Source organism: Arachis hypogaea, chromosome 17, assembly GCF_003086295.3.
Source record: "Arachis hypogaea cultivar Tifrunner chromosome 17, arahy.Tifrunner.gnm2.J5K5, whole genome shotgun sequence".
In the NCBI taxonomy this organism is placed as follows: Eukaryota; Viridiplantae; Streptophyta; class Magnoliopsida; order Fabales; family Fabaceae; genus Arachis; species Arachis hypogaea.
Genome location: NC_092052.1, coordinates 86050158 through 86122246, shown reverse-complemented (window position 1 = coordinate 86122246; position 72089 = coordinate 86050158). Strand labels below are relative to the sequence as shown.

At 39.5% G+C, this 72089-nt stretch overlaps 1 long non-coding RNA gene and 2 other non-coding genes across 3 annotated transcripts; 1 reads left to right on the top strand and 2 right to left on the bottom strand.

The window, feature by feature from the left end:
• The first annotated feature begins 13549 nt into the window (after positions 1–13549).
• LOC112767956 (small nucleolar RNA R71) lies at positions 13550–13657 on the top strand. The gene has a single exon (XR_003185395.1). It is a non-coding gene; the product is annotated as a small nucleolar RNA R71 (small nucleolar RNA).
• An 18582-nt stretch (positions 13658–32239) lies between these two features.
• On the bottom strand, positions 32240–32657 carry LOC140180815 (uncharacterized). Its single transcript, XR_011874801.1, has 3 exons — positions 32543–32657; positions 32415–32477; positions 32240–32286 (listed from the first exon to the last, which is right to left on the bottom strand). It is a non-coding gene; the product is annotated as an uncharacterized lncRNA (long non-coding RNA).
• A 7381-nt stretch (positions 32658–40038) lies between these two features.
• On the bottom strand, positions 40039–40146 carry LOC112768769 (small nucleolar RNA R71). The gene has a single exon (XR_003186160.1). It is a non-coding gene; the product is annotated as a small nucleolar RNA R71 (small nucleolar RNA).
• Positions 40147–72089: the final 31943 nt, after the last annotated feature.

Here is a 72089-nt window from a genome sequence, read left to right as displayed (position 1 = left end):
CTCTCATCTCTCAGCTGGGATCATCCAATACTTCAAACACTCAACATGCAAGCTCCAGTGGAATTCTTTCTCAACCCTTACCCAATCCAAAGGGTGGCCTCAATGCCATCACCCTAAGGTCCAGAACCACACTGCAAAGGAGGAATTAGGAGGAGCCGATCCCATCAGAACACGCCTCAGCTGAAGAGGTGGTGGAAATAGAAGATGCTGAAGAGGAAGAGGACATGCAAGCCATGGTTGAAGAAGAAGAAGCTCAACCATAAAAAGAAGCACCAAAGGATGCAGACGCTGTAGAAAATACCCTTCCTATTCCATTTCCACAAATTGCAAGGAAGCCCAGGAAGCAGATGGAACTTGATCCCAAAATGGTAGAAATATTCAGAAAGGTTGAGGTAACTATTCCCCTTTTTGATGTTATTTAGCAGGTACCTAAAAACACAAAGTTTCTAAAAGATTTATGTATACATAAAGACAAAATTAATGAATTAGAAACTATTCCTTTAGGTAGTTCTATATCTGCTTTAATGGGAAGTATACCTGAGAAGTGTAGTGATCCAGGTCCGTGTATGGTTAATTGTACTATTGGTGGTGTGATATATTCTGACTGCATGTGTGATTTAGGAGCGTGTGTTAGTATAATGCCTTTGTCTATATATGATACTTTGAGGCTCCATCCCTTAAAAAGGTCGGCAGCTCGTTTTGTGTTAGCAGATAAAAGCATTATTACAGTGGTTGGAATTACTGAAGATGTATTAGTGAGCATTAAGGGGCTCACATTTGCCATTGACTTCTATATCCTGGAATACCCCCTAATGACTCAGGAAGGCCATCATCAATCTTGCTTGGAAGACCATTCCTGAAGACTTCAAAGTTCAAGCTGGACGCATTTTCTGGAACTTATTCTTTTGAAATAGATGGTAGAATAGTGAAATTCAGTTTAAATGGAGCTATGGAGCACCCTCCGGATCATCATTCTATCTCCTAGTATGACATGATAGATGAAACCGTGGCTGAAGTTCACCAGGAGGAATTAGAAGAGAAGTACATAGGGTAAGGTCCAAGTGTGGGGACATTCTCGGAGGACAATGAGGGCACCTCACCATTATCACCAGCTCTAGATGATCCAGAGCCTGGCCATGAGCAGAAATTAGAATTAAAACCCCTTCCTCCACACCTCAAGTATGCTTACCTTGAGGACAAGCAGAAGTTTCCAGTTATCATTGCAAGGGAACTCACTTCCCAACAAGAAGAACAGCTACTCAGTGTGCTGAGAAAACAAAAGAAAGCAATTGGATGGAGCCTAGCGGATATAGTGGGCATCAGCCCTCAAGTTTGTGAGCACAAAATATTCCAAGAAGAGGGAGAAAAGCCTGTCTGTCAACCTCAGAGAAGATTGAATCCCACCATCTTAGAAGTTGTCAAGAAAGAAGTGACCAGGCTACTTGAAGCAGATATCATTTACCCCATCTCAGATAGCGAATGGGTCAGTCCAGTACAAGTGGTGCCCAAGAAGTCTGGAATCACAACAGTAAGAAATGAGCATGGAGAGCTTCTCACAACTAGAGTGCAGAATTCATGGAGAGTTTGCATTGACTATAGGCGTCTCAACCAAGCCACTCACAAGGATCATTACCCCTTGCCATTCATTGATCAGATGCTTGATCGCCTGTCAGGTAAATCCCATTATTGCTTTTTAGATGGTTATACAGGCTATTTTCAAATTCATATAGCTCCTGAAGATCAGGAAAAGACTACTTTTACATGTCCTTTTGGAACTTATGCTTATAAGAGAATGCCCTTTGGCTTATGCAATGCACCAGCTACTTTCCAAAGGTGCATGATGAGTCTTTTCTCTGACCTTATTGAGAACTGTATGGAGGTTTTTATTGATGATTTCAGCGTTTATGGTGATTCCTTTAGCCTTTTCTTGGATAGTTTATCTAGAATATTAGATAGATGTGTCAGTACAAACCTTGTATTGAATTTTGAAAAATGTCACTTTATGGTAAAACAAGGGATTGTACTAGGACATGTTGTGTCTAATACTGGGATTTCTGTAGATCCAACAAAGGTGGATGTTATTTCTAGTTTACCTTACCCCTCCTCTGTGAGGGAAGTCCGTTCGTTCCTTGGCCATGCAGGTTTTTACCGAAGATTCATCAAGGACTTTAATAAGGTTGCACTTCCCTTATCCAGACTACTGCAGAAAGATATTGAGTTCGAGTTCAGTGAGGATTGCAAACAAGTGTTTGATAAACTGAAGACCGCCCTGACTCAAGCTCCAATTATGAGAGGACCAGACTGAAGCCAGCCATTTGAAATTATGTGCGACGCCTCCAACCATGCAGTAGGAGCGGCGCTGGCTCAGCGTAAAGGTAAGGATCCTTTTGTAATTGCTTATGCGTCTAAGACTTTAGACGCCGCTCAGAATAATTACACTACTACTGAGAAAGAGCTTCTTCCTATTGGTTTTGCTCTGGATAAATTCCGAGCCTATTTACTTGGTGCTAAAGTAGTAGTGTACTCAGACCACACAGCTCTAAAGTATTTATTAGCTAAAAAGGAATCCAAACCAAGGCTTATACATTGGATACTGCTACTACAAGAATTTGATTTAGAAATTAAGGATAGGATTGGTAACCAGAATCTAGTGGCAGACCACTTGAGTCACCTTGAGCACATTAGGGATGACTCCACTCCTATAGATGATAATTTCCCATTTGATAACCTGCAAGCAGTATCTGAAGTAGTCCCTTGGTATGCACCTGTAGCTAATTATCTAGTCAGCCGCACCTTTCCTCCAAACTTTACTAAGCATCAAAGAGACAAGCTGAAAAGCTAGTCCAAATATTATATATGGGATGACCCATATTTATGGAGATGTGGCGCTGACCAGGTAATTAGACGGTGTGTGCCTCAATCAGAATTCTAGTCCATTTTAGAGGCCTGCCACTCATCTGAGAGTGGAGGACATTTTGGCCCTCAAAGAACAGCTAGAAAAATTTTAGACTGTGGATTCTGGTGGCCTACTCTTTTTAAAGACACTGCTGAATTTTTGTAAATCTTGTTCCCCATGCCAAAGGTTTGGTAATATATCCAAGAGGGATGAGATGCCTCAACAGATTATGCTTTTCTGTAAAATTTTTGATGTTTGGGGCATTGACTTCATGGGCCCATTTCCAAATTCTAATGGTTATTTTTATATATTGTTAGCTGTAGATTACATTTCTAAATGGGTGGAAGCAATTCCTACCCGCACTGATGACGCTAACACTATTGTTTCCTTTGTTAGAAACCATATTATTTGTCGCTTTGGATCACCACGAGCAATCGTGAGCGATCAAGGCACCCATTTTTGTAACAGGAGACTAACAAGATTACTGAAGAAGCATGGGATAATTCATAAAGTGGCAACAGCCTACCATCCCCAGACTAATGGGCAAGCTGAGGTGTCAAATAGAGAAATAAAGCGTATCTTGCAGAAGATAGTCAAACCTCGTAGAAGAGACTGAAGCACCAGACTACAAGATGCACTATGGGCATACAGAACGGCATACAAGATACCCATTGGGATGAGTCCCTTCCACTTAGTTTATGGAAAAGCCTGTCACCTCCCAGTTGAGATAGAACACAAAGCATTTTGGGGAGTGAAGGAGTGCAATATGGAATTTCAGAAAGCCAGAGCTGAAAGGAAGTTGCAACTGCAAGAATTAGAAAGCCTTCGCCTAGAAGCTTATGAGAACTCAAGGCTGTACAAGGAAAAGATGAAGGCTGTGCATGATAAGCACATCAAGAGGAGAGAGTTCCAACCTAGGGACTTTGTCCTCCTTTACAACTCTAGGCTGAGGATCATGCCAGGCAAGTTGAGATCAAGATGGGAAGGTCCATATAGAGTAGAGAAGGCCGAGCCATACGGAGTTTTCCACCTAAGTCATCCTTCCAGCTCTGAATTCATCAAAGTTAATGGGCACCGCTTAAAGCTATATCATGGTGAGAAGGCGACGAAAAACAAAGAGCTAGAGATCCTCCTCTTGGAGGATCCACCAACAGCAGAAGACTGAGCTAGTGGAGCGTCCAACTTAAGGACGTTAAAGTGAAGTGCTGGATGGGAGACAACCCACCAAGGTATGATCGTTTCTTTCTTTTATCTCTTTATTTCCTTTCTCAATAACTCTTCTCAGTGCTAGTGCCTATAGTTTGCATCTGCATTTGCATATTACATATATAAAAAAAAATGGCACGAGACGCGACAGCGTCGCCGACGCGTCCGCGTCACTAGTGCGTTGGGAAGGAAACAAAATCGAACAGAAAGTCACGCGAGAGCGTGGCTGGAGGCGTGCCTTTGGCACAAATTGCCCCACGCGACCGCGTCGTTGGCGCGTCCGCGTCATTTGCGAAAAATGCCTCCCACGCGTCCGCGTCAAGCACATGAACGCGTGCCCTGAAATCGACGTAAAAAAGGGGTGCATGGCAGCAAGTTGTGCTGAGGTGGGGCTGGAATGGTGCTAGACGCACAAGCCCTACCACGCGATCACGTCACCCTGAAATTTGGCAACAATGAGTTTCGAACAGAGAGTTATGCGAGCGCGAGGCTGCCCTCGTGCCAGTAGCACAGAACGAGTCACGCGTCTGCGTGACCGATGCATCCGCGTGATCGACGTGTCCGCGTCAATTCATATAAGCGCAATTCACGCGAACGCGTACCCCGCGCGTCCGCATCGCTAGCGTCGCACAACATATCCATATCTGCCAAAATATCTTATCTTTCTCTTCCCCATATCCTACCTTTTCTTTTCCCTTCTTATTTCTTTCTTCCCCTTTCTTCCTTCTTCCTTCTTTCTCACTTTCTACTCTCTCTCACTCTCACCACCATTTTCAAGGTTTTTCTTTTCTTCTTCCCTCCTTAATTTTCTATTCTTCTTCTTATTTTTATGTTTTCTTCTTCTTTTCTTTTTCTTTTCACTTTCATTATCCATGTTTTCTTTTTCTTTCTTTTTCTTTTAATTGGTGTTGAAAATTTATTAGGGTCATTATTATTCCTTATGATTTGTTTGTGGATTGTTAAGGAATTGTTTGGCAATTATATATCAATTTTTAAGGGTTGCTTGCATGTTCAATTTATTATTTTCATTAGCTTATTTACCATGCATGCTATGTGTTTGTGAAAACGCCCGTATGGCATTATGCACTGTTTTTCGATATCTTTTATTTTACTACTCTAAATGCTTGCTTTTCATAAAACCCTTTTTATATTATATTATTTAAATATAATTGTTATTACAACCAGGTTATTAGTTTGAAAGGCTTGGTAATCTAACTTGGACATTGAATGTTTGATCTATGCTACTCATGCCTTTGCCTGCATGCCAATAAACACCTTGCATTTAATTGTCATCATATGCACTTGCTATATTTTCATTGATGATTTTTCACATGTAGTCATGACCATGTGTTAACATCGTTCATCTTTTAATGTGCATTGATTGCCACCTTTCCCGTTCTCTTCCTTGCCCAAACCCTTGACATTTTAACATACTTTCTTTTTTCCTTCTTTTAAGATGGCCACCAAGAAAGGCAAAGAGAAAGATACTCCCAAATCAACAGCAAGAAGAGGAACAAAAAGAGTATTAGTGGCAGAGCCATCTTCAACTGCAGTTAAGCCCTCAATAAAAAGAATTAAGAGGAATATAAAGGTTGATGAAAAAGAGAAAGCCTTCCCAGCAAAGGACACTGCGCGATTTATCAATCGCTACTGTGAGCAGATGTTCCCCATACTGATAGAAAGGAGTTACAACAACTAATACCTTCTTATCCTCCCGACCCGTATTGCTAAATTTTTTGAGCCGTAAATTGAACGAAGACAATGGGGTTTCCTACAGAGACAGCCACCTGCCAACCCTGCAGTCTGTCTATGTTCGTCAGAAGCAAATCCCCATTACAGAAGAGGCCATTCAACGAGCTTTAGATCTTCCCCCTACTCTAGAAGGACTGGACGCATTTCAAAAATCCTCCCTCAAGTGCCAGACGTACCAATTTGACTGGGACGCTGTTCTCAGAGTTATCGCACTACCTGGCAGCAGATGGATTTATGGATATCATCGTTCCCGTCCTAAGGGAATATCGACTTCCGCACTTACCTTGGAGGCTCACGTATGGGCACAGATTATGTCCCATTACATCTTTCCAAGCACTCACGAGTCCTCCTTCACTGCAGGCATGGCTGTTTTACTATCGTGCATCCTTACAGACCAGCCTCTAAACTTACTAAGACACATTCAGAATGCAATGGGACACGTACAAATTACGGGTAACTTACCTTTTCCCGCCTTGGTTTCAGATCTCATCTCAACAGCCTGAGTCTCCTACAGAGCTGGAGACACCAAAGCCATGCTCCCACGGGATGATCAGTACGTCCCTAAAGGGAAATATATTAGACCTCCAGCAGTCACTACACGCCAGCCTACTGAACCAACTGAAGACATTCCTCCTTCAACACCACAAGCACCTACAACAAACCAACTGCTCCATCATATACTTGAGAGGCTGGATCGGCAGGAACACAAAGCAAAGCTAAGAGAGCGCCGTAACAAGCGCCGATTCATATACCTCAAGGAGCTACTTATGGGAAAATACAAAGACCCAGACACCCTGGACTCCACTTCATTTACCAGTACAAGGAGCCATGACGGTCCCGACTGTGGAGATACTGCTACCAACCCACCTTTGTTCCTCACAGATGGCACCAAGGACGGTACAAAGCCTTAAGTGTGGGGAGGTCGGTCAGTACCTGACTTCCGGAGGTAATTTCTCTTCCCTAACACCAATAAAATAGGATATTTAGTTAGTTTTTCTTTTGTAGAATAGGATAAATTGCATAATAATAGGTTAGTTACATGCATGTTCTACTTGATTGAAAAGATAATAAGTTTCTTCTAAGATCCTATTTTATTTAGAACAAAATTTCACTGATTTTAATCAAAACTTTTATATTAAATTTGCTTGAAGTTATATTTGGAACATAGTTTAAAAAGCTAAGAACACACAACCCGTAAAATTTGAGCTTAGTTACATGGTTACATTATTTAACCATAATTATTTTATTCTTGTGTGTTTACTTCTCTATGATTGTAATCTATATTTTGTTTCATCCTATATGTCCAATGTTTAGTATATTTATATGCTTGCATATGATTGAGGCCATTATTTGTTTAGCTCACTTATCCAAATTAAGCCTATCCCTTAAGTTACCTTTGTTAGCCATTTTGACCCTTTAAATCCCATTTGTTCTGTATTTTACCACATTACTAGCCTTAAGCGAAAAAACAATTATATATCCCAATTGAATCTTTGGTTAGCTTGAGATAGAATTGTGTGTTAATTAAGTATGGGAAGATCGTGGGAACAAAAGATACTAAGGAAATGTGTCATGATAATATAATGGGAATTTGGGTACCTACTCATGTGAAACTATAAGAATTAAAAATCCATGTGCATTGATAACCTATGTTTATTTTCATGCTTTAAAAAAATCCAAAAATAGTCAATAAATAAATAAGGGAACAAAATTACCCCAATGCTAAGTTAAAATTCAAGGATCAATGCATATATGATAAAATTAAAATAAAAGTTGATACATGAGTATGGAATGTGAAACGGAAATTTTGGGTAGCTAGGTATGAAATTTAAGTTATATAGAATATATATATGTGTGTTAGGTGAAAGCTTGGGTTAATTAAAGATTCAATTTATAAGCTTAGTTAACCATATATGTACCATTACCCTTGCCTTGGCCCCATTACAACCTTGAAAAGACCTCATGATGTTTGCATTGGTATATTAAATGTTGTTGATTGGTTAGGTGAAGAACAAAAAAAAATTAGAGAGCATGATTAGAGAAGGATAGAGTGATTACCCTATACACTTGAGAGGCTAGAATATACATACATCATCAGTGAGGGTTCAATGCTTAAATTCCATGTTCCCTGCTTTCATGAGCTACCTTCTTGTATTTTTATCTGTTGTTACTGTATAAGAATTGAATTAGTGGAATTTGATTTGTGAATGTGGTGTGCGAAATCGTGATCATTCCATTCCTTGGTAACGGCGCTAAAAACTCAATACGCACGTTCATGATCTTATAGCTATTTCACAACTTCGTAAAACTAACCAGCAAGTGCACTGGGTCGTCCAAGAAATAAACCTTACGTGAGTAAGGGTCGATCCCACGGAGATTGTCGGCTTGAAGCAAGCTATGGTAACCTTGTAAATCTCAGTCAGGCGGATTAAAATGTATTAAGAAATTATAGTGGATGAAAATAAATAAAATATAAAATAGGATAGTGGTACTTATGTAATTCATTGTTGAGAAATTCAGATAAGCGTATAGAGATGCTTTCGTTCCTCTGATCTCTGCTTTCCTGCTGTCTTCATCCAATCAATCCTACTCCTTTCTATGGCAAGCTTTATGTAGGGTATCACCATTGTCAATGGCTACATCCCATCCTCTCTGTGAGAAAGGTCCAAATGCTCTGTCACGGCACGGCTAATCATCTGTCGGTTCTCGATCATATTGGAATAGGATCCATTGATCCTTTTGCGTCTGTCACTACGCCCAGCACTCGCGAGTTTGAAGCTCGTCACAGCCATCCCTTCCCAGATCCTACACAGAATACCACAGACAAGGTTTATACTTTTCGGATCTTAGGAATGGCCATCCATGGGTTCTAACTTATACCACGAAGATACTAATAACTCGGACTCGGTCCCCTGTATTAGATATCCAAGAGATATCCATTCAATCTAAGATGATGACTGTCACGATCATCACAGCCATCATAGTTGAAGTGCGAATGAATATCTTAGAAGCGGAATAAGTTGAATTGAATAGAAAAACAGTAGTACTTTGCATTAATCTTTGAGGAACAGCAGAGCTCCACACCTTAATCTTTGGTGTGTAGAAACTCTACCGTATAAAAATACATAAGTGAAAGGTTCAGGCATGACCGAATGGCCAGCCCCCATGATCTAAGAACTAAACGTCCCAAGATGAAATCTCAATAGTAAAAAGTCCTATTTATAAAAACTAGTTACTAGGGTTTACAGAGATAAGTAAATGATGCAGAAATCTACTTTCGGGGCCCACTTGGTGTGTGCTTGGGCTGAGCTTGAAGTTTACACCTGGAGAGGTCATTCTTGGAGTTGAACGCCAGTTTGTAACGTGTTTCTGGCGTTGAACTCCACTTTGCAACTTGTTTCTGGCGCTGGACGCCAGACTGCAGCATGGAACTGGCATTGAACGCCAGTTTACGTCGTCAATCCTTACTCAAAATATGGACTATTATATATTGAGGGAAAGCCCTGGATGTCTACTTTCCAACGCAATTGAAAGCGCGCCATTTGGAGTTCTGTAGCTCTAGAAAATCCACTTTGAGTGCAAGGAGGTCAGAATCCAATAGCATCAGCAGTCCTTCTTCAACCTCAGAATCTGATTTTTGCTCAAGTCCCTCAATTTCAGCCAGAAAATACCTGAAATCACAGAAAAACACACAAACTCATATTAAAGTCCAGAAATGTGAATTTAACATAAAAACTAAAAAAAATCCCTAAAAGTAACTAGATCCTACTAAAAACATACTAAAAACAATGCCAAAAAGCGTATAAATTATCCGCTCATCACAACACCAAACTTAAATTGTTGCTTGTCCCCAAGCAACTGAAAATCAAATAGGATAAAAAGAAGAGAATATACTATAAATTCCAAACTATCAATGAAACATAGCTCCATTCAGATGAGCGGGACTTGTAGCTTTTTGCCTCTTGAATAGTTTTGGCATCTCGCTTTATCCGTTGAAGTTCAGAATGATTGGCATCTATAGGAACTTAGAATTCAGATAGTGTTATTGATTCTCCTAGTTCAGTATGTTGATTCTTGAACACAGCTACTTTATGAGTCTTCGCCGTGGCCCTAAGCACTTTGTTTTCCAGTATTACCACCGGATACATAAATGCCACAGACACATAACTGGGTGAACCTTTTCAGATTGTGACTCAGCTTTGCTAAAGTCCCCAATTAGAAGTGTCCAGGGTTCTTAAGCACACTCTTCTTTTGCCTTGGACCTTGACTTTAACTGCTCAGTCTCAAGTTTTCACTTGACACCTTCACGCCACAAGCATATGGTTAGGGACAGCTTGGTTTAGCCGCTTAGGCCAGGATTTTATTCCTTTAGGCCCTCCTATCCACTGATGCTCAAAGCCTTGGATCCTTTTTATTTACCCTTGCCTTTTGGTTTTAAGGGTTATTGGCTTTTTGCTCTTACCTTTTGGTTTTAAGAGCTTTTGGCTTTTTCTGCTTGCTTTTTTCTTTTTCTAATTTTTTTCGCCATATTTTTTTTTCTTTTATTTTTTTTCTGCAAGCTTTTGTATTCACTGCTTTTTCTTGCTTCAAGAATCATTTTTATGATTTTTCAGATTATCAAATAACATGTCTCCTTTTCATCATTCATTCAAGATCCAACATATTTAACATTCATAAACATCAACTTCAAAAGACACATGCACTGTTCAAGCATTCATTCAGAAAACAAAAAGTATTGTCACCACATCAAAATAATTAAACTAGTTTCAAAGATGAATTCGAAAGCATGTACTTCTTGTTCTTTTGTTTTTAAAACATTTTTCATTTAAGAGAGGTGATGGATTCATATTCATTACTTTAAGGCATAGACACTTAGACACTAATGATCATGTAATAAAGACACAAACATAGATAAATATTTAACATAAGAAAACTAAAAATAGAAAATATAAGAACAAGGAATGAGTCCACCTTAGTGATGGTGGCGTTTTCTCCTTGAGGAACCAATGATGTCCTTGAGCTCTTCTATGTCTCTTCCTTGTCTTTGTTGCTCCTCCCTCATTGCTCTTTGATCTTCTCTAATTTCATAAAGGATGATGGAGTGCTCCTGATGTTCCACCCTTAGTTGCTCCCAATAATTGTGTGGAGGAAAATGTATCCCCTGAGGTATCTCAGGGATCTCTTGATTTGCAGTCAAATATTCTACCACTAAGCTATAGACCCTTGAGATGAATCTCTCCATCTCCTATGACTCGGAGGTGGAAGCTTTTATCTTCCCTTTCCTCTTTCTAGAGGTTTCTCTGGCCTTTGGTGCCATCAATGGTTATGGAAAAACAAAAAAAGCTATGCTTTTACCACACCAAACTTAGAATGTTGCTCGCCCTCGAGCAAAAGAAGAAAGAATAGTAGAAGAAGAAGAAGATATGGATGTGAGTGGTGAAGAGGTGATGGGGAAGAGAGATTGAGGTGATATAGGATTATGAGAAGGGAAGGTGAGTGGAGGTATGTGGGGATCCTGTGGGGTCCACAGATCCTGAGGTGATCCTGTGGGGTCCACAGATCCTGAGGTGTCAAGGATTTACATCCTTGCACCAACTAGGCATGCAAAATGCCCTTGCATGCATTTCTGGCGTTTAAACGCCGAAGTGATGCTTGTTCTGGGCGTTCAACGCCCATGTGCAGCATGTTTCTCGCGTTGAACGCCAGCTTCATGCTTGTTTCTGGCGTTCAGCACCAGCTCCATGCTCTGTTCTGGCGTTGAACGCCAGCCAGATGCTCCTTACTAGCGTTTGAACGCCAGTAAGTCCTTCCTCCAGGGTGTTCTATTTTCAATGCTATTTTTCATTCTGTTTTTGATTTTTCAGTAGTTTTTGTGACTCCACATGATCATCAACCTAATAAAATATGAAATAACAAAGAGAAAATAAAATAAAAATGATTAAATAACATTGGGTTGCCTCCTAACAAGCGCTTCTTTAATGTTAATAGCTTGACAGTGAGCTCCCATGGAGCCTCACAGATAATTAGAGCAAGGTTGGAACCTCTCAACACCAAACTTAGAGTTCGATTGTGGGGGTTCAACACCAAACTTAGAGTTTGGTTGTGGCCTCCCAACACCAAACTTAGAGTTTGACTGTGGGGGCTTTGATTGACTCTGCAGTGAGAGAAGCTTTTCATGCTTCCTCTCCATGGTTACAGAAGGAGATCCTTGAGTTTGAAACACAAGGTTGTCCTCATTCAATTGAAGGACTAACTCTCCTTTGTCCACATCAATCACAGCTCTTGCTGTGGCTAGGAAGGGTCTTCCAAGGATGATGGGTTCATCCTCTTCCTTCCCAGTGTCTAGGATTATGAAATCAGCAGGGATGTAAAGGCCTTCAACCTTTACTAACACGTCCTCTACCTAATCATAAGCCTGTTTTCTTGAGTTGTCTGCCATCTCTAATGAGATTCTGGCAGCTTGCACCTCAAAGATTCCCAGTTTCTCCATTACAAAGAGGGGCATGAGGTTTATCCCTGACCCAATGTCACATAGAGCCTTTTCAAAGGTCATGGTGCCTATGGTACAAGGTATTAAAAATTTTCCAGGATCCTGTTTCTTCTGAGGCAATGTCAATTTATCCAGATCACTCAGTTCATTGATGAGCAAGGGAGGTTCATCTTTCCAAGTCTCATTACCAAATAATTTGGCATTCAGCTTCATGATTGCACCAAGGTACTTGGCAGCTCGCTCTTCAGTAACATCCTCATTCTCTTCAGAAGAAGAATACTCATGAATGGCATAAGGAGGTTCAATGGAATCTCTATGGTCTCTAGATGAGTCTCAAATTCCTTTGGTTCCTCAGAAGGAAACTCCTTATTGATCACTGGACGTCCCAGGAGGTCTTCCTCACTGGGATTCACGTCCTCCTCCTCTCTTGTAGGTTCGGCCATGATTGTTATATCAATGGCCTTGCACTCTCTCTTTGGATTCTCTTCTGTATTGCTTGGGAGAGTACTAGGAGGGGTTTCAGTGATTCCTTTACTCAGCTAGCCCACTTGTGCCTCCAAATTTCTATTGGAGGACCTTGTTTCGTTTATGAAACTCATAGTGGCCTTAGATAGATCAGAGACTATATTTGCTAAGCTAGATGGATTCTACTCAGAATTCTCTGTCTGTTGCTGAGTGGATGATGGAAAAGGTTTACTATTGTTAAACCTGTTTCTTCCACCATTAATAAAGCCTTGTTGAGGCTTTTGTTGATCCTTTCATGAGAGATTTGGGTGATTTCTCCATGAGGGGTTATACGTGTTTCCATAAGGCTCACCCATATAATTTACCTCTGCTATTGCAGGGTTCTCAGGATCATAAGCTTCTTCTTCAGAAGATGCCTCTTGAGTACTGTTGGATGCAGCTTGCATTCCATTCAGACTCTGAGAAATCATATTGACTTGCTGAGTCAATATTTTGTTCTGAGCCAATATGGCATTCAGAGTATCAATTTCAAGAACTCCCTTCTTCTGAGGTGTCCCATTACTCACAGGATTCCTCTCAGAAGTGTACATGAACTGGTTATTAGCAACCATGTCAATGAGTTCTTGAGCTTCTGCAGGCATTTTCTTTAGGTGAATGGATCCACCTGCAGAAGTATCCAATGACATCTTAGCTAATTCAGACAGACCATCATAGAATATATCCAGGATGGTCCATTCTGAAAGCATATCAGAAGGACACTTTTTGGTCAGTTGCTTATATCTCTCCCAAGCTTCATAGAGGGATTCACCTTCGTTCTGTCTGAAGGTTTGAACATCCACTTTAAGCTTACTAAGCTTTTGAGGAGGAAAGAACTTGGCTAAGAAAGCCATGACCAGCTTATCCCAAGAGTTTAGGCTATCTTTAGGTTGAGAATCTAACCATATTCTAGCTCTGTCTCTCACAGCAAAAGGGAAAAGCATGAGCCTGTAGACTTCAGGATCTACTCCATTAGTCTTAACAATATCACAGATCTGCAAGAATTCAGTTTAAGAACTGAAAGGGATCTTCAGATGGAAGTCCATGAAACTTGCAGTTTTGTTGCATCAGAGAAACTAATTGAGGTTTAAGCTCAAAATTGTTTGCTCCAATGGCAGGGATGGAGATGCTTCTTCCATGTAAATTGGAATTAGGTGCAGTAAAGTCACCAAGCATCCTCCTTACATTATTATTATTTTCGGCTGCCATCTCCTCTTCCTGTTCGAAAATTCCTATAAGGTTGTCTCTGAATTGTTGTATTTTAGCTTCTCTTAATTTCCTTTTTAGAGTCCTTTCAGGTTCAGGATCTGCTTCAACAAGAATGTTCTTGTCCTTGCTCCTGCTCATATGAAAAAGAAGGGAATAACAAAGAAAATATGGAATCCTCTATGTCACAGTATAGAGATTCCTTTGTGTGAATAGAAGAAGAAAAGAATGTAATGTAAAGAAGAGAAGAGGAAAAACTTGAACACAGAGAGGGAGGTGGTGTTCGAATTTTTGGATGGGAGAGAAGTGTTAGTAGATGAATAATTAAATAGAAAGAGATGAGGGAGAGGGAATTTCGAAAATTAATTTTTGAAAAGAAGTTGATGATTTTCGAAAATTAAAAGAGAATTAAAATTAAAATTAAAATTTAAACAATTAATTAACTAAGAAGAATTTTTTTTTTTTGAAAAAGAGGGAGATATTTTCGAAAATTAGAGAGGGATAGTTAGTTAGGTAGTTTTGAAAGAGATAAGAAACAAACAAAAAGTTAATTAGTTAGTTGAAACAGATTTGAAAATCAATTTTGAAAAGATAAGAAGATAAGAAGTTAGAAAAGATATTTGAAAAAGATAAGATAAAAAGATATTTTTGAAAAGATATGATTGAAATTAGTTTTGAAAAAGATTTGATTTTTAAAATCACAATTAATGACTTGATTCACAAGAAATCACGAGATATGATTCTAGAACTTAAAGTTTGATTCTTTCTTAACAAGTAAGTAACAAACTTGAAATTTTTGAACCAAAACATTAATTGTTGATGATATTTTCGAAAATATGATATAAAATTAAGAAAAAGATTTTTGAAAAATATTTTTAAAATTTTCATAAATAAATAAGAAAAATGAAAAAGATATGATTTTTGAAAAAGATTTTGAAAAAGATAAGATTTTTAAATTGAAAATTTGATTTGACTCATAAGAAACAACTAAATTTTAAAAAGTTTTGAAAAAGTCAACTCAAATTTTCGAAAATTTATGAGTGAAAAAGGGAAAGATATTTTTTTTTATTTTTGAATTTTTAATGATGAAAGAGAAAAACACAAAATTGACTCAATGCATGAAAATTTTGGATCAAAAACATGTGATGCATGCAAGAACACTTTGAAGATCAAGATGAACACCAAGAACACTTTGAAGATCAAGATGAACACCAAGAACACTTTGAATGTCAAGATGAACACCAAGAACACTTTGAAGATCAAGATGAACATCAAGACTTATTTTTTAAAATTTTTAAGAAAAGAAAATCATGCAAGACACCAAACTTAAAAATTTTTATTTTTTTGACACTAAGAATTCAAGAATGCATATGAAAAACAAGAAAAGACACAAAATAAGAAAATATGAAGATCAAACAAGAAGACTTACCAAGAACAACTTGAAGATCATGAAGAACACTATGAATGCATGAATTTTTCGAAATTTTTTATGCAAAATTTAAAACATGCAATTGACACTAAACTTAAAATTGACTCAAGACTCAAACAAGAAACACAAGAATATTTTTGATTTTTATGATTTTTAAATTTTTTTTTTTGGTTTTTTCGAAAATTATTTTGGGAAAAACGAAAAAGAAGAAATATTTTTTTTTTGAAAAGAAAACAAAAAGAAAGTTACCTAATTTGAGCAACAAGATGAACCGTCAGATGTCCAAACTCGAACAATCCCCGGCAACGGCGCCAAAAACTTGGTGTGCAAAATCGTGATCATTCATTCCTTGGTAACGGCGCTAAAAACTCAATACGCACGTTCATGATCTTATATCTATTTCACAACTTCGTACAACTAACCAGCAAGTGCACTGGGTCATCCAAGTAATAAACCTTACGTGAGTAAGGGTCAATCCCACGGAGATTGTCGGCTTGAAGCAAGCTATGGTCACCTTGTAAATCTCAGTCAGGCGGATTAAAATGTATTAAGAAATTACAGTGGATGATAATAAATAAAATATAAAATAGGATAGTGGTACTTATGTAATTCATTGGTGAGAATTTCAGATAAGCGTATAGAGATGCTTTCGTTCCTCTGATCTCTGCTTTCTTGCTGTCTTCATCCAATCAATCCTACTCCTTTCCATGGCAAGCTTTATGTAGGGCATCACCGTTGTCAATGGCTACATCCCATCCTCTCTGTGAAAAAGGTCCAAATGCTCTATCACGGCACGGCTAATCATCTGTCGGTTCTCGATCATACTGGAATAGGATCCATTGATCCTTTTGCGTCTGTCACTACGCCCAACACTCGCGAGTTTGAAGCTTGTCACAGCCATCCCTTCCCAGATCCTACTCGGAATACCATAGACAAGGTTTAGACTTTTCGGATCTCAGGAATGGCCATCCATGGGTTCTAACTTATACCACGAAGACACTAATAACTCGGACTCGGTCCCCTGTATTAGATATCCAAGAGATATCCATTCAATCTAAGGTAGAATGGAAGTGGTTGTCAGGCACGCATTCATAAGTTGTGAATGATGATGACTATCACGATCATCACATCCATCATATTAAAGTGCGAATGAATATCTTAGAAGCGGAATAAGTTGAATTGAATAGAAAAACAGTAGTATTTTGCATTAATCTTTGAGGAACAGCAGAGCTCCACACCTTAATCTATAGTGTGTAGAAACTCTACCGTTGAAAAATACATAAGTGAAAGGTTCAGGCATGGCCGAATGGCCAGCCCCCATGATCTAAGAACTAAACGTCCCAAGATGAAATCTCAATAGTAAAAAGTCCTATTTATAAAAACTAGTTACTAGGGTTTACAGAGATAAGTAAATGATGCAGAAATCCACTTCCGGGACCTACTTTGTGTGTGCTTGGGCTGAGCTTGAAGTTTACACGTGGAGAGGTCATTCATGGAGTTGAACGCCAGTTTGTAACGTGTTTCTGGCGTTGAACTCCACTTTGCAACTTGTTTCTGGCGCTGGACGCCAGACTACAGCATGGAACTGGCGTTGAACGCCAGTTTACGTCGTCAATCCTTATTCAAAGTATGGACTATTATATATTTCTGGAAAGCCCTGGATGTCTACTTTCCAACGCAATTGAAAGCGCGCCATTTGGAGTTTTGTAACTCCCGAAAATTCACTTTGAGTGCAGGGAGGTCAGAATCCAACAGCATCAGCAGTCCTTCTTCAACCTCTGAATCTGATTTTTGCTCAAGTCCCTCAATTTCAGCCAGAAAATACCTGAAATCACAGAAAAACACACAAACTCATAGTAAAGTCCAAAAATGTGAATTTAACATAAAAACTAATAAAAATATCCCTAAAAGTAACTAGATCCTACTAAAAACATACTAAAAACAATGCCAAAAAGCGTATAAATTATCCGCTCATCAGATTGTCTTGAAGAGCTTACTTACTTTTAACCAAGTAGACAAGAATCGTATAGTTGCATTCATATATATAGGTTGCATTGCATTGCATGAGTTTTACATGTTCCTACTCATTTATTTTATCTCCTTCAACTAAGCATGAGGACATGCTAATGTTTAAGTGTGGGGAGGTTGATAAACAATTTTTTATGGTCTATATTGTGTTTAATTGTGTGGTTTTATCAAATCTTTACCCACTTATTCATATGATTATCATGTATTTATAACTCCTTCCAAAAATTACTCCATGGTTAAAAACTTGCTTCCTAGAGACTTTTAATTATGTATTTTAATTCTCCTTTATTCCATTCGATGCCATGATCTGTGTGTTAAATGTTTCAGGCTTTATAGGGAATGAATGACTTGGAGATTAGAAAGGAGGCTTGCAAAAATGGAAGGAACACAAGAAATTAAGGAGATGACCAGCGAGAAGCGACGCGGACGCATGGCTCACGCGACCGCGCGAAATGGAGAAATCGGAGTGACGCGCTCGCGTGCCTGACGCGAACGCGTGAATTGGAAACTGCACAAGTGACGCGAAAGCATGGACGACGCGCATGCGTGGCAAGGCAAAATGCTGGATGACGTGAACGCATGGATGACGCGATCACGTGACGTGCGCGATCTGCAGAATCTGCAGAATTCGCTGGGGGCGATTTTGGGCCATGTTTTGACCTAGTTTTTGGCCCAGAAAAGCAGATTAGAGCCAGGGAACATGCAGAAACCAGGGAGAGATTCATTCCACATGATTTTTAGTTTTAGATCTGAATTTACTCCTCCTTTAGGTTTTCTCTTTACACATTCATAGTTCTTAGGATTTTGTTTTTATTGCTTTTTGGATTGGGATATTGAGAAGAGTTATTACCTCCGCCAAGACTTCATCATTCTAGTTTGTTTCCTTACTTGTCACTTACTCTTTCATATCTTTAATTTGTTTAGAATTACTATTGGATTATTTTTAGAGTTTATTGATACAAGAACTATTTTTATTTTTAATTGATCTTTTTTATTATTATTTATCATGTCTTCCTTTATTTCCCTTTCTTATTTTGTGAAGTTTACAATCATAATGAGTGAGTAGTTCCATAACTTGATTGGGAGCTGGTTGAAAGGAGAACCTTGAGTTGGAATGCTCAAGAGTAAAATTATAATTGGGTTTATCGTTGGGTCGCCCTCTAGTCACTGACACTAGTCCTTCCCAAGGGAGAGGATTGGAACTTGTGAATAGAAACAGACTTCCAACTTGCTTGACTTTTCTTTATCTGGTAAAGGATAACTGAGCAGAACAACCTTCAATTATCAATTAATCTTGGGAGAACTCCAACAAGGATAGGACTTCTGACTAATCTACTCCTGGTCAAGGTTTTTATTTAAATTACATAAATTCTCTGATTTAATTTCGTGTCTATCGAAATCAAACCCTTTTGGAAAACATCTGATTAATAAAATAGCACATCTTTCTGCAACTCGTTGGAAGATGACCTGGGATTCATACTCCCAGTATTTTAATTCTAATTTTGTGACACCCCTTCTAAATTGATAAGCGGATTTTTGTTGATTGAGAACTGTACTTGCAACGTATCTCTTATATTAATTTCTTAATCCGCTAATTTCCGCCACGTCAATACGGAACTTATCAATGAAAGCACAAGCAAGAAGTTCACTGTAAGGGGCAAAATTCTGAGCCCCTATCCATCTTCCTAAAGAGCTAACCGTCAAGCTAGTGACGTTAAAGAAGCGCTTGTTGGGAGGCAACCCAACCATAATTAAAGTTGTTTTTGTTTTTTCATAAAGTTTATTTAAGTTTATTTCAGTTTAATTTTCATATTTGTTTAAGTTTGTGATCATGTGCAGTAGTTCCTTTGCTGGCATTGAACGCCAGCCAGGGAGGCCAATGTGGGCATTCAACGCCCATAAGAAGCAGCAAAGCTGGCGTTGAATGCCAGCCAGGGAGCATGAAGCTAGAGTTGAACGCCATCCAGGGGGGAGAGACCTGGCGTTGAACGCCAGGTAGGAGTACCCCAAGGGGCATTTAACACCCAAGAGAGACACATTGCTGGCATTGAATGCCAGTCAGGAGCAAGAGCTGGGCATTCAAGGCCCACAAGGGAACAGGGAACTTGAATTCCCTAGCCCCTTAGGATCAATGGGTCCCTCAAAATCTCCACCTACCCTACCTTCTTCTCTCTCTTACTTTCACTCTTCCCCACACACTATTTCCTATAAATCTTAACCCAATCATATCCATATCACTTCCCAAAAACCATCATAAATCCCACCAACCCCCACCCACTTCAAAATCGAACATTTCCCATCCAATTCCCACCCATTCATTCGAACCCCAACCTATCCCACTCCTATAAATACCCTTTCTTCCTACCATTCACACACACACCATTCATACACTAAATGCCCCACTTGGCCAAATTTTCCTCTCTCCCTCCATCTCCTATATTCTCTTCTTCTTCTACTCATTTCTTCTTATTTTGCTCGAGGATGAGCAAAGTTTTTAAGTTTGGTGTTGGAAAATCCTTGCTTTTTGCTTTCCATTCCCACTTATGGCTACCAAAGTCAGAGAATTCTCTAGAAAGAGGAAAGGAAAATCTATTGCTTCCACCTCTGAATCTTAGGAAATGGATAGATTCATCACCAAAGCTCATCAAGACCACCTCTATGAAGTAGTGCCAAAGAAAATGGTGATTCCTGAAGTCCCCTTTAGGTTCAGAAAGAATGAATACCCGGAGATCCGAAGAGAAATCCAGGGGAGAGGTTGGAAAGTCCTTACCAATCATATCCCATAAGTTGGGATTTTGATGGTACAAGAGTTCTATGCTAATGGAGGGGTCACCAAAAACCATGATACAAGCGTGAACCCAATCCCCAAAAATTAGACCACTATGGTCCGAGGGCGACCCTTGGATTTCAGCCCAGAGAGTATAAAATTGGCACTCTAGTTGCCAATGATGCAAGAAGACCCACATCCTTACACTAGGAGAGTCAATTTTGACGAGTGATACGCGGAATTTATCTCTCAACAAATTCTTTCCGGCAAGTGCACCTGATTGTCGTTAAGTAAAAACTCACTGTAGAGTGAGGTCGAATCCTACAGGGATTAGTAGATTGAGAAATGTTAATTGGAGAATTATGCAGTTGAGCGAAATCAGAATTTAATTGGGATTGAAGAAAGTAAAATTGGCGGGAAACTTAAATTGCAAGAAATTAAAGGAACAAAAAATTAAATTGCAAGGAATTAAAATGCAGAAGCTTAAATTGCAAGAAATTAAATGGGAAGGGGGATTAGCATGAAATTAAAGAAGCAGAATCTAAACAGAATGGGTAGATCAGAGAAGGAAAATCATTAGGTTCAGGAGATGTACATTTCTCCAGATCAAATTCATTTCCATCTCTTCTGCAATCAATGCATTCATTGATCTCTTTGGCAATATTAAGTAATTGGATCCCAATTCCTTGGCTCACCAATCTCTTTAAGCATGAAGAATTGCCCAATTCCTTGATTTAAGTGCTCGTGGGAAGAGATGAAGTTTGGTCACTAATTATACCACACAAATTTATAGATCAAAGTATTGGTAGGATTACATGTCACTATATCCATCCAAACACCAATCTAATCCAATGTGGGAAAGTATTTATAGCGTGATCTCCTCATTCCTCTTCTAAGGTTTTGAGGAGATCCAATTATGAATAGCTTCTTTCCCAAGATAACTATCCAATTGGATGAAGAACGAAAGCTTTGTAGTAAAATTAAGAGAAAAGAAAGGGGAAGAAGAATGAAAACTAGTATTGTTCTATTGAATTTACACAGAGCTCCCTAACCCAATGAAATGGGGTTAGTTGGTCATAGCTTAATTCAATTTACAGATAAGGAAAGTGTAGGAAAATAAAACCTAGCTAAAAAGTAAAAGAAAAGAGAGTACATAAACAAAAGGGAAAAGTGCAGAAGAAAATTAAACAGAGTGTTGAGCCCTCAGAGAACCCCCTCAGGGACTCCCGAAAAGCTACTTAATCTTCAACAATTCTTCTATTTATAAACATCTTCTCATCTTCAATTGGATCAAGTATTTGGATGTGGGCCTTGGCCTTGATTGAAGTAATGAGGAATCACTCTAGCTGATGTTGACCATGGCTAAACATTCAAAACTTGTAGGGTGCCATTTTATAACTAAAATTGGCCTTAACGTTGGTGGTAACGTTTGAGGGAAAACGTTGAATCAAACACTACATTGAGAAAAATCAGTTCTGTTGCTGTCATTGGTGTTTGACTCAACGTTTGAGGGCCAACGTTACACTATTAACGCGTACACATGCGTTGCGCGTCCACGCAAAAGGGTCAAAAATGCTCATCCACGTGTACGCATATTGTACGCTTTCGCGCACATTGGTATTTTTTTCATCCACACATTGGTACGCGTCGATTCAAAATTCCCAACTCCCGTTTCTAAAATTTTATTGCGGACGTTGGAGGCAGCGTTTAAGGTAACGTTGGACCTCCAACGTTCGCACATCCACGCGTGCGCGTCACTGACGCGTGCGCGTGGATGCCAAATTTTCAGGTTCCAAACTGAATTTTGCATATCAAGCCCTGGGGACGTTACTTTGTCCTCTTGTCAACGTTGCAAATTTCATGCCGAATATAGAATATTTTATATGGTTGGAAAACTATGAATTTCAGATTTCTAACCCAACTGGAATCACCTCAATTGGACATATGCAACTCAAGTTATGCTCCTTTGAAGGGGACAGGATCGCTGGCGTCGGAGTGCAAAGTTGGAGGAAATGTCGGACCTCCAACGTTTGCGCCAATGTTGGAACATTACCAGATTTGGAAGCTCAAACGTGCTGTCCACCCCACACCATAATATATTATTGGAAAGCCTTGAATGTCTACTTTCCAATTCCGTTGAAAGCGCCCATTTAGAGCTCCACAGCTCGAGTTATACTCCATCGAAGGTGCAGAGGTCAGCTGGCCTTACTACAAGTTGGTACCATGTTCGTTTATGCACTTTTCGGGGCAGTTTTCTCCCTCCATTTTAGTTTCCACCATATAGTGTCATATATGCTTGGAAAGCTCTTGATTTCTACTTTCCAATTCTTTTAGAATCACCTTATCTAGAGCTCTGTAGCTCAAGTTATTCATGTTGGAAGTATACCCCCTTAAGGCTGTGGGGAGTGACGTTTCCAGCAATGTTGGAGCACCAACTTTGGCTCCAACGTTGCTTCCTTTGCCTCCTTTCATGGCCTTCTTGTTGCCTCTTTGCCTTTACTTTTCTTAGCTTCCTTTCCACCTATCATCAACCAAACAAATACATCAAAACTGTGCTATAGTCACAAGAATTTGCGTCATTCTTAGCACATACGTAATTATGGCATAGATCTCATGAAAATGCATAAAATTAATAATGTTTGATTGAATCAAGACAAGCATGAATTTCTCATCCAAATACATACTTATTGCCTAAGAAATGCATGAAACTACTCTAAAACAAACTAAAAATGGCTTGTGAAACTAGCCAAGATGCCCTGGCATCACAACACCAAACTTAAATCTTGCTTCTCCTCAAGCAAGTGATAAAACATGAAAATACAAGAGATACAAGTCCTTATTCATAGAATTCAAATCCTTGGTTCATGGAGTTTCATGCATAGCAACTTAGGTTCATGTTCATGCTGGTTTCTAAGCTCTCTTATGCTCTTGAACTCTCACTCTATTGCCTTTCTATGATACTCTTATTCTTGATCCTTAACGTCTCTGTTTTTGTTTTCTTTTCTTCTTTAGAGCTTATTGCTTTCTGTAGCTAAGTGTTCTGTGTTGAGGCAACTCTTTAGGATAGGTTTTTAGCCAACATTCTCGAACCAGTTGGTTCAAGGTGCTAGGTGTTGAAACACACCTAAGGACTTAATCACCCAAGTCTCTCCTCAGCACATACACACCACAGGCACATGGTTTATTATTCATTCCTTAGACCTTGGTGTCTAGCACCTCTTTGGGTTGCTAAATGCCTTGTGACAAGGTTGCTCTTGATAGTGGACTTTCAGTTGACAATCCCAGGTTAGTTAACCCAAGTTGTCAAGTGATGAAGCACTCCTAAGAACTTACTCATCCAAGCAGATCCTTGCACAAAAACACCATAGACACATGCCTTAAGATCCAAACTATTGGTGCCTAGCTTTATTTTTCTTCTTTTTTCTTTCTTTTTCATTCTCTTTTTCTCTTTTTAGGATCTTTATTACTTCATTTAAGTCTCATAGAATGCACTTCAAACTCATAATTCAAGAGATATCTTAGCCCTTTTACCTTAGTGATGAACCAACTTAGCTAACAAATACCACCACAACACTAGGACTCAATTCTGCACATTGGATTTCACTCTTGTTTTTCACATCAAATTCTCATAAACTCTTTTATTGAGCTCAAGGACACAGTATACAATTCAAGCAAGGAAGCAGTAGCCTAGTACTTAGACTAGCACACTTATGACAAAATTAAAGAAAATGAACACTAAATTCTAATGACTTAAACTAAAGAATAACTATCAACAGGGGCACATTCAGACTTCCAGTTTAAACATTCAAAAGCAGATGGAATTAAGTAACAATACAACCTCTTGGTGGTGCCTCCTAGCTCTCCCTTTGTCATCATCATCCATAGCTTTTGTGTCCTTCTTTTTCTTCTTAGCTGATGGTGTGTATTTCTTCCAAGAGATTGATCGAGTTCCTACAAAGTTATTGGAAGTTGCTTGTTCTCCAAGCGCTTGAGAGATTGTTAGCATGCATGTATGCTTGTGATTTTCTGAACTTAAGTTGGTGTGTGAACACCAAACTTAGTTCCTTGCCTAATGCAGCAAATTAAATATATGCAGAGAACTTCATGTGCTTTTATTAAGAAAACAACTATGAACTAGAAAAACAAACTATGAACTAGAAATTAAACTATTGTTAAGTAGTTTCCCTGATTGGTTGGAGCTAGTGACTAGGCATGCTGAGGGTTACAATGTGTTCTTTAATGAAATCTTTGGTGGAACACCAAACTTAGAATTACACATTCACCATTGGATTGTTTTGGTGTGGAACACCAAACTAAGCTCCTTGCAATACAGAGAATCTACTTAACTCTTTTATTGAATTAACTAGGAAAAGAAAACTACCTTTGGTTGGGTTGCCTCCTAACAAGCGCTCTTTTAATGTCATTAGCTTGACATTTTGGTCATGAATTTCTTCTTCTTCTTCCAGTTTGTTAAGAGGAATGACCTCAAATGGAAAAAGGAGCCAGTTAATGCCCCTTGCATTGAGTGACTCCTTCTAGTAAGCTTTGTTTTATGATTGGCTTGAGTGAATTTTCTTGTTGGATCAGCAGTTGGATTGTTCTTTGACCTTCTCCTCTTCATGGATATAGTTCTTTGTTTTCTGGTCACAATCCTCCTTTTTGTGTTTGTTTCTACTGCCTTCACACCTTTGATCTCAAGACTTGGGTATTGTTGGATAATTGGAGCATTTTTTCATCAAGAGCTTCTTGAATTGGTGGTTCACTGAACTCACCCTCTATGTAACTCTCTGTTTCATTGGAGTGTGAACTCCCTTGATTGACTTCCTCCCCTTCTTCTTCATGATGTTGCATTGAGTCTTTTGGGAGTGAATTTGCATGTTCCTTTGTCACTTCTATCAGCCTCTGTAGGTATGGAGCCTTAGGCTTATATACTCTCAAAACCTCCTTATTCTTCATAGGAATCTCACTTGGTATGAATACTTCTTTTTCTTGTTCCTCTGATTCCTCCCTTGTACTCACCCTTTGGTCCTCATCCTCCTTGCTAGGAATCTCTTCAAAGTAATTTGCATTTGCTTCCATGTTTCTGGAGGCAGTGTCTTGTTCTTTCCTCCATGCTCTAGACCATTGAAGGAACTCCTCATTTGCTATGTTCTCCTCTTTTGTCATCTTTGACAATTTTTCAAGGAGGAGCTCTATCCTAGTAAGTTGATCGTCTTTTCTCTTTCTTTTGAATTCTTCAAGGATGAGTTCTGCCTCAGCAAGTCTATCTACAAAAGATTGTGATGGTTGGTGATTGGCTTGTGAATGGAGTTGGTTGTTTTGTGGTTGTGTGTTCTGAAAGTGGTATGGCTCTTATGGGTAATGGAATGAGTTTGTGGACTGTGAACAGAATTTTGTGTGTAGTGGAATGAATTGTATGGGTCTGGGAATGAATTTTGTGTTGAGGCATACTCAAATGATGAAGAATTTGGACATATAAAACTAGTAGGTGAGGTTGGATAATTAAGAGGTGATGGCTCTTGATGAATGAGGTATGAATGAGTGAAATCCCTTTGATTTTGATCTTCCCAGCCACAACTTGAGTAGTGATCAATTTCACCAAAATATGGACCATTTTGTGGCTCTGGAAGTACCCCATTTCAACTTCTTGATGCTTTCATCCATCATGAGCATAATAACATGAATCATTCTGTGGTGGTAGGGAGTTTCTCCTGAATTTTGATTGACCAAAATATGATCGATGCTTCCTTCTTTCTTGCAAGATGCCCTATCTCAAAGAATAATCACCAAAAGACATTAGAATTTCCATAGTTATAAATGAGAGATTCTTAGTGAGGCAATATCATAAACAGCTAGTGGTTAGTGTGCTAACAAGTGAATGAAGAAAGAAAACCGACTAAAATTGCAGAAATTAGCAGTAATTAAATTGAAATAAAAACTATTAACAAAAGAAAAGAAAAATTTCTCAATCTAGTTATCCTCCAATTTAATCATTGTCAATACAAAACCAATCCCCGGCAATAGTGCCATAAACTTGATACGCGGAAACTGTCTCTCAACAAATTCATTCCGGTAAGTGCACCGGATTGTCATCAAGTAAAAACTCACTGTAGAGTGAGGTTGAATCTCACATGGATTGGTAGATTGAGCAATGTTAATTGGAGAATTATGCTAGTTGAGCAAAATCAGAATTTAATTGGGATTGCAGAAAGTAAAATTGGCGGGAAACTTAAATTTGCAAGAAATTAAAGGAACAGAAAATTAAATTTCAGGGAATTAAAGTGCAGAAGCTTAAATTGCAAGAAATAAAATGGGTAGGGGGATTAGCATGAAATAAAGGAAGCAGAATATAAACAGAATGGGTAGATCAGAGAAGGGGAATCATTGGGTTCAGGAGATGTACAATTCTCCAGATCAAATCCATTTCCATCTCTTCCGCAATCAATGCATTCATTGATCTCCTTGGCAATCTTAAGTGATTGGATCCCAATTCCTTGGCTCACCAATCTCTCTAAGCATGAACAATTGCCCAATTCCTTGATTTAAGTGCTCATGGGAAGAGATGAAGTTTGGTCACTGATTATACCACACAAATTCATAGATCAAAGTATTGGTAGGATTACATATCACTATATCCATCCAAACCCCAATCTAATCCAATGTGAGAAAGCATTTATAATGTGATCTCCTCATTCATCTTCCAAGGTTCCGAGGAGATCCAATTATGAATAGCTTCTTTCCCAAGATAACTATCCAATTGGATGAAGAAAATAAAGGGAAAAGAAAGAGGAAGAAGAATGAAAACTAGTATTGATCCATTGAATTTACACAGAGCTCCCTAACCCAATGAAATGGGGTTAGTTGGTCATATATCAATTAAATTTCCAGATACAAAAAGTGCAGGAAAATAAAACCTAGCTAAAAAGTAAAAGAAATGAAAGTACATAAACAAAAGGGAAAAGTGCAGAAGAAAATTAAACAGAGTGCTGAGCCCTCAGAGCCCCCCTCAGGGCCTCCCAAAAAGCTACTTAATCTTCAACAATTTTTCTATTAATAAACACCTTCTCATCTTCAATTGGATCAAGTATCTGGATGTGGGCCTTGGCCTTGATTGAAGCAATGAGGAATCACTCTAGTTGACGTTGACCATGGCTAAACATTCATAACTTGCAGGGTGCCATTTTATAACTGAAATTGGCCTTAACGTTGGTGGTAACATTTGAGGGCAAACGTTAAATCAAACGCTACATTGAGAAAAATCAGTTCTATTACTGTCATTGGCGTTTGACTCAACGTTTGAGGGCCAACATTCCGCTATTCACGCGTACACGTGCTTTGCGCATCTGCGCAAAAGGGTCAAAAATGCTCATCCACGCGTGCGCATGGATGCAGAGATTTCATTTTGTAATTTTAAAACCAAGCAGGGGATGTTGTCCTCAGTGTTGGACCTCCAACGTTCCCTCCAACGTTGGCGTTTTCACACGTATGCGTGCTGTACACTTACGCGCACATTGGTATTTTTTTCATCCGCACGTACGCATCACTGATGCGTAGGCGTCAATTCAAAATTGCCAGCTCCCATTTCTGAAATTTTATTGCGGATGTTGGAGGCAGCATTTGAGGTAACGTTGGATGTCCAACGTTCGCACATCCACGTGTGCGCGTCACTTACGCGTGCCCGTGGATGCCAAATTTTCAAGTTCCAAACTGAATGTTGCATATCAAGCCCTGGGGACGTTACTTTGTCCTCTTGTCAACGTTGAAAATTTCATGCCCACTATAGACTATTATATATAGTTGGAAAACTCTAAATGTCAGCTTTCTAACCCAACTGGAATCACCTCAATTGGACATCTGCAACTCAAGTTATGCTCCTTTGAAGGGGACAGGATTGCTGCCGTCGGAGTGCAATGTTGGAGGCAGCGTTGGACCTCCAACGTTTGCCCCAACATTGGAAACATTGCCAGACTCAGAAGCTCAAACGTGCTGTCCACCCCATACTATAATATACTGTTGGAAAGCCCTGAATGTCCACTTTCTAATTCCGTTGGAAGCGGATCATTTGGAGCTCCACAGCTCAAGTTATACTCCATCGAAGGTGTAGAGATCAGCTGGCCTTACTACAGCACTACAAGAAAAACACCCATTCAGGTACACTTGAAAAGTGTAGCCAAAAATGAAAAAACATGATGCCTTAGGCTACGGCTACGCTTTTTGGGCTACGGCTACGCTTTTTGGGGTGATTCCTATTCTACCGTTGCCTATTCTCAAAGGCTACGCTTTTCTGCACCAAGGGCTACGCTTTTGGCGTTTGGGAATAAGCTACGCTTTTCAAGTGATGCTGTCCAGGACCAAAGGCTACGCTTTTCAGCTTTCATTTTTCTAGAATAGGCTACGCTTTTTAACGCTACTGCATCACTTGTAAAGCGTAGCCACATTGTATACCATAGCTACTTTTTATAAGCGTAGCCTTAGATCCCTCTTTTTTTTTTTTGTATACTATAGCTACTGTATATAAGTGTAGCCTTAGGTCCCTCATTATTTTTTTTATTTTCTATATATATATATATATATTCTAATAATTTTTTTTCTAAAACCTAATATTTAGTAATATGATTATATATATAATCCTATTTTTTTAATTAAATTAGTTAAAAATTATAAAATAAAAATAAATACATAATAATACCATACAATATTCTTTAAATAATAAAAATTATCCTTTAACAAAATATATTTATAATGAACTAAAAATATTGGGATAATCATAAATGAGTATTCATACATCTCACACTAAATTAAACATACCCATATCAAAATATACATTAGACCACTTAGAATTTACTACTAATAAACTATAAAAAACTAAAATATTGTATCCTACATAAGTATCTTCTAATAAAAGTTATTAACCTTCTGATGGAAGAGGAAAAAATCTTGTTCTTTAAATATCTTGTTCGACGGAAGATCGTATTTGGGAGATTTCTGGTTCTTCATCTGCCTCAAATCTTGTTTTGTAGGTTCTGGCAATTACAAAAGAAAAAAAAATCAAAATTATATAACATTTACTAAACCCCTTAAGGCTTAAATTTGAAAGCATACATAGCACAAAAATGGGAAAAAATGAAATTCACAAACAAAATCAGAAACAAGGTAAAGAAGTGTATATCATACCAATTCAATGTGACCCTGAGGGAAATAGAAAACTCTATCTTGAACACAAGGAACATCCATTAATAGCCCTGCACAGCCTCCATAGCTCTTTAAACAAATCATCACCAGCCCCATCTGCCACAAAACAAAACACAAACATGTTGGAAACTTTGCATGGTTTTTTTCAGACCAAAAGTTGGAAACTTTTTTCTCTCATTTTTGCATTAAGCTCTTCCTTAGTAACCTCCATGTTCAAAAGGCAAAAAGGGTCATTCACTTCATATTGAAAAATTAAAGGAAAACATTAAAAATGAAGGGTCCCAACAACATTAGTCAATTGCTAAAAGAACACAGACATTACTCTTTTTCAGCTCAACACTCACATTAACCAAACATGGTAACAACAAAACCACATGAAAATAAATAAATAAGTGGGAGATATTGAGCAGAAGAAGAGACATTATTAGATCCATTAAGACTTAAAAGAGTCAAATATCTAAGGTAAAGAGTCAACCATAGTCTCTTGAAACTCAGCTCCAAGATAGCCACTAGAAACATGGAACCAGTTATCCAATAACAAGTAGTTTGCCACAGTACCAGAAATATATAGATAATAATAAGAGACAATCAAGAAGACATGAAAGGAGAGAATGAAGGGCACAGACCTCATTTTGGATCCTGTTGCATAAAGATTCAACCAATTGATTTCTGTCAAATCCCATATTAACCACTTCCTGAAGAAGCTCTTCGTCAATCTGCAAAACCATGATATTGGTGGATTTTTTAAGTGAATAAGTGTGAGTATCAAAATTGTTTAAGGTGGAGTTAATGTCAAAAATAAAAATCAGGCAAATTGATAAACATAAGGACACTATTCTATTCTTTATCAGAAGGTAAGATAAAGAACAAATATGTTCCTTTTGCTTCACTCAAATTTTAACTCCTGTTGGCACAGTCTCAGAGAAAGAACAAACTTTGAAATGCTGAATTCAATGATAGGAATATTTAGGAACATGAAGCTCAATAGTTGACAATAGTTGATAAATTGCCATGAGCCACGAAAATACTGCAACAAATATAATCCACATAAAACAAAAATAATTAACATGAAATTAGTAAACTACTCTAGACAAATGAATAATAGTCTCCATTAGTACTTGATTTTTGTTTATTAGAACATTACCATTTACCACTACAAAGTAAACTGCTGATTAAGAAAGCAACAATCATTCACATACAGATCCAAGAATCAAGCAGCCGACTGGTCAATAAATATATTATGTAGCCTAACTTATTTAAGAATAAGCATACTCAATAGAAAGGTTTCTGCCATTTAATCACCAAATACAGCTAAAATCAATATCTAATTATTCTAACCCTTACCTCTTTGTTGATCAAATACACAAGACTTGTCCCTATTTTTCTCTTGAGCCCAAACCTTAACCGTTCCAAGAACCAAAATTTTGGTTACATTTCACAAGGCCATTCGACCAAATTAAACACAGAGGAGAGAAAATCACTCACCTCTCTTTACTTGTGGTGGTAGTTGTGTTAAAAGAAATTGAAAAAACTGGAAAAAATGGAGCAATAGAATTATCAGAATTTTGAATTAGAGGAGAAAAGAAAGAAGGTGAAGTCGCTGTCCTCACCTAGCAAAGAAACTCGAAGAACAGTTGGGTGAGTGGAACGTAGCTCTCTCTTAAGCTTCAGTCAGCTCCCTCCTTGGCCATTATTCTCTTCCTCTTGGTGCTATGATTGATGAAGAGCCAAAAACTTGAAGAACGCTCCTGCTTTTGCTCCCTAGTGCTTTGGCTATTCCTCTGTTCCTTGCCCTCTCTCTACTGTCTGTGAATTCATGAGGGAGACAGACGGAGACACAATGTTATGTTATGATTTGTGAATTCATGAAATAAGTATAATTTAGCAAATTAAGTCAAGTCACAAGATTCCTCGCCTCAAGCCTTGGATTTGCTACGGGTAATTCTTTATTTGCAGAACATATTTGACTATATGCTTAATAAGATCAGCATCACCCCTAGCATAATATGAAAATAAACCAGAATTAAAGCATACTAGATATACTTATTCTTTTGCTGAAAGAAATCTAAATTGGAGAGAATAAGAGTTTCACACACAACTCAACTGCCATATTAAACCGACTGACTTATTTTTAATTGAAATAATATTTTTTGTATTTTATAAAAAACCGGGAGAACTTCCTGTCCTTTTTATTTCTTGGTCTCTAATATCTTGACCAATTCATACAAGCACCACTCGCTGGAAGCATAGTCCTGTGAGAAAACATCAATAGATACATGTGAACTTTCAATAGCCTTTGAGAGTGAAGGCCCTATGCTCTGCCCCTTTGGGAGATCCTCATCTATGACCACTTTGACTTGCTGTTCGTTGTTCAGAGCTACGCGGAGATGAATCACGAAGTTGGTGCGTGTGTCGTTGCCCCTAAAACTGATAAAGTAAAGAAGTGCCCCTTTCATGTTCCCCACATTTTCGATACACAGAAAAAAAATAACACAAGAAGAAATATAAAAATGATTCAACGAAAAATCTGATAATACAGGAAACAAGTGCTGCTAAATTGTCAGAAAGCAAGTTGCGTGAGAACTTGAACAAACTGCAGGTAAAGTATATTGGTTTAACACAAAAAAATGCAGAACACAAAAAATGCAGAACACAAAAAAATGCAAGAAATATAAAAATGCATATGCCTCAGATTCAACACATTGAATCTCAAACAAGAACAAACCCCTCTTAATGTATAAAAGAATGCACAGCTTCTAAGACTAGTAGAATGATTTCCCTAGTTTAGCATGCACGTATGAAATTTCCAGCACCTATTGCTTCCGTTTATGCCAAACATAGAAAGGAATCATAACAAATTGAGAATCAGAAGGAGAAACCCCCAAAATTTGAAAACCTAAAATTAGAACCCAAAACCTCACAGAACCAATTGAAAATTGATACATACCTTCTGTATCTCAATTAGCCATTGCAGTTCATCATCACTATAAAAATCATACACACCTTCGAACTACAAAGTGAGAGCGAGTTAGAGAATGAGCAAGTAAGAGAAGATATAGAATAGAGAATGCTTACCTGGTGACAGAGGATACGACGATGGTGTTGAGCAGTGATAGTGAAGAGATGAGCGGCGACGCAACGGCTTGGAGACGGTGCAGCAGCTCAGCGGCGAGCTCCAATCGACGGCAGCGCCGCGACAGAGTACGAAAGCGGCGATACATCCCTCCTTCCTCCCTTCGATCTCCTCGGTGGGGGCACAGCAGCCCGACGGTGGCAGAACGGCGACTGAAACAAGCCCTAGCAGTGGTGGTGGAGCTCCAGCGGCGACGGAGCACCTCCTTTTTCTCTCCTCCATCGCGTTTCCTCTCATCCTCGAGCTCTCTCTCTCACCGGCGCTCGACGACGACGGCGACGGAGGTGAATCCCTAGACGGCGTCATCCTCTCTTTCTTTCCTTCCCTTCTCCTCTCTGATTTCTTCTCTCTTTCGTGTTTGGGTATGCTGAGTGAGGATGAGAGTATGTGCTGTACTGCTGCGTGAGTAAGGGGGAGGGCCAACAAATTTTTTTACTAAGTGTTTATTGAGGATTCCCATATTATGAGACATTTTAAAAGTGCACCTGAAACAAAATAAATAAGCTACTCTTTAAAAGCGTTTCCTTTGATGAGAAAAGTGTATTCATAGATATTTAGATAAGGCTACACTTTATAAGTAATTTCTAAAATACCTAAGGCTACAATGCTTTTCGAATCATCTCATTTGGAGCTCTGTAGCTCAAGTTATTCTTGTTGGAAGTATACCCCTTCAGGCTGTGGGGAGTGACGTTTCCAGCAATGTTGGAGCACCAACTTTGGCTCCAACATTACTTCCTTTGCCTTCTTTCATGGCCTTCTTGTTGCCTCTTTGCCTTTCATTTTCTTAGCTTTCTTTTCACCTATCATCAACCAAACAAATACATCAAAGCTTTGCTATAGTCACAAGAATTTGCCTCATTCTTAGCACACACGTAATTATGGCATAAATCTCATGAAAATGCACAAAATTAACAACGTTTGATTGAATCAAGACAAGCATGAATTTCTCATCCAAATACTTATTGCCTAAGAAATGCATGAAACTACTCTAAAACAAACTAAAAATGGCTTGTGAAACTAGCCAAGATGCCCTGGCATCAACCAGCGGCTGGACCAAGTCCTTTCAGACATCAGTGTGGAATGAGCTCAGTGGAAGAGGGATTCTCAAGGCAAGCCTATCCAACTAAGAAGGCTTGAACTCAAGCCCGTGGCTAGAGGATGGTTGGAATTTATCCAACACTCTATCATCCCTACTAGCAATCAGTCAGAAGTGACCATTAACAGAGCCATCATGATTGGAAGTAAGGTGGAGGTACATGAGGTGATACCTCAAGAGTTGTACAAGAAAGCTGAAAAGCCTTCCCCTTATCAAGGTTGGCATTCCCCCACCTTATCTGTCATCTATGCAATTCAGCTGGAATTGTCATAGAAGCTGGCATTCATATTGAGAAGTACAAGCCCATCACTAAGAAGAGGATGGAGCAAACTAGAGAGCCAGCACATGGACCACAGCAAGAGCATGTCGAGTTACCTCAACAGGAAATCCCTAAAATGCCTTAAGGGATGCATTTTCCTCCCTAAGGCTATTGGGATCAATTGCACACTTCTCTAGGAGAATTGAGCTCCAGCATGGATCAACTAAGGATGGGACATCAAGAGCATTCTACCATCCTCCATGAAATAAGAGAAGACCAAAGAGCCATAAGAGAAGAACAAAGAGTTATAAGGGAAGAACAACAGAGGCAGGGGCATGATAAACCACTATTTTATGGTTTATCTTGTGCTAAATTGAGTGGTTCTTATAAAGTCTTTCCACACTTATTCATACAATTTGCATGATTTTACAATTCCTTCCTAATTCTGTTCTATGATTGAAAACTTGCTTCTTACGCTTTTAAATTGTGTATTTTTATTGTCCTTTTATGCCATTCGATGCCGTGATCTGTGTGTTAAGTGTTTTCAGGCTTTATAGGGAAGGAATGGCTTAGAGGATGGAAAGGAAGCTTGCAAAAATGGAAGGAACACAAGAAACTAAGGAGCTGACCAGCGAGAAACGACGCGCGCGCGTACCTGACTTGTGCCCGTGACTTGGCGCATTCCACAGCGACGCGTGCGCGTACCTAATACGTACGCGTGACACACAAAGAAGACCATCGACACGTGTGAATGAATGACGCGTACGCGTGACGTGCGCCACGTGCAAAAAATGCAAAAGATGTTGGGGTGATTTTGGGCTGAGTTTGGACCCAGTTTTTGGCCCAGAACAGACTAGAGTCAGGGGACAAGCAGAGACTCAACAACACATTCACTTTTACACAATTTTTAGTTTTTAGTTTTGAATCTGAGAGAGAAAATACTACTTCCTCTAGGATTCTTCACATTCATAGTTTTAGAGTTTTATGCTTTCGATTTGGATATTGAGAAGAGTTACTACCTCCATTGAAGTCTCTATCATTATAGTTTGTTTCCTTATTTCCTTACTCTTTTAATCACCCATTTACCCTGTTTAGAGTTACATATGGATATTTTTTATTTTGGAATTTATTAATGCAAAGAATTATTTTTACCTTCAATTAATTTTCTGTTATTATTTTAATTAAATTTCTATGTCTTCTCTTCATTCCCCTTTATCGTTTATGAAAATGGCATTCATGTCAATGGAGTAGATGATAAACTACTATTTTATAGTTTATCTTGTATTTAATTGAGTGGTTTCATCAAGTCTTCACCCACTTATTCATACTAATTGCATGATTTTATAATCCCTTCCTAGTTTTGTTATATGGTTGAAAACTTGCTTCCTAGAGATCTTTAATTTGTGCATTTTAATTCTCCTTTATACCATTCGATGCCGTGATCCGTGTGTTAAGTGTTTCAGGCTTTATAGGGCAGGAATGGCTTAGAAAATGGAGAGGAAGCTTGCAAAAATGGAAGGAATACAAGAAACTAAGGAGATGACCAGCAAGCATCGACGCGCACGCATGGCTCACGCGTACGCGCACGTGTAGAATTGGAGTCTGCACGAATGATGCGCACGTGTAGACGACGCGTACGTGTGACAAGGAAAATCGTTGAATGATGCGCACCCGTGACTGACACGTACGCGTGACCTGCGCGATCTGCAGAATTAACAGAAAATGCTGAGGGCAATTTCGGTCCGCATTTTCACCCAGTTTTCGGCCCAGAAACACAGAATAAAGCCAGGGAACATGCAGAGACTCAAACACACAATTGAGACAATCTCATTAGGATAGTTTTTAGGTTTTCTTTACATTCATAGTTTATTAATTAATTGCTTTTGCTTTTGGATATTGAAGAGTCATTACCTTCGTTGAAGATACTATTCTAGTTTGTTTCTTTACTTGCTCTTTTATTTATTCCATATTCTTAATTCTTGTTTTGAATGGTAATTGGATTATTTTCATGCATTGTTGATGCAAAGGATTTGATGAGCGGATAATTTATACGCTTTTTGACATTGTTTTTAGTATGTTTTTAGTAGGATCTAGTTACTTTTAGGGATGTTTTCATTAGTTTTTATGTTAAATTCACATTTCTGGACTTTACTATGAGTTTGTGTGTTTTTCTGTGATTTCAGGTATTTTCTGGCTGAAATTGAGGGACTTGAGCAGAAATCAGATTCAGAGGTTGAAGAAGGACTGCTGATGCTGTTGGATTCTGACCTCCCTGCACTCAAAGTGAATTGTCTAGACCTACAGAACTCGAAATGGCGCGCTTCCAATTGCGTTAGAAAGTAGACATCCAGGGCTTTCCAGCAATATATAATAGTCCATAGTTTGGCCAAGAATAGATGACGTAAACTGGCGTTCAACGCCAGCTTTCTACCCAAATCTGGCGTCTAGCGCCAGAAAAGGAGCCAAAACCAGAGTTGAACGCCCAAACTGGCACAAAAACTGGCGTTCAACTCCAAGAAGGACCTCTACACGTACAACACTCAAGCCCAGCCCAAGCACACACCAAGTGGGCCCCGGAAGTGGATTTATGCATCAATTACTTACTCATGTAAACCCTAGTGACTAGTTTATTATAAATAGGACCTTTTACTATTGTATTAGGCATCTTTGATCAGTTGTATGCTATCTTAGATCACATTTGAGGGCTGGCCACACGGCCATGCCTGGACCTTCACTTATGTATTTTCATACGGTAGAGTTTCTACACTCCATGGATTAAGGTGTGGAGCTCTGCTGTTCCTCAAAGATTAATGCAAAGTACTTCTGTTTTCTATTCAATTCATCTTATTTCGCTTCTAAGATATCCATTCGCACCCAAGAACGTGATGAAGGTGATGATTATGTGTGACCGGAATCTTCGTGGCGTAAGCTAGAATAATGGCGGCATTCAAGAGAATCCGGAAAGTCTAAACCTTGTCTGTGGTATTCCGAGTAGGATTCAATGATTGAATGACTGTGACGAGCTTCAAACTCGCGATTGTTGGGCGTTAGTGACATACGCAAAAGGAGGGTGAATCCTATTCCAGCATGATCAGGAACCGACAGATGATTAGCCGTGCTGTGACAGAGCATGTGAGCATATTTTTCACTGAGAGGAGGGGATATAGCCACTGACAACGGTGATGCCCTTGCATAAAGTCAGCCATGGGAAGGAGTAAGACTGATTGGATGAAGATAGCAGGAAAGCAGAGGTTCAGAGGAACGAAAAGCATCTCCATTCGCTTATCTGAAATTCCTACCAATGATTTACATAAGTACCTCTATCTTTATTCTATTATTTATTATTCGAAAACACCATTATCAATTTATATTTGCCTAACTGAGATTTGCAAGGTGACCATAGCTTGCTTCATACCAACAATCTCCGTGGGATTCGACCCTTACTCACGTAAGGTATTACTTGGACGACCCAGTGCACTTGCTGGTTAGTTGTATCGAAGTTGTGAACCATGGTATTGGCACCATGTTCTTGGCGCCATTGCCAGGGGAAGAAAGAGCCATGAATTTTACATAATTAAAGTGTAATCACGATTACGCGTACCAAGTTGCTCACGTTGCCAGGGATTGTTCGAGCGTGGACATCACAATTTCGTGCAACAAGTTTTTGGCGCCGTTGCCGGGGATTGTTTGAGTTTGGACAACTAACGGTTCATCTTGTTGCTCAGATTAGGTAATTTTCTTTTTGTTTTCTCTTCAAAATTTTTCAAAAAAATATTTCAAAAAATTTTTCTTTTGTTTTCGAAAAAAAAAATAATAAAAATGTTTTCAAAAATTTTATTCAAAATTTTTAAGAATGAATTCTAGTGTTTCATGAAGTATGTTAAAGCCTGGGTGGCTGTAAAGCTATGTCTAATTCCTTTGGGAATGAGTATGTCAGGTGTGTCATGTCTGAATTACATGCTGAAGTTGGCTGGCCATTGGCCATGTCTAGTGTTTTGGACCGGAGCTTTCATTGAAAGCTTGGCTGGCTAGTGAGCCATGTCTAATTCCTGGACTGAAGCTTTAGACTAAGAATGCAAGATTCCTGGAATTCATATTAAGAATTTTGGAATCCTTATTTTTCTTTTTCATATAATTTTCGAAAAAATCCAAAAAAAAAATTAGAAAATCATAAAAATCAAAAATATTTTTCTGTTTCTTGTTTGAGTCATGAGTCATGTTATAAGTTTGGTGTCAATTGCATGTGCATCTTGCATATTTTTCAAAAATTTCATGCATTCATAGTGTTCTTCATGATCTTCAAGTTGTTCTTGGTAAGTCTTCTTGTTTGATCTTGATGATTTTTTGTTTTGTGTCTTTTCATGTTTATCATATGCATTCTTGAATTCTTAGTGTCTAAGCATTAAAGAATTCTAAGTTTGGTGTCTTGCATGTTTTCTTTACATTAAAAATTTTTCAAAATTGTGTCTATGATGTTCATCTTGACATTCATAGTGTTCTTGGTGTTCATCTTGACATTCATAGCATTCTTGCATGCATCACATGTTTTGATCTAAAAATTTCATGCATTGCATCATTTTAGTGTTTTTCTCTTGTATCATAAAAATTCAAAAATAAAAAAAAATATCTTTCCCTTTTTCTCTCATCAAATTCGAAAATTTGGGTTGACTTTTTCAAAAATTTTTAAAATCAAGTTGTTTCTTATGAGTCAAATCAAATTTTCAATTTGAAAATCTTATCTTTTTCAAAATCTTTTTCAAAAATCAAATCTTTTTCAAAATTCTTAGTTATTTTCGAAAATTCCAAAAATATTTTTCAAAAATCTTTTTCTTATTTTTATATCAAATTTTCGAAAATAACAATAACAATTAATGTTTTGATTCAAAAATTTGAAGTTTGTTACTTGCTTGTTAAGAAAGATTCAAACTTTAAGTTCTAGAAGCATATCTTGTGATTTCTTATGAATCAAGTCATTAATTGAGATTTTAAAAATCAAATCTTTTTCAAAAAACTAATTTCTATCATATCATTTCTAAAATATCTTCTCATCTTATCTTTTTCAAAAATATCTTTTCTAACCTCCTAACTTCTTATCTTTTCAAAATTTGTTTCAAACTAACTAACTAACTTTTTGTTTGTTTCTTAACTTTTTCAAAACTACCTAACTAACTTTCTCTCTCTAATTTTCGAAAATATCTTCCCTCTTTTTCAAAAAATTTCTTTTTAATTAACTAATTATTCTTATTTTTATTTTTGATTTTAAAAATTTTCGAAAAAATACTAACATTTTTCAAAAACCATTTTCGAAAATCACTAACTCTTTTTCAAAAATATTTTCGAAAATTCTCCCTCTCCCATCCTATTCTATTTATTTATTCATCTACTAACATCTCATCTCACATCTCTGCCATCCTCACAGTTGTGTTTCTTTCTTTACATCACACTCTTTGTCTCCCTCTTTTCTTTCACTCACAAAGGGATCCCTATACTGTGGTATAAAGGATCCATATTATTATTATTATTTTTTTCTGTGCCCTCTTCTTTGTCATATGAGCAGGAGCAAGGACAAGAACATTCTTGTGGAAGCAGATCCAGAACCTGAAAGGACTCTGAAAAGGAAACTAAGAGAAGCTAAAATACAACAATCCAGAGATAACCTTTCAGAAATTTTCGAACAGGAAGAGGAGATGGCAGCCAAAAATAATAATAATGTAAGGAAGATGCTTGGTGACTTTACTGCACCTAATTCCAATCTACATGGAAGAAGCATCTCCATTCCTGCCATTGGAGCAAACAACTTTGAGCTGAAACCTCAATTAGTTTCTCTGATGCAGCAGAACTGCAAGTTTCATGGACTTCCATCTGAAGATCCTTTTCAGTTCTTAACTGAATTCTTGCAGATATGTGATACTGTTAAGACTAATGGAGTAGATCCTGAAGTCTACAGGATCATGCTTTTCCCTTTTGCTGTAAGAGACAGAGCTAGATTATGGTTGGATTCTCAACCCAAAGACAGCCTGAACTCTTGGGATAAGCTGGTCACGGCTTTCTTAGCCAAGTACTTTCCTCTTCAAAAGCTGAGCAAGCTTAGAGCTGATGTTCAAACTTTCAGACAGAAAGAAGGTGAATCCCTCTATGAAGCTTGGGAAAGATACAAACAGTTGACCAAAAAGTGTCCTTCTGACATGCTTTCAGAATGGACCATCCTGGATATATTCTATGATGGTTTATCTGAGCTATCAAAGATGTCACTGGACACTTCTGCAGGTGGATCCATTCACTTAAAGAAAACGCCTGCAGAAGCTCAAGAACTCATTGACATGGTTGCTAATAACCAGTTCATGTACACTTCTGAAAGGAATCCTGTGAGTAATGGGACGCCTATGAAGAAGGGAGTTCTTGAAGTTGATACTCTGAATGCCATATTGGCTCAGAATAAAATATTGACTCAGCAAGTCAATATGATCTCTCAGAGTCTGCATGGAATGCAAGCTGCATCCAACAGTACTCAAGAGGCTTCTTATGCAGAAGAAGCTTATGATCCTGAGAACCCTGCAATAGCAGAGGTAAATTACTTAGGTGAACCTTATGGAAACACCTATAACTCATCATGGAGAAATCACCCCAATTTCTCATGGAAGGATCAAAAGCCTCAACAAGGCTTTAATAATGGTGGAAGAAACAGATTTAACAATAATAAACCTTTTCCATCATCCACTCAGCAACAGATAGAGAACTCTGAACAAAATGCTTCTAATTTAACAAACTTAGTCTCTGATCTGTCCAAGGCCACTGTGAGTTTCATGAATGAAACAAGGTCTTCCATTAGAAATTTGGAAGCACAAGTGGGCCAGCTGAGTAAAAGGATCACTGAAATCCCTCCCAGTACTCTCCCAAGCAATACAGAAGAGAATCCAAAAGGAGAGTGCAAGGCCATTGACATAAGCAAAATGGCCGAACCCAATGAGGGAGAGGAGGACGTGAATCCCAAGAAGGAAGACCTCCTGGGACGTCCAGTGACCAATAAGGAGCTTCCCTCTGAGGAACCAAAGGAATCTGAGACTCATCTAGAGACCATAGAGATTCCATTAAACCTCCTTATACCCTTCATGAGCTCTAATGAGTATTCCTCTTCTGAAGAGAATGAGGATGTTACTGAAGAGCAAACTGCCAAGTTTTTGGGTGCAATCATGAAGCTGAATGCCAAATTATTTGGCATTGATACTTGGGAAGTTGAACCTCCCTTGTTCATCAATGAAATAAGTGATCTGGATCAACTTACATTGCCTCAGAAGAGATAGGATCCTGGAAAGTTCATAATACCCTGTACCATAGGCACCATGATCTTTAAGGCTCTGTGTGACCTTGGTTCAGGAATAAACCTCATGCCCCTCTCTGTAATAGAGAAACTGGGAATCTATGGGGTGCAAGCTGCCAAAATCTCATTAGAGATGGCAGACAGTTCAAGAAAACAGGCTTATGGACAAGTAGAGGACATGTTAGTAAAGGTTGAAGGCCTTTACATCCCTGCTGATTTCATAGTCCTGGATACCGGAAAGGAAGAGGATGAATCCATCATCCTAGGAAGACCTTTCCTGGCCACAGCAAGAGCTGTGATTGATGTTGACAGAGGTGAAAAAGTCCTTCAATGGAATGAGGACTCCCTTGTGTTTAAAACTCAAGGATCTCCCTCTGCAACCATGGAGAGGAAGCAGAAAAAGCTTCTCTCAAAGCAGAGTCAACCCAAGCCCCCACAGTCAAACTCTAAGTTTGGTGTTGGGAGGCCACAACCAAACTCTAAGTTTGGTGTTGAACTCCCATATCCAAACTCTAAGTTTGGTGTTGGAGAGTTTCAACAAAGCTCTGCACATCTGTGAGGCTCCATGAGAGCCCACTGTCAAGCTATTGACATTAAAGAAGCGCTTGTTGGGAGGCAACCCAATTTTTATTTATCTAACTATATTTTTCTTAGTTATATGTCTTTGTAGGTTCATGATCATGTGAAGTCACAAAAGAAATATAAAAATTGAAAACGGAATCAAAAATAGCAAAAGAAAAATCACACCCTGGAGGAGCATCTGTCTGGCGTTCAGCGCCAGAACAGAGCATGGTGCTGGCGCTGAACGCCCAAAATGGGCAGCTTCTGGGCGCTGAACGCCAGAACAGGCATGGTTCTGGCGTTCAACGCCAGAAATGGCACACAAATGGGCGTTGAATGCCCAAAATGGCCACCAACCTAGCGCTGAACGCCCAGAGTTGTGTGCAAAAGCATTTTTACATGCCTAATGGGTGCAGGGATGTAAATCCTTGAACACCTCAGGATCTGTGGACCCCACAGGATCCACTCAGGATCTGTGGACCCCACAGGATCCCCACCTACCTCCATTCACTTCTTCTCACCACTTTCTTTCACACAACCCCATAAACACCCTTCCCTATATAAAGCCCTCCATTCTTCATCAAATTCACACAACACACCCCTCTACACTCCTCTTGGCCGAAACCACATCTCCTTCTCCCTCTCCATATTTCTTCTTCTTCTTCTTCTATTCTTTTGTTTATTGCTCGAGGGTGAGCAATATTCTAAGTTTGGTGTGGTAAAAGCATAAGCTTTTTGTTTTTCCATTACCATTGATGGCACCTAAGACCGGAGAATCCTCTAGAAAGGGGAAAGGGAAGACAAAAGCTTCCACATCCGAGTCATGGGAGATGGAAAGGTTCATCTCCAAAGCCCATCAAGACCACTTCTATGATGTTGTGGCCAAGAAGAAGGTGATCCCCGAGGTCCCTTTCAAACTCAAAAGAAATGAGTATCCGAAGATCCGACATGAAATTCAAAGAAGAGGTTGGGAAGTTCTAACAAATCCCATCCAACAAGTCGGCATCCTAATGGTTCAAGAGTTCTATGCCAATGCATGGATCACCAAGAACCATGATCAAAGTAAGAACCCGGATCCAAAGAACTATGTTACAATGGTTCGGAGGAAATACTTGGATTTTAGTCCGGAAAATGTGAGGTTGGCGTTCAACTTGCCAAAAATGGAAGAGAATGCACGCCCCTACACAAGGAGAGTCAACTTTGATCAAAGGTTGGACCAAGTCCTTATGGACATATGTGTAGAAGGAGCTCAATGGAAGATTGACTCCAAAGGCAAGCTGGTTCAACTAAGAAGATTGGACCTCAAGCCTGAAGCTAGAGGATGGTTGGAGTTCATTCAATGCTCAATCATTCCCACTAGCAATCGGTCTGAAGTTACTATAGACCAGGCCATCATGATCCATAGCATCATGATTGGAGAAGAGGTGGAAGTTCATGAGATTATACCTCAAGAACTCTACAAGGTGGCTGACAAGTCCTCCACCATGGCAAGGTTAGCCTTTCCTCACCTCATTTGCCACCTCTGCAATTCGGCTAGGATTGACATAGAGGGAGATATCCTCATTAAAGAGGACAAGCCCATCACTAAGAAGAAGATGGAGCAAGCAAGAGAGCCCATTCATGGAGCTCAAGAGGCGTGTGAAGATCATCACCATGAGATCCTGGAGATGCCTCAAATGCACTTTCCTCCACAAAACTATTGGGAGCAAATCAACACCTCCCTAGGAGAATTGAGTTCCAATATGGGACAACTAAGGGTGAAACATCAAGAGCACTCCATCATGCTTCATGAAATAAGAGAAGATCAAAAAGCAATGAGGGAGGAGCAACAAAGACAAGGAAGAGACATAGAAGAGCTCAAGGACATCATTGGTTCCTCAAGAAGGAAACGCCACCATCACTAAGGTGGATTCATTCCTTGTTCTTATTTCTTCTGTTTTTCGTTTTCTATGTTATGTGCTTATCTATGTTTGTGTCTTCATTACATGATCATTAGTAGTAGTAACTATGTCTTAAAGTTATGAATGTCCTATGAATCTATCACCTCTCTTAAATAAAAACTGCTTTAATTCAAAAGAACAAGAAGTACATGAGTTTCGGATTTATCCTTGAACTTAGTTTAATTATATTGATGTGGTGACAATGCTTCTTGTTTTCTGAATGTATGCTTGAACAGTGCATATGTCTTTTGAAGTTGTTGTTTAAGAATGTTAAATATGTTAGCTCTTGAAAGAATGATGACTAGGAGACATGTTATTTGATAATCTGAAAAATCATAAAAATGATTCTTGAAGAAAGAAAAAGCAGCAAAGAACAAAGCTTGCAGAAAAAAAAAAGAAAAAAAAACTAGGCGAAAAAAAAATTAGAAAGAAAAAGAAAAAGCAAGCAGAAAAAGCCAAAAGCTCTTAAAACCAAGAGGCAAGAGCAAAAAAGCCAATAACCCTTAAAACCAAAAGGCAAGGGAAATAAAAAGGATCCCAAGGCTTTGAGCATCAGTGGATAGGAGGGCCTAAAGGAATAAAATCCTGGTCTAAGCGGCTAAACCAAGCTGTCCCTAACCATGTGCTTGTGGCGTGTAGGTGTCAAGTGAAAACTTGAGACTGAACGGTTAAAGTCAAGGTCCAAAGCAAAAAAAGAGTGTGCTTAAGAACCCTGGACACCTCTAATTGGGGACTTTAGTCACAATCTGAAAAGGTTCACCCAATTATGTGTCTGTGGCATTTATGTATCCGGTGGTAATACTGGAAAACAAAGTGCTTAGGGCCACGGCCAAGACTCATAAAGAAGCTGTGTTCAAGAATCATCATACTGAACTAGGAGAGTCAATAACACTATTCGAAATCTGAAGTTCCTATAGATGCCAATCATTCTAAACTTCAATGGATAAAGTGAGATGCCAAAACTATTCAAGAGGCAAAAAGCTATAAGTCCTGCTCATATGATTGAAGCTATGTTTCATTGATAGTTTGGAATTTATAGTATATTCTCTTCTTTTTATCCTATTTGATTTTCAGTTGCTTGGGGACAAGCAACAATTTAAGTTTGGTGTTGTGATGAGCGGATAATTTATACGCTTTTTGACATTGTTTTTAGTATGTTTTTAGTAGGATCTAGTTACTTTTAGGGATGTTTTCATTAGTTTTTATGTTAAATTCACATTTCTGGACTTTACTATGAGTTTGTGTGTTTTTCTGTGATTTCAGGTATTTTCTGGCTGAAATTGAGGGACTTGAGCAAAAATCAGATTCAGAGGTTGAAGAAGGACTGCTGATGCTGTTGGATTCTGACCTCCCTGCACTCAAAGTGAATTTTCGGGAGCTACAGAACTCGAAATGGCACGCTTCCAATTGCGTTGGAAAGTAGACATCCAGGGCTTTCCAGCAATATATAATAGTCCATATTTGGCCAAGAATAGATGACGTAAACTGGCGTTCAACGCCAGCTTTCTACCCAAATCTGGCGTCCAGCGCCAGAAAAGGAGCCAAAACCAGAGTTGAACGCCCAAACTGGCACAAAAACTGGCGTTCAACTCCAAGAAGGACCTCTACACGTGCAACACTCAAGCCCAGCCCAAGCACACACCAAGTGGGCCCCGGAAGTGGATTTATGCATCAATTACTTACTCATGTAAACCCTAGTGACTAGTTTATTATAAATAGGACCTTTTACTATTGTATTAGGCATCTTTGATCAGTTGTATGCTATCTTAGATCACATTTGAGGGCTGGCCACACGGCCATGCCTGGACCTTCACTTATGTATTTTCATACGGTAGAGTTTCTACACTCCATGGATTAAGGTGTGGAGCTCTGCTGTTCCTCAAAGATTAATGCAAAGTACTTCTGTTTTCTATTCAATTCATCTTATTTCGCTTCTAAGATATCCATTCGCACCCAAGAACGTGATGAAGGTGATGATCATGTGTGACGCTCATCACCATTCTCCCCTATGAACACGTGCCTGACAAACACTTCCGTTCTACATGAAATAAGCTAGAATGAATATCTCTTAGATCTCTTAACCGGAATCTTCGTGGCGTAAGCTAGAATGATGGCGGCATTCAAGAGAATCCGGAAAGTCTAAACCTTGTCTGTGGTATTCCGAGTAGGATTCAATGATTGAATGACTATGACGAGCTTCAAACTCGCGATTGTTGGGCGTTAGTGACAGACGCAAAAGGAGGGTGAATCCTATTCCAGCATGATCGAGAACCGACAGATGATTAGCCGTGCTGTGATAGAGCATGTGAGAATATTTTTCACTGAGAGGAGGGGATGTAGCCACTGACAAAGGTGATGCCCTTGCATAAAGCCAGCCATGGGAAGGAGTAAGACTGATTGGATGAAGATAGCAGGAAAGCAGAGGTTCAGAGGAACGAAAAGCATCTCCATTCGCTTATCTGAAATTCCTACCAATGATTTACATAAGTACCTCTATCTTTATTCTATTATTTATTATTCGAAAACACCATTATCAATTTATATTTGCCTAACTGAGATTTGCAAGGTGACCATAGCTTGCTTCATACCAACAATCTCCGTGGGATTCGACCCTTACTCACTTAAGGTATTACTTGGACGACCCAGTGCACTTGCTAGTTAGTTGTATCGAAGTTGTGAAACATGGTATTGGCACCATGTTCTTGGCGCCATTGCCAGGGGAAGAAAGAGCCATGAATTTTACATAATTAAAGTGTAATCACGATTACGCGTACCAAGTTGCTCACGTTGCCAGGGATTGTTCGAGCCTGGACATCACAATTTCGTGCACCAGGATTACTTTTATTTTTAATTAATTTTGAATTTCTATTTTATCATGTCTTCTTCTTATATTTTTATGAGCGCTATATTCATGTCAATGGAGTAGATTCCATACTTGACATGGGGGTTGATTAAAAGGAGATACTTGAGTTGGAAGGCTTAAGTGCCGATTAAACTGGAAGTTGTTGGCTAGTTTTGTATTTACTAACGCTAGACCTTCCCAAGGGAGAGGACTAGGATTTACGAATAAGAGTTAGCTCAATCACTTGACTTTCTTTTATTTAGTAAGGGTTAACTAAGTGAAAACAACAACCTTTTTGATACTACACTTAAGAGATCCCAACAAGGATAGAACTTCCAATTAATCATTCCCCCAGTCAAGGCTTTTTATCTAGAATATTAATAATCATTCTTAGTTTTTATTGCTTTAATTTATAATTATTTAATTGCTCATTATTCAACTCTCAAACTTTCTTGGAAACTCCTAATTAATAAATTAGCATCCTTCCTTGCAACTCGTTGGGAGACGACCTGGGACTCATACTCCTAGTATTTTTATTCTAAATTTTTGTGATACCTTACTAAATTGGTGAGGTAGATTTTAGCTGGTTAAGGGCTATACTCGCAATACTGTTCTTACATTACAATCTCTTAATTGACCTAACTTCCATCACACACTAGTTTCTGGCGCCGTTGCCGTGAAGTTGCAATTGTGTGCTAAATTATTAATTAGTGTACATATTTTTATTTTTTATTTGCATATTTTATTTTTATTTTATTACCATGAGCTATATGTTTCTTTCATTGAATGATGCGTTCACTACCTGATCCGAGCTTAGCCGCATTTGATCCTGAAATTGAAAGAACTATTTCACGTATTAGGCGAGCTCGATGTCGGTTAGCCTCTGAGGGTGGTGAAGTGATTGTTATCGATTCACTAGTCTCATATGAGGGCGAATCTGAACCGCCATCTGAGAGCGAAAGAAGCTCCTTCACTACTGATTCAGTTAATTCACGTGTAGATAGAATGGCAGCACCTAGGAGGATTACTCTCCAGGAAGCTGGAGCCCCAGATTTTACAATGCAGCCGTATCAAGTGCACCATCCAACTCTGGCTGCAGATTTTGAACTGAAGACTGCACTAATCAACTTGATGCCCAAGTTTCATGGGTTGCCTGCTCAGGAGCCCATCAAGCACCTCAGGAATTTTCAAACAGCCTGTTCTACTGTTAGACGTCAGAGTGCGAATGAAACTTCTATTTTGTTAACTGCCTTCCTGTTTTCTCTTGAGGGAAAGGCGAGGGAGTGGTACTACTCCCAACCTGAAGTGACTGTTACTAACTGGGATACGCTCAGGAGATAATTTCTGAAAAAATACTTTCCAACTGAAGATATGGATAGATTGAGAAAATAGATCTTACGCATTGTTCAAGGTGAATTAGAAACTCTCTATGAGTACTGGGAGCATTTTAAGAACCTTATGGATGCATGCCCCCATCACATGATTGATAGGCTAGTATTGATCAGCTATTTCACTCAAGGTATGAAGCATCGGGATAAAACTACACTAGATGGTGCTAGTAATGGTTCTCTGAAGAAGTACAAGACCGCAGATGAAGCATGGCAACTAATCAGCGACTTAGCTGAGTCCACCAGGAATCACAGGCACAGGAATAGCCACTCAAAAGCCATTGCAGAAGTTTCCTCTAGCACTGAGACTTCTGCTCTTACACAGAGTATATGTAAAATGACTAACCTACTAAAGCAATTACAGTTGAATCAACAACAAGCTCAGCCTTTCCCACCACAGCAAAGCCAACAGTTAGTTCCTCAAAGAGTATGCGGCATATGTGCAGATTATAGTCATTATACTGATGAATGCCCGTAGCTCCAACAAGAAGAAAATACTGTGGCAATTACTCATAACTTCTATGACCGTCCAGATCAAGGATACAATCAACAAGGCGGCAACTGCAACCAAGGATAGCAGGATAACTCCAACCAAGGTTGGAGGGATAATTCCAACCATGGCTAGAGGGACAACTATAACAGAGGAGGCAGAGACAACCAAAGAAACCAGAGGTGGAATAACAACAACAGACAACAGAATCAGAACCAACCTTACAGAGCTCCTCACCTAAGGCAATCACAAAGACCCCAGCACAACCAACAACAGGTCCCTTAGATCACTTATCCCACTTCCTCATCAAATGACGAGATGCTTCATTCTCTTGCACAAGGACAACAAGACATGCAGACTACACTGAACTCTACTCTAAATGGTCTGAATGCCACTTTACAAGCTCTTGCCGCCCGGATAGATTCATTACCTACTTCCACTATCCAACCTTTAAGCTCCAGTGGAATTCCTTCTCAATGCTATTACTTTGAGGTCTGGAACCACACTGTAGGAGAGGAATAAAGAGGAGCCAAGCACACAAATACACGCCCCAGCTGAAGATATGATAGAAGTGGAAGATGCTGAAGAGGAAGAGGAAGTACAAGACAAGGTTGAAGAAGAAGTAGCTCAGCAAGGGAATGAACTACCAAAGGATGCAAAAGCTGCAAGTGGCTCCATTCCTATCCCATTTCCACACCTTGCAAGGAAGTCCAGAAAGCAGATTGAACTTGATCCCAAAATGGTAGAAATTTTCAAAAAGGTTGAGGTAACTGTTCCCCTTTTTGATGTTATTCAGCAAGTACCTAAATATGCAAAATTTATGAAAGATTTATGCATTCATAAAGAGAAAATTAATGAATTAGAAACTATCCCTTTAGGTAGTTCTATATCTGCTTTAATGGGAGGTATACCTGAAAAATGTAGTGATCCAGGTCCATGCATGGTTAATTGTACCATTGGAGGTGTAATATTTTTTGATTGCATGTGTGACTTAGGAGTGTGTGTTAGTAGAATGCCATTGTCTATATATGATACTCTAAGACTCCCTCCCTTAAAAAGGTTGGCAGCTTGTTTTGTGTTAGCAGATAAAAGCATTATTACAGTAGTTGGAATTGCTGAAGATGTATTAGTGAGCATTAAGGGGCTCACATTTCCCATTGACTTCTATATCCAGGAAATTCCACCTAATGACTCAGGAAGACCATCATCAATCTTGCTTGGAAGACCATTCCTGTAAACCTCGAAGTTCAAGCTGGATGCATTCTCAGGAACTTACTCCTTTGAGATAGATGGCAGAACAGTAAGTTTCAGTTTAAATGAAGCTATGAAACACCCTCCGAAAGATCATTCTATCTTCTAGTATGACATCATTGATTAAACTATGGCTGAAGTTCACCAAGAAGAAGTAGAAGAGAAGCACATGGAGCAAGGTCCAAGTGTGGGGACACCATTTGAACATAATGAAGACACTTTACCATTACCACTTGCCCTGGATGATCCAGAGCCCAGCCAAGAGCAGAAATTGGAATTGAAACCCCTTCCTCCACACCTCAAGTATGCTTACCTTGAGGATAATCAGAAGTTTCTAGTTATCATTGCAAAGGAACTCACTTCTCAATAAGAGGAACAACTGCTTAGTATGCTGAGAAAACATAAGAAAGCAATTGGATGGAGCTTGGCGGATATAGTAGGCATTAGTCCTCAAGTTTGTGAGCACAAAATATATTTAGAAGAGGAATCAAAACCTGTCCGTCAACCCCAAAGAAGATTAAATCCCACCATCTTAGAAGTTATCAAGAAAGAAGTGACCAGGCTACTTGAAGCAAATATCATTTACCCCATCTCAGACAGTGAATGGGTTAGTCCAGTATAAGTGGTGCCCAAGAAGTCTGGAGTCATGATGAACCGAATATTCTTATGCCAGTTAGAATTTAGCAATGAATCCAATCGTGAGTATAGTCTAACCAACATGCAAATATCGCATCAAATAATTCTAAAATCTATGACCGAGAGTATTGATCCCGGGTCGTTCTCCCTAGGAATTGCTTTAGAATGCACATCTTTGATTAGGAGATCTTTTGTGGTTTTGAGAGTTGGCGCAAGAATTTAAGCTAGTAAAAGCAAACAACAATTACTTGAGATAAAGGCCTTGGCTAAGGGTAAGTATTGGAAGTTCCATCATTATAGTCTCCTTCAATTATGATAAGAATTGATTATTGCTTCACTTAGTTAACCCCCTAACAATAGAGGAAAGTCAAGCGAGAGTAACTAACTTGAGTCACAAGTCCTAGTCTCACCCTAGGAAAGTCTAGCTTTAGTGCACTCCAAGTCAATTAGCAATTCTCAATTCATAATCTACAATTGATATCCACTATTCAAGTGTCTCCAATGACTCAACCCCTAAGCCAAGTAAGAGAAATCTACTCCATAGCTAGAGTTGTCATTATCACAAACAATTGGTAGGCAATTATAGAAGACATGATGTAATTGGGAGAAGAAGATTGAATTAAAGCTATCTAATCCAAACAATCATCAATAATAGAGCATTTGAATGAAATTCCACAATTCATCAATCCAAATTCAAAGTAACAAAGTCAAACACATCTACATCTAAGAGATTGAATCAAAAGAACATCAATTAAGAGTAGAAAAAGAGTAGATCTACACTTGTATCAAAACAAAAAGTCAATTAGCAATAGATCTCACCAAGAGTTTAAAGGAAACTTGCAATAGAGGAAGTGAGAACCTAGAGACAAGTTGGAGTTTCTCTCTTTAAAAACAAAATGTAACTAACTCTCTAAAAATATCTAGAATTATGACTAATTCTCCTAACACTCTTAATCCTTGGTCTTCTTAAGCTTTCCCTCCAAAATTCTACTCCAAAATAGGGCCTGGGACTCCTTGAAATCACTGGTCACGTATTTTGATTAAAAAATCACGTGCGTCCATCGACGCGTCCCTGGGGTCTTTTTGCGATCTGCGCGCAGGCGTATGGTGCACGCGAGCGTCATAGGGAATATGGCCCAGCCATATAAGCGCGCCGACTCCTCACTCATGTGCAAACTTCAAATATTTAATTTATTCCATGCTCCTTCCATTCATGCATGCTTCCTTCACTCCTCTTAGCCATTTTTGCCCTGTAACTTTTGAAATCACTTAACAAACAGATCAAGGCATCGAATGGTAATAGAGGAGGATTACAATATATCAATTTTGATGCAAAAGAAGCATATTTTCACCTTTGAGGCAAAATGGGGAAAGAAACACAAAATCATGCAATTTTATATGAATAAGTGTGGAAGATCATTGACAAAGCCCCTTAAATCTATGCATGATAAACCCTAAAAATAGGGTTTATCAACCTCTCCACACTTAAAGTATAGCATGTCCTCATGCTAAAGAAAAGCAAAAGATCGAAGGATCACAAGAGAGTGGGACTCATGGAATGCAATCTACCTACATGAATGCAACTAGGGTGTATGCTACTACCTACTTGGTCAAGAGCAATTCGATCTTCCTAGAATTCATATATATATACAAATAGGGCAAGATGATGAGCAATGTATGAACTCTACCAATTCTAGTATCAAAGTCAAATATGCATAGCTTGCATGAAGAACGCTCGCGAGAGCCGGGAACAAGAAATTGAGCTTGAAACCCCTCACCGGAAGTATTTGCACTTTATTCGCTCGATGTATAGGGTTGATCACTCAATCCTTCCATACTTTATGCTCCTCCAAAAATTGTTCTTCCTCTAACAATCAACAATTGTTCTATGCATGCTTACATATATATATATATATATATATATATATTTCTTCCTTTTCTTTTCTTGTCTTTTCTCTTTCTCTTTATCCTATACACATATGTGTGTGTATGTATATATATATTTTTTTTCTTCAACTTTATGCAAGAGTGTCAATGCATAAGGTCTATATATTTAATCAACACATGAGTATGTATCCACTTCCCAATATTTTCAACAAAAATAACATGCTCTTATCTCAACCAATGCTTCCCCTCCCCCCCCCCCCGGTTTTCCCATACTTGAACGGCACATACGCACTAGCCTAAGCTATTCAAGGATTCAAATAGGGACATTCATGGCTTTTCACCTTTGGCTTGTGATATGCTAAAATTAAGAATAAGCGGATTAAACGTAGGCTCAAAATTGGTTACAATGGTTGTTATAAGGTAAGTTCATTTGGGTAAGAAGCTAAGTGAATTGAGGGCCTCAATCAAGCACATGCATTCATACATATAACATTGGACATATAGAGTCAAACAAATTAAAGATCACAATCATAGAGAGAGAACAATGCACACAAGAAGGAAAATAAATGGTTATAAGATGTAACCATGCAATTAGGCTCAAAACACACTTGCTTGTGTTCTTCACTCAAAATCCATGTTCCAAATTACATTCTTCGAACAAGTTTAGCATAAAAAAATTTTTTTTTTCAAAATTGGTAGGGTCGCCCTAAAATTCTAGTTTTCTAGGAGAGAAGTCATTACTCTAACCAAGTGGATTTATTAAGAGATACTAACATGCAAATGGGGTAAAAGGGGTGAAAAAATTAATTATGCAATCTTTCCTAATTAACAAAAGAGATTCAAAGAATTTATTCGGGTGTTACCTATGAAGACTGGTCGGCCGACCGACCTCCCGACACTTAGAAGTTGGCACGGTTCTCCGTGCCCTGAGTGAGACGCGGTGGTTGAGCGGCTTCTGAGTGTCCATCCTCTTCTTCATTATCGCTTTCCTCATTATCGGTGCTGGTGGACGTGGAAATTTCCGGTTCTTCCATAGGTGGTGCTAGGCAACTTAGAAGCTTTTTGACAAAAGCATATCGGCATTGGTTACGCTGCTCATAATGGTCAAGCTTCTTGTGGAGTTCCTCTATGCGTTGCATGGATGACTTTGGTGGTGCGGATGAGGTGGAGTGGATGTTCATGGGGACGGTTAAGTTTGGCTCTTTGGTGTCCGCCGGAGGGTAGAGATATCTTCCGTTCGAAACAACATCGCCATCCACCGAGATCATGGCCCTTCTATCCTTAGTATCCCGGGGAACACCGGCTGTGACGACTAAGTCGGTCACTAGGACGGGAAACGGTAGGTTCCCCTTAGCGTGGATGCGGCCCATAGATTGGTGGATGAGACGGGGAATATGCACCGGTCTCTCTGTGAGGAGACACTAAACCAACAAGGTTAACTCGGCAGTGATAGATGAGCCAGGGGTGCTAGGGAGCACATCGTGGGCTAGAATTTGGGCCCATGCCTGAGCCTCTCTAATGAGAAAATGTACGGTGATGCCCTTGGGCCGGGGTCTCATCCTTTCGCGAATCCAGAATGATTCAGGTATAGCAATGACCATGAGGATGGCATCCCAATCAAACGCATATTGGCACCGTGCCGACAAAATCTCTTGGTAAGCATCAATCCCTTCCACTAACGGTCCGGTCTTAAGCACATTTTGAATGGCCTCCTTCGTGACGGAAACTTTCCTTCGGCGCACAAATACCGATGTAAGGGAAGAGGAGTGGTAGTTAGTGTAAAATTCAACCATCCAAGACAAGTTTGCTTCCCGAGGTTTCCTCAATAGGAACTCCCATTGCCGCCGTTCGATGCGGGGCATGATGAGTGGTATGACATGAGCCGGAGGGGCTAGAAGAGGCTCTGTATGATAGTTCCTTGGTTTAATCAAGGGGTAGACAAGTTCGCAATAGCGGTTGGGGAACTTGTTCGGATCCCTCGACAGATTGTCCTTTTCCGAAACATCAATGTTAGCAACGCTCCTTGTCTTAGTGAGGAGGGGCTTAGCGCTAGGTGCTTGTTGTGCTTTAATAACGGACCATGAGGGTGCCTTCTTGGGTGCCTTTCCGTTGTCTCTTTTGATCACCATCCTATGAAAAGAGGGAAAGATGGTGAAATTAAGCCCAAAGAAGCACTTAAGAAATAATAAGCATGCTAATAACAAAGTCGAAGGGGATAAGTGACTTAGATACATGACAGCTACAACATGTAACTAAGACAATAATGAAGGTCATGGTTAAGCACAAGCATGTGATGTATGGGTGGTATATGCATGAAAACAAGAAGCATGAGAAGCACACACTCTTAACAACAATAACAAGAAGTGAGAAATAGGGAATGAGCATATAGAAATGAAGCAAGAAATGTAGTAAGCTTAATGCACATACGAACAGGCAAGTGAATGAGAAAGAACACAAAAATAGAAGAGCTAAATCAAATGGAACACCAAAAAGTCATGTGGGCCTTCCATCAAACACTTGGTGTGCATCCCTTGTTATGACAAAAATGGGAGAAGGGTGACAATGTAACATCCCATAAAGCATCATCAACCATCATAGCATACCACATATTGTAAAAGAAAGCAAGTAAATCAAACTAACTCATCAATGCAAGGGTAATCTCCACTTGTAACACCCGTAAGAAAATAGAAAAGAAAATAGAAATCAAGGAAAATCAACAAACAAAACAAGAAAATTCAACAAACAAAGAAAACATGAATGAAACTAACTAAGAGGAAGAGTAGGGGAATATAGCTAAGGAAAGGTGAAAGGAAGAGAAAAGAAAACTAAACAAGAATAATAATGAGAAGTACCTTGAGAGGAAGGAAAGAATTGGGGTATGGAAGTGAGAGAAAAGGTAGTGAAGAGAGTTGAGAGAGAAGAGGAGAAAGAGAGGTGTGGGGCCGCCGGAGGTGATGGTTGCCACCGGTGGTGGTGGAGAAGAGATGGTAGAAATGGTAGAAGGGGGGTAGAAGTGAAGAAGAAGGGTGATGGTAAGAAGAGAGAAATGAGATTGAAGGGGAAGGGCGCACTCTAAAGCAATTGATTCGCGGAGCCGACGCGCGCGCACCAAGCACGCGTGCGCGTGCATGGGCGGAAATCAGTAAGAGCGCGGACACGCATGGTGCGTGCAAGCATGAATGGGTGAAATACGGGTGTGCGCGCGAGCGCCAGGTACACAGGCGCGTGCATATGAGTTATGCCCTCAGCACAGGTTGGGCACAACTTTGGCTTAACTCTCGGGAAAGTACCAGGAGATGAATTTTAATAATCGACGCGGACGCCCACGGTGCATTGACGCGTCGATTGGCATGATGGTCGAAGTGCGCGTGCGCGCCCGGTGCGCGTACGCGTGAGTTGAGTTAGGCCAGTGGCATAAGATTGGCCTAACTTGGGCACAAGTCTCAGGAAAAATGGCCCAGAATGGCAAAACGCAATGATGGCGGGGACGCGGCTAGTGCGCGTGCGCGCGCTTTTGCAAAAACGGCCATGGATGCGTACACGCATAGTGTGCGCACGCGTGACTGTGTTTGTGCCCAGGGCCCAGAAGTGGCCTAGAATTTGCAAAACTCTCTGGAAAATGGCCCAAGAGCTGCGAAGGCTGATGGACGCGTCCGCGCATAGTGCGCGCACGCGTGCCTTTTTTTTTTCAAAACATGAAGGATGCCTACTTATCATGTAATTAATGGCCAAGTAAGCCAAAGAGGCCAAAAACAATTAAAACTCAATGCATAACCTAAAGAAGGGGTGTTTTTCCACCAAACAATCGGTTCATTCATTGAAAAATCAATGCAAGTCTTTATGAACAAGTTGTCTAAGGTAGGCACAATCAACTCTAATCAAGCAAAACTATAGCTAAGCAATCTCAAAATAATTCAAAATTCAAAAACTATATACAAAAGGGAGAAAGGATAGATCTCACCATGGTGGGGTGTCTTCCACTTAGCACTTTTGTTTAATGTCCTTAAGTTGGACTTCCACTAGCTCATTACTCTTTGCCAAGAGGTGCATTTTCCAAAAGGAATACCTCAATCTCCTTGTTGCTCTTCATTTGCTCACTATAGTACAACTTGAGACGGTGCCCATTGACCTGGAAGATATCCGCACTTGAGGGATGGCACAAATGGTAAACACCATAGGGTTCCGCTTTCACTACTTGTTACATGCCTTCCCATTTTAACCTTAGTTTTTCGGACAACAATCTCAATCTAGAATTGTAAAGAAGGACTAGATCACTGGCTTTAAATGCTTTACCTCTGATGTTCCTATCATGCATGACTTTCATTTTCTCCTTGTAAAGTATAGAGTTCTCATAAGCTTCAATCCTCAAACATTCCAATTCCGCTAGTTGTAGCTTCCTCTCAATTCCGGCTCCACCCAAACTTGGATTACACTCCTTGATGGCCCAATATGCCTTGTGCTCTATCTCCACTGGTAAATGGCAAGCCTTGCCATATACCAACCGAAAGAGACTCATGCCAATTGGTGTTTTGTATGCCGTTTGGTAGGCCCATAATGCATCGGTGAGCTTGGCACTCCAATTTTTCCTATTGAGTTTCACAATCCTTTCCAAGATGCGTTTATTCTCCTAATTTGAAACCTCGGCTTGGCCGTTTGTTTGTGGGTGGTAGGCCGTGGCTACTTTGTGCATGATGCCATATTTTCTCATTAGCCCTTCCATTCTTTTGTTACAAAAATGTGAACCTTGGTCGCTCACGATTGCTCGTGGCGACCCAAATCTACAAATGATGTTGTTTCTCACAAAAGAAAGGACCACATTAGCATTGTCCGTCCGGGTGGGTATCGCTTCCACCCATTTGGACACATAATCAATGGCAAGTAGAATGTAGAGAAAGCCATTAGAATTTAGAAATGGTCCCATGAAGTCAATTCCCCACACATCAAAAATCTCACAAAATAGCATGGTTTGTTGGGGAATTTCATCCTTCTTGGAGATGTTACCAAATCTAATGCATTAAGAACAAGATTTACAAAAATAAGAAGAGTCCTTGAAAAGAGTTGGCCACCAAAATTCACAATCTAGGATTTTCCTTGCCGTTCTTTGAGGTCCAAAATGGCCTCCTCCTTTGGAGGAGTGGCAAGCTTCCAAGATTGAGTGGAATTCGGTTTGTGGAATACACCTCTGAATTACTTGATCCGCTCCACATCTCCAAAGGTATGGGTCATCCCACACATAGTATTTGGATTCACTTTTTAGCTTATCCCTTTGATGTTTGGAGAAATTAGGAAGAAAAGAGCGAGATACTAAGTAATTGGCGATTGGTGCATACCAAGGAATGGTTTCCGAGATTGCATGCAAGCCCTCAAAGGGAAAAGAATCATTGATAGGAGTGGTATCGCCTCTTGTGTGTTCAAGGCGACTTAAGTGGTCCGCCACTAGGTTTTGCGTACCACTCCTATCCTTAATTTCCAAGTCAAGTTCTTGCAACAATAAAACCCATCTAATCAATCTCGGTTTGGATTCATTCTTAGCCAACAAATACTTTAACGCCGCATGATCCAAATACACTACCACCTTTGAACCAAGTAGATATGTTCGGAACTTGTCCAAGGCAAATACAATGGCCAAAAGTTCTTTTTCGGTGGTAGTGTAGTTAGGTTGGGCTCCATCTAGTGTTTTTGATGCATAGGCTATGACATATGGATTCTTACCCTCGCATTGTGCTAACACGGCTCCCACGGCAAAATTTGAAGCATCACACATTATTTCAAATGAACGACTCCAATCCAGCCCTCGCACAATGGGAGCTTGGGTCAATGCTACCTTGAGCTTGTCAAAAGCCTCCATGCATTCCTTGCTTAAATCAAACTCAACATCCTTTTGTAACAACCTTGAGAGAGGCATTGCTACCTTGCTAAAATCCTTTATGAATCTCCGATAAAATCCTGCATGTCCAAGGAAATAGCGGACCTCCCTCTCGGAAGAGGGGTAAGGCAAACTAGATATGACATTAATCTTTGCCGAATCTACAGAAATACCATCTCTGGAAATAATATGTCCTAAAACAATGCCTTGCTTGACCATGAAATGACACTTCTCGAAATTCAAGACAAGGTTGGTTTTAGTACATCTTTCCAAAACTTTTCAAGATTATCCAAGCAATGATCAAAAGAATCACCATATACCGTGAAGTCATCCATGAATACCTCCATTCATTGCTCTAGAAAATCTGCAAAGATGCTCATCATGCACCTTTGGAAAGTTGCCAGTGCATTGCATAAGCCGAATGGCATACGCTTGTAGGCATAAGTTCCAAAAAGGCAAGTAAATGTTGTTTTTTCTTGGTCCTCTAGAGCAATGTGTATTTGGAAGTATCCCGAATATCCATCTAAAAAGCAATAATGGGATTTAACGGATAATCAATCGAGCATTTGATCGATAAATGGAAGTGGAAAATGATCTTTTCTAGTGGCCGAGTTCAACCTTCGGTAGTCTATGCATACTCGCCAATAGTTTTGCACCCGTGTTGCTATGAGCTCTACGCTTTCATTCTTGATTGTGGTTACCCCGGACTTCTTAGGCACAACTTGAACGGGACTTACCCATTCACTATCCGAAATAGGGTAGATGATGTCCGCCTCGAGTAACCGTGTCACCTCTTTCTTGACAACCTCCAAAATGGTCGGATTCGAGCGCCTTTGAGGTTGTCTCACGGGTCCTGCTTCTTCTTCCCAAAAGATCCGATACTCGCACACTTGGGGAGTTATCCCCACTAGATCTGCCAAACTCCACCCTATTGCCCTTTTGTTCTTCCTCAAAATGCATAGCAACTTTTCTTCTTGTTGAGGATTTAGTTCCCTTGCTATGATCATCTGGAACTTGTGGGCTTCATCAAGGTATGAGTACTTTAGGTGGGGTGGCAGTGGCTTCAATTCTTGCTTTTGCTCTTGGCTTGTCACTTGAACTTCTTCACTTGGATCTTCACTATTTTCTTCAATCATATGTTTTTCTTCTAGCTTTGCATAATGCACTTCGACAACAATGTTGTCAATTAGATCACACCGAAATATGGAATGGTTCTCTGGTGGGTGCCTCATTGCTTCTTCTAGGCTAAAACTTACAACTCTCCCATCTATCTCGAATGATTAGGTTCCCGAATAGGCATCCAACTTGAATCTAGAGGTCCTCAAAAATGGCCTCCAAAGTAGGATAGATGATGCCCTCTCGGATTCACTTGGTGGCATCTCAATGATATGGAAATCAATTGGAAATATCAAATCCTTTATGTCGACCAACACATACTCCGCAATACTCGGCACGGTTATTATGCTCTTGTCCGCCAAGACAAACCTAGCCGCCGACCGCTTCAACGGTGGGAGCTTCAATAGATGATAAACAGAAAGAGGCATAATGCTAACGCATGCACCAAGGTCGCACATACAATCAATGAATTGGACTCCGTCAATGACACAAGAGACTAAACAAGGACTCGGATCAACACACTTTTCCGGAATGGATCCCATCAAAGTCGAAATGGAACTCCCCAATGGAATGGTTTCCAACTCATGAATTCTATCTTTGTTCATACACAAGTTCTTAAGAAATTTCGCATAGTTAGGCACTTGATGTATAGCATCAAAGAGGGGGATAGTTACTTCCACTTTCTTGAACATCTTTACCATTGTTGGGTCAAGTTCCACACGCTTCTTAGCCTTTCTTACCAATGTAGAAAATGGGATTGGTTGAGCCACTTCCTCCAAGATTTGCTCCTTTCTAGGGACTTCATTCCTTGGTAGAGGGTCTTCATCTTCAACTATTACATGTGACTCCTCCTCCTCTTCAATTTCTTCTATCTCAACTCTATCTTCCTCTTGAGTGACTTTCATTGGACTAGGTGCCTTTGAATCCCTTTCCTGCAATTGAGTTCCGGACCTCAAGGTTACGGCATTGATGCCACCCTTGGGGTTGGGTAGAGGTTGAGAGGGTATGGCACTAGAGGTTGAGGCTTAAGGAGTGAAAGTAGAAGGTGGTTCTATGCGAGTAATGAGATCTTGGAGGGTGGAAGTGAGACCATTAAGACTTGAGTTGAGTGTATTTTGGAGTTCTTTTTGTCCTTGGAGTATGGACCAGAGTGTGTCATCCTGATTTGAAGATGTGGAAGGATAGGTGATTTGTGGTGCTTGGGGTTGGTTGGGTGGAAGTGGTTGTCTCTGAGGTGGTATGTAGGTTTGATAGTTCCTTCCTTGATTTGGTTGTTGGTTAGGAGGGTTTTGTGAATAGCGATTTTGTGGAGTGTTGTTATTCCACCTTTGGTTGCCTCCATTGTCCCTTCTTCTTTGTTGATAATTGTCCCGCCAACTTTGGTTGGAGTTATCCCTCTATCCTTGATTAGAGTTGTTGCTCCCTTGGTTATAGTTGCCTCCTTATTGGGGGTACCCTTGGTTATAATTGCTCCCTTGGTTATGGTATCCTTGATTAGCACGTTCATAGTAGGAGCGATCATAAAAGTTATGGGTAGCCGCTAGAGTGTTATCTTCTTGGAGACTTGGACATTCATCCGTGTAGTGGGAGTAGCATGAGCAAATGCCACACACTTTTTGTGGGACCAATTGTTGGCATTGTTGGTTTTGAGGAGAGGATGAGTATTGTTGAGGTGGAGGTTGTTGTTGATTCACTTGGAGTTGCTTTAAGAGACTTGTCATCTCACACAAGGTCTTAGTAAGGGTAGTGGTCTCACCACTATAAGAAACTTTATTTACGGCCTTTGGGCGGTTAACTCTCTGTCTAGCATGTTGAGTGGACTCGGCCAAGTCAGTAATGAGTTGCCATGCCTCCTTTACTGTCCTATACTTTGACAAAGAATCGTTGCTTGAAGCATCCAACAAATTCTTATCTTGCTCCCTCATGCCTTAGCATGCATAGCTAAACAAGACTTGAGTGTCAATTATGTGGTTGGGACATGAATCAAAGAGTTTGCAAAACCGTTCCCAATATTCATATAAAGTTTCCATCTCGCCTTGTACAATACATGAGATCTCCTTCCTTAGCTTGTCTGTCATTTCTACGGGCATGAATTTATCAAGGAATTCTCTTTTAAGCAAGTTCCAATCGGACACAACCTCACTAGGTAAGGTATAGAACCACTCATTGGCTCTTCCCTCAAGAGAGAAAGGAAAAGCAAACAACCATATAGCCACTTCATCGGATCCTTCCCACCTAGTAGTCGAGTATACACCATGAAAGTCCTTGAGGTGTCTAATTGGATCTTGTGCGGGAAGTCCATGGAACTTTGGTAAGAGATTGATGAGAGCAGTCTTGAGTTCAAAGTTTGCACTCAAGTTGGGATGAAGCACATGTAGAGGTTGGAGAACAAAATCCGGTGCACCTGCTTCCTTGAGAGTAACTCTCCTTGGAGCGGCCATGTTGTCAAAACCTAGATCAAAAGAAGAACTATTAGTAGTATCAACGGAAGAGTAATTAGTGCCTTCGTTGGATGACGATGATATGGTCGGTGAATTGGTAAAAACCTTTTCACCTTCCTCAAAGGCTAACCGCCTCCGAACTTGCCTAATATAAAGCAAAGTTCTTTCAATTTCTGAATCAAATGGTGCTATGCTCGGATTTGGTACTAAACGCGTCATACAATGAAGGAGATAAGAAGCTCATGACATCAATTAGTATCTAAGCTAAATCTATTCCTATGTAACAATCAACCAAACAATCACACTAACCAATAGAATGGTACACATAAGCAATTCTCCGGCAACGACACCATTTTGATGAACCGAATATTCTTAGGCCGGTTAGAATTTAGCAATGAATCCAATCGTGAGTATAGTCTAACCAACATGCAAATATTGCATCAAACAATTCTAAAATCTATGACCGAGAGTATTGATCCCGGGTCGTTCTCCCTAGGAATTGCTTTAGAATGCACATCTTTGATTAGGAAAACTTTTGTGGTTTTGAGAGTTGGTGCAAGAATTTAAGCTAGTAAAAGCAAACAACAATTACTTGAAATAAAGGCCTTGGCTAACGGTAAGTATTGGAAATTCCATCATTATAGTCTCCTTCAATTATGATAAGAATTGATTATTGCTTTACTTAGTTAACCCCCTAACAATGGAGGAAAGTCAAGCGAGAGTAACTAACATGAGTCACAAGTCCTAGTCTCACCCTAGGGAAGTCTAGCTTTAGTGCACTCCAAGTCAATTAGCAATTCTCAATTCATAATCTACAATTAATATCCACTATTCAAGTGTCTCCAATGACTCAACCCCTAAGCCAAGTAAGAGAAATCTACTCCATAGCTAGAGTTGTCATTGTCACAAATAATTGGTAGGCAATTATAGAAGACATGATGTAATTGAGAGAAGAAGATTGAATTAAAGCTATCTAATCCAAACAATCATCAACAATAGAGCAATTGAATGAAATTCCACAATTCATCAATCCAAATTCAAAGTAACAAAGTCAAACACATCTAGATATAAGAGATTGAATCAAAAGAACAACAATTAAGAGTATGAGAAGAGTAGATCTACACTTGTATCAAAACAAAAAGTCAATTAGCAATAGATCTCTCCAAGAGTTCAAAGGAAACTTGCAATAGAGGAAGTGAGAACCTAGAGAGAAGTTGGAGTTTCTCTCTCTAAAAATAAAATGTAACTAACTCTCTAAAAATATCTAGAATTATGACTAATTCTCCTAGCACTCTTAATCCTTGGTCTTCTTAAGCCTTTCCCTCCAAAATTCTGCTCCAAAACAGGGCATGAAACTCCTTGAAATCGATGGTCACGTATTTTGATTAAAAAATCACGTGCGTCTATCGACGCATACGCGGACGGCACGCGTACGCGTCCCTGGTGTCTTTTTCCGATCTGCGCGCAGGCGTATGGTGCGCGAGCGTCATAGGAAATATGGCCCAGCCATATAAGCGTGTCGGCTCCTCGCTCGGCTCCACTGCGCTGGATCTGGGTGTACACATCCACGCGTACGCGCACGGTGCGTGTGCGCATGCATGTGCAAACTTCAAATCTGTAATTTATTCCATGCTCCTTCCATTCATACATGCTGCCTTTACTCCTCTTAGCCATTTTTGCCCTGTAACTTCTGAAATCACTTAACAAACGGATCAAGGCATCGAATGGTAATAGAAGAGGATTACAATATATCAATTTTAATGCAAAAGAAGCATATTTTCATCTATGAGGGAAAATGGGGAAAGAAAAACAAAATCATGCAATTTTATATGAATAAGTGTGGAAGATCATTGACAAAGCCCCTTAAATCTATGCATGATAAACCCTAAAAATAGGGATTATCAAGTCACAACAGTAAAGAATGAGCATGGAGAGCTCTTGACTACTAGAGTGCAGAATTCATGGAGGGTTTGCATTGACTATAGGCGTCTCAACCAAGCTACTCGCAAGGATCACTACCCCTTGCCATTTGTTGATCAGATGCTCGATTGCCTATCAGGTAAATCTCATTATTGCTTTTTAGATGGTTATACAGGTTACTTTTAAATTCATATAGCTCCTGAAGATCAGGAAAAGACCACTTGTACATGTCCCTTTGGAACGTATGCATACAAAAGGATGCCTTTTGGCTTATGTAATGCACCAGCTACTTTCCAAAGATGCATGATGAGTATCTTTTCAGATCTTATTGAGAACTGTGTGGAAGTATTTATGGATGATTTTAGCGTTTATGGCGATTCATTTGACCTTTGCTTGGATAGTTTAGCTAGAGTATTAAACAGGTGTGTTAGTTTAAACCTTGTATTGAATTTTGAAAAATGTCACTTTATGGTAAGACAAGGGAATGTTCTAGGACACATTGTCTCTAAAACTGGTATTTCAGTACATCCAGCAAAGGTAGATGTCATTTCTAGTTTACCTTACCCCTCCTCCGTGAGGGAAGTCCGTTTGTTCCTAGGCCATGCAGGTTTTTACAGGATATTCATTAAGGACTTCAGTAAGGTAGCATTACCTTTATCCAGACTGCTACAGAAAGATATTGAGTTCGAGATCAGTGAGGATTCTATGCAAGCGTTTGATAAACTAAAGATCACCCTGACTCAAGCTACGATTGTGAGATGACTAGACTAGAGCCAGTAATTCGAAATTATGTGTGATGCCTCCAACCATGCAGTAAGAGCGGCACTGGCTCAGCACGAAGGTAACGATCCTTTTGTAATTGCTTATGTGTCTAAAACCTTAGACGCTGCTCAGTCTAATTACACTACTACTGAAAAAGAGCTTCTTGCTATTGTTTTTGCTCTGGATAAATTCCGAGCCTATTTACTTAGTACTAAGGTAGTAGTGTACTCGGACCATGCAGCTCTAAAATATTTATTAGCTAAAAAAGAGTCCAAACCAAGGTTGATACATTGGATACTGCTGCTGCAAGAATTTGATTTAGAAATTAAGGATAGGAGTGGTAACCAGAATTTAGTGGAAAACCACTTGAGTTGCCTTGAGCACATTAAGGATGACTCCACTCCTATAAATGATGCTTTTCCATTTGATAGCTTGCATGCAGTATCTGAAGTAGTTCATTGGTATGCACCTGTAGCTAATTATCTAGTTAGCCATACTTTCCCTCCAAATTTTACTAAGCATCAAAGGGACAAGCTGAAAAGCGAGTCTAAATATTATATATGGGATGACCCATATCTATGGAGGTGTGGTGCTGACCAGGTAATTAGAAAGTGTGTGCCTCAAACAGAATTCCAGTCCATTTTAGAGGCTTGCCACTCTTCTGAGAGTGGAAGACATTTTGGCCCTCAAAGAACAGCTAGAAAAATCTTAGACTGTGGATTTTGGTGGCCTACTCTTTTTAAAGATGCTGCTGAATTTTGTAAATCTTGTTCTCCATGCCAAAGATTTGGTAATATATCCAAGAGGGATGAGATGCCTCAACAGATTATGCTTTTCTGTGAAATTTTTTATGTTTGGGGCATTGACTTCATGTGTCCATTTCCAAACTCTAATGGTTACCTTTATATACTGTTAGCCGTAGATTATGTTTCTAAATGGGTGGAAGCAATTTCTACCCGTACTGATGATGCTAACACTATTGTTTCCTTTGTTAGAAACCATATTATTTGTCACTTTGGATCACCACGAGAAAACGTGAGTGATCAAGGCACTCACTTTTGTAACAGGAGACTGACAGGATTACTGAAGAAGCATGGGATTGTTCATAAAGTTGCAACAGCTTATCATCCCCAAACCAATGGACAAGCAGAAGTGTCTAACAGGGAGATTAAACGTATTCTGGAGAAGATAGTAAAGCCTCATAGGAAAGACTGGAGTGCCAGGCTACAAGATGCACTCTAGGCATATAGAATATCGTATAAGACACCCATTGGGATGAGCCCCTTCCGCTTGGTATACGAAAAGGCTTGCCACCTTCCAGTATAGGTGGAACACAAGGCTTTCTGGGCTGTAAGGGAATGCAATGTGAATTTTGACGAAGCTGGTGCTGAAAGAAAGCTGCAACTAGCAGAATTGGAGAATCTTCGCCTAGAAGCATATGACAACTCTAGACGATACAAAGAGAAGATGAAGGTTGTCCATGACAAGCACATAAAAAGGAGAGAGTTCAGACCATGGGAGTTAGTTCTTCTTTATAACTCCAGACTGAGGCTTATGCCAGGCAAACTAAGATCAAGATGGGAAGGCCCCTACAGAGTAGAAAAGGCAGAGCCATACGGAGTTTTTCACCTGCGTCATCCTTCAAGCTCTAAATTCATGAAGGACAATGGACATCGCCTAAAGCTTTATCATGGTGAAAAGATGAAGGATCACAAGAGCTAGAGGTTTTCCTCTTGGAAGACCCACCAACAGAAGCAGAATGAGCCTGAAGACCGTCCAACTTAAGGACATAAAAGCAAAGTGCTAGGTGGGAGACAACCCACCATGGTATGATCATTCCGTTTCAGTCTTAGTTTTATTTTACTTTATTCTATTTTTGTTTTTGTTAATGACTCTTCTCATAATCTCTGCATATAGCTGCATATAGCCTGCATTTGCATTCTACATATATATATAAAAAAAAAAGGGGGCACGCGACGCGCAAGCGTCGCTAACACGTCCGCGTCATAGGTGCTTTCGCAACAAGAAGAAAAAAAGAAGAGAGTTACGTGGGAAAGTGGCTGAAGGCATGCCTAAGGCACAAAACACGCCCACGCATACGCGTCCCTAACGCGTCTGCGTCAAATTGCAAAATAGCCTTCCACGCGAGCGTGTCACCCACGCGCACACGTTACCCTGCAAACTCGACGTAAATGGGTATATGGCAGAGAGTTATGATGGAGTGGGGCTGGAATGGTGTTGGAAGCACAAGCCCTACCATGCGAACGCGTGCCCCACGCGGCCGCGTCGTTTTTCAAAATATGGCCATTCACGCGCACGCGTCACCCACGCGCACGCGTCACCCAAAATTTTGACAATGTACGTATAAAACAGAGAGTTGTGCGTACGCGAGGCTGCACTCACGCCAATAGAACAAATCATGTCACACGTGCGCGTGACCCACGCGTCCGCGTCACCTGAAATTATCACAAACCACGCAAACGCATGCCCCATGCGTCCGCGTCACATGCGACGCACAGCTTATCCAGATCAGCGCCAGATATCTTATCTTTTCTTCCCCAAATCCAAATCTTTTCTTTCCCCTTCTTATTTCTTTCTTCTCCCTTCTCCCTTCTTTATTCCTTCTTACTTTTTTTTACCTTTCCCCCTTATTTTTCACATCCATTATCAAGGTTCTTTTCTTTCTTTCTTCACTTTTCCCTTTTCCATTATTTTTATTTATGTTTTATTTCTTCTTTTTTTTTCTTTTTACTTTCATTATCTATATTTTCTTTTTCTTTTTTTTTTCTTTTTATTCCTTTAACTGGTGTTAGAAATTTAATTGGATGATTGTTTTCTTCTATATTTTGCATGTGAGTATATTAAGGAATTGTTTGACAATTAATATTAGTTCTTAAAGGGTTGTTTGCATGTTCAGTTTAATACTTTCCATAACATCTTTATCATGCATGCTATGTGTTTGTGAAAAAGCCCGTATGGCATTCCACATTATTTTAAATTATTCTATTCTACTACTCTAAATTCCTGTTATTTTTCACAAAACCCTTTCTATATTTTATTGATTAAATATAATTGTCAATACAAACAGATTGTTAGTTTGAAAGAGTTGATAATCAAACTTGGACATTTAATGCTTGATCTATGCTACTCATGCCTTTGCCGGCATGCTAATAAACATCTTTCATCTACTTTCCATCACATGCACTTGCTATATTTCCATTGATGAACTTTTCACATGTAGTCATGACCATGTGTTAACGACATCCTTCTTTACCGTGCATTGATTATCACCTATACCATCCTCTTCCTTACTCGAACCCTTACCTTTCCATGTACTTACTTTTTCCCTTTTCAGGATGGCTACCAAGAAGGGTAAAGAGAAAGCTACTTCCAAATAACCGGCGAGGAAAGGAACAAAAAGAGAACTAGTGGCAGAGCCATCTTCAACAGCAGTAAAGCCCTCAACAAAGCAAATCAAGAGAATCATCAAGGTCGATGAAAAAAAGAAAGCTTTTCCAGTAAAGAACACTGCGCGGTTCACTAACCGCTACTGAGAGCAGATGTTCCCCATCCTGGCCGAGAGGAATTATAACAATGATCACATTCTCACTCTTCCGACCCACATTATTGAATTTGATGAGCCCCGCATTGAGCGAAGACAATGGGGATTCCTACGGAGACAGCCACGGCAGGTTAACCTCTCATGGGTAGTTGAATTCTACTCCAATTTTCACATGCCAACCATTACGTCTATCTATGTCCGTCAGAAGCAGGTTCCCATAACTGAAGAGGCCATTCAAAGAGCCCTAGATCTTCTCCCTGCACTAGAAGGATTGGACGCATTCCAAAAAGCCTCATTCAAGTACCAGACATATCAATTTGACTAGGACGCCGTTCTCAGAGTTATAGCATAACCTGGCAACAGATGGATCTATGGATACCATCGATCTCGACCTAAGAGCATATTGGCTTCAGCACTCACCTTGGATGCTCGAGTATGGGCACAGATTATGTCCCATTACGTCCTTCCGAGCACTCACGAGTCCTCCTTCACTGCATACATGCCTGTTCTACTCTGGTGTATCCTTACAGACCAGCACCTCAATTTACCAAGACACATTCGGCAAGCTATGGGACACGTATAGATTGCGGGCAACCTACCTTTTCCCGTCTTAGTTTCAGATCTAGTCTCAGCAGTCGGAGTATCCTACAGAGCTGGGAACACTGATAAACCCATATTTTATGATGTATATTGTGCTCAATATAAGTGATTTATTCAACCCTTCACCCACTTATTCATGTAAATTGCATGGTTTTACTTTCCCTTCCTTGTTATGTGATATATGTGAAATACATGTTTCCTATGCTTTAAAGATAATTATTTTAATCACCCTTTATTACCATTCGATGCCGTGATTTGTGTGTTGAGTAGTTTTAGATCTTTTAAGGCAAGAATGACTTAAAAGATGGAAAGAAAACATACAAAAATGGAAGGAAAGCACAAAATGGAGTTTTTGAAGAAACTGGCAGCGACGTGAATGCATGGACGACGCGGCCGCATGCCTAGCGTGAAAAGGCAGGGATGCGAACGTGTGACTGACGCAGACGCACGCCTTAAACAGAACACAGATGACGCGGACGCATGACCGAAGCGAATGTGTGATAAGGAAAACTCCAGATGACGCGACCGTGTGACCCACGCGGACGCGTGACAGATGCCACGCACCAGAAATTATAGAAAACGCTCCCAGTGATTTCTGAAGCCCTTTTCGGCCTAGATCCAAGTACAGAAAGCATAGATTAGAGGTTATAAAGTGGGGGAATGCATCCATTCAGAAGAGGCCTTCAATTATTCACTTTTCATAGTTTAGATGTAGTTTTTAGAAAGAGAGGTTCTCTCCTCTCTCTTAGGTTTTAGGATTAGGATTTCTCTTAAAGGATTTAGAATTTCAACTCTTCATCAGGTTCAATATTTTTTTACTTTATATTTCTCTTTTACTTTCAAACACTATAATGCTCTCATTTAATTACTTATGTTGCCAAATTGATTTATGAACTCTTTATGTTTAGATTGATTTTCTCTTATTAATACAATTGAGTTATTCCAGATTTATAATTCTTATTTAGCTTTTCATATCCTTGGCTTTAATTGATTAACTGGAAATCCTTGAGTTATTAAACTTATCGTGATTGACTGTTATGTTTGCTAATTGAATTGAATTCCACTAACTCTAGTCTTTCCTTAGGAGTTGGCTAGGACTTGGGAAATCTAACTAATTAGTTCACTTAACTTTCTCTTGCTTTCGTAAGGGTTAACTAAGTGGGATTAACTTCAATTCTCATAAGAATAACTAGGGTAGGACTTCTGAATTTTCATACCTTGCCAAGAGTTTATTTTATAGTTATTCATTTATTTTACTTGTCATTTAAATTAATTGTTCCTTACTTTCAAAACCCCCAATTTACAAAATTCATAACCAATAATAAGAACATACCTCCCTGCAGTTCCTTGAGAAGATGACCCGAGGTTTGAATACTTCGATTATCAATTTTTAAGAGATTTGTTACTTGTGACAACCAAAACGTTTGTAAGAAAGGACTTTTGTTGGTTTAGAATCTATACTTGCAACGGGAATTTATTCTAAATTCTAGACCACGCAAAATTTCTCTCTTCAAAATGGCGCCGTTGCCGGGGAGCTGCAAACGTGTGCCTTATTAGTGGTTATTGTAAATATTTTTCTTTTACTTGTTTATTTATTTTCGCTCTTCTCTTTTATTTCTATTTAGTTACTATGAACTCTCACCCCTCTCGCTTTGAGTTTGGTTCTAAATTTGTTGAAGGGAGTAGAAGCTATAACAGGAATATGCATCAAGGTCTGAGCAATCAAAGATGGATGGAGCCAAGAGGATCTGATCAGCCCTTTCGGCAACAACACCTTCCAAGATATCATGGACAAAGACCATTCTACAATGCATACCAAGCTGATAGATATGGTGGACCTCCTGATAGTCACCAACAAGCCATAAACCACCCTCTCAACATAACTTCGAACCACCACACTCACAAGCTCCTTTTCACCATTCACCACCGTATGATCCTTATTTACCCCAATTCTAATCCAATTACTCCCAAACACCACCACTTCCCTATGTACCATGTCCATATCCATCACCTCAAGAATCACAGGCTCGCCTCAAGGAAACAGTAGATCAACATCATACAACCCTTCATCAGCTAGAGCAAGCAATATATCAATTATCTTTCAAACATTTAGACACTCAATGAACTCCAATAGTTTCATGTGGAGAATCTAATGACGAACATAGCATGAAAGAGACACTAGAAACCCCAGTGGGCAGTAATGAGCATAACTTTGTTCTGTAACAATTGGAGGAAGCTCAAATTATCCAAGAAGAAGAAGTACTGGTTGAAGATTTAGGAGATGCTGAACCTCCATGGGAATCCAGAGTTGTGAAAAATTCCGTCAATGACGTTACAATTGATGTTAAGGAGGATAGTGTACAACCCCCAAAGCAGGTATTTTATGACGAACTAGACGGAATAACCCAAGACGCAAGTTTCCTTGATGATGATAGTCACAAGTCAAGTTCTCCTAGTAATGAACTTACATCTGCAACTGAATTCTCCAAGATTGAAGAATCTTCCCCAAGTGAATACGAAGGTGATGCGGAGGTAGATTTCTCTCAACCTCCAGCTTATGACTTGAGTGATGAGGAAGACATCGTAGATTTTGATCAGGACACAGTTGCAGTTGAAGACTCTTATAACAAAGTGGAGGAATTCACAGAAGAATACAAGGGAGTAGAGATTACAGAACCACTGGAAACACCTATCCCAAGGCCATTACCACCTAATACAAGCTTCAGGTGGGTACAATCCTTAACCTTTATCTTTAATTTTCCACTTTGTAACGACCCAATTTCTGGTACGTCATGATCATACTAGAAACTGAGCGCTACCAACTTGTCTACCTAATTATTATCTATTATTTATTATATGAGCCTGATTCGTTGTTAAAAGAATAGTTATTTTACGAGGTACTTTTTTAAAAAAAAACATTTGGATTAACAAACAGTATCATTCATAATCAATTCACAACTAATAATATATAAAACAATTATAAACAACCACACATAAATACATCACAAGCAGTTGACAACATTCGGTGATTAAGCCTTTATTAGAATATAGACTGTTAGTTAGAACACCCCTAGACATAGCTAGATAATAACTATATACATATATACATACAACATCCCAGGTCCTGACCTGTTCAAGAGGTCCCTAAGCTGGCACCTAGGCTAGCCTAGACTCTATACTCACTTAGTCCCTCTAAACTTTTCAAGCGAGGGAAAATACGTTCTAAGTCTTCAAAACTCAAGTCAGGTGGATCGTCATCAAAAGGTAGAACATCATCTGCTACTCCTCTGCGCGTTCAGACTTTTCCACAGGACGTCTCTCTGGTACCTCATGCTTCCATCTGAAGGGGGAAGGGAGAGAGAAGGGGTAAGAACTTGGAACTTCTTAGTAGGGTCGGGGTTATTAGTTAAGTTCATTAATTCCGTGTTGTTTAGCAGATAAATAGCATAATACCGAGAAGCAGTAGACAGAAGAAACAGATAAATAGAGAAAATAGAAAGCAAAACACAAACAAAAGAATACAAGAAAACAAAATACAGACACAGAGAATAGAA